This window comes from Anomalospiza imberbis, chromosome 12 (assembly GCF_031753505.1).
Source record: "Anomalospiza imberbis isolate Cuckoo-Finch-1a 21T00152 chromosome 12, ASM3175350v1, whole genome shotgun sequence".
Classification (NCBI taxonomy): domain Eukaryota; kingdom Metazoa; phylum Chordata; class Aves; order Passeriformes; family Viduidae; genus Anomalospiza; species Anomalospiza imberbis.
The window spans coordinates 11,551,786-11,612,733 of record NC_089692.1 but is presented as its reverse complement, the minus strand read 5'-3'; the positions used below and the strand labels follow the sequence as shown (position 1 = coordinate 11,612,733).

The following is a 60,948-nucleotide window of genomic DNA, read 5'->3' as shown; positions in this document are numbered from 1 at the left end:
GGGCTGTGGAGAGGTAGCCTGTCACAGAGTATGGACGACAGACAGGAGTGGAAACTGTTCAGGGAGAGTAGTGGGCTTTGCACAGACATGGGGCCATATAATCTCTTTAAATTGCTGCAGTTGCACCTTGGAACCAACAGAGAAAACAACCTAGGTTTCTAAATAAACCCCCTATGTACTTATATACTGGGGTAATATTTTTGCCTTTGACAGGTAATGCACTGAAACATGCTACTGGATTTATAATTTCAAGTGATTCAAGGAAGCCTGGCCATGAATAGTGTTGACAGTGTAATTTGATTTTATTGGTATTGTTGGCACTTCATGTGTGGGACATTCTTTTCTGGTTTATTTTTTAATGAGAAACATTCTATCAGATTGTGAAAAGAACAAAGCCTAATTGAACAACCCCCCCAATATTATAAAGAACAGAAAAATAAAACACGTTAAACAATACTTGACTTTTATGTATAACACATTGTCTTCAAAAATCTGAGTCGTTTTCATCCATATAAACAAGTTATATAGTAGTAACAAAGTGCATGAAGCAAATTGCTAAATTTAACTAAGGTAGTAAAATAAAAAGTACTTTAAAACAATACTTTAACACAGTTTTTTTGCCATGATTCTATCATGCATCAACACAAAGCAGATCCTGAGGCAACCTGTGCCTTTGACAGTCTTTCTGTATTATTATGTAAATAAATGGAAGTAATGATCAAACTCGTAAGAGGGTGAAAAACATCAAGACAAACCATCCATTTATAACAGAGTTGTATTTAAAAAAAATAAAAATCAAAGTGCACTGCTGGTACATCTCATTTGAACCTATCTGGTATGTGAATAACAGAGGGGCATGATCCAGTCTCCAAAGGTTCCAAGGCTTTGTTTAAGCACCAAGGCAATAAAGAATGATGGCTGTTCTGTTCATAGCACTACTATGACTAGCATGACAACGGAAAAATTGTACCAGAATATATACGTAAACATCTTTTGTATACTGAGGAGGCAAACACTCTTAAATTATCTGATGTGTACAGTACTGGTACTTAGTGTTTTGGTGCCAGTACCAGACTGGTCCAGTAATTAGCATTCAGATCTATTTCTAATTACAGATAAGGCATATAACAAAAAAGTAAATATTTGGTTATTGATATCTCATATGGTTCAGCAACCCAACCAGTCAGAGCTTATCTTGCCAATTTTAACAATCTTCAAACTCTTGTCTTCCATTTGTAGATAGTACTGATCTTTGAAAAAGTAGGTATATCCTGTTAAAATAAATAAATAAACATGCTCAGATTATGGAGCACATAATTCTTGGTCAAAGATATTTTTGTCTTTGTGATTTCATGAAGCTTAATGAACTGAATGACTTATTTCCCAAAATATTCACATGTATATGTATTTTTAAAAAGATATATTTTAAAACTACATTAAAATTCCCATCCTGTAGAAGAGAGGTGTTGTTAAATGGAGCTTAAATAAGGTCACTACTTTGTGAGCCAGAATTTTCTGGGAAGAAATATTTACTGGCAAAATAGATGTTGAAAATATGACTGAGTCAAGACTCATGTGACACCAGTTTTGCTGTCAGACTTTAGTGCATATCTGTGCAAAATTTAAGGCCCCTTAAAACCACAGGCCAGGATCTCAGCTGGAGTGCATAGGAAATTAAGAAAAATTGCAGCATGAGACTCATTCATGCCTGTGATCAGGGAGATTATCGTTCTTGAGTTCTGGTTGTGCTAGGGCAGGATGGTGCTGAAATGGTGCTGGGACTGAGTGCTGGTGTGGAGGAACCTGGGGAGTGTCAAGAAGCTGGGCAATGTCCAAGCCACAAGGACTGGCTCGGTCATGCACCCTGGTGTTAGGACATCCTGTGCATCAGGCATTGGCTCCTGCTCATGGGCCACAAGAAACTAAAGTCTCTAATAAGTTTTGCAGCAAACAAATAAGAGAGTTTGTTAGTGACTTAAATCAGAATTACAGCTTACCACTGTCCCCAAGGCCCAGGACAGCATCGAGGTTATCTGGAACACCATTCCAAGCGTCAGCAATGAATTTCGGGGATGCAAGCTCCATTTTCTTCTTTTCTTCATTGTACCTGAAGGAAATTATATCTTTACATTACAAATCTGCACTTAATGTTAAATTGTAATATAATTTTTCAGGGTGTCCTCAGCAAATGTGACTATATAAAACAAATAGAAATATAATAACTGAGATTGTAACATGCTTTCTATTTCATTATAATTATTGATGATTCCTTTAAAATCCTGTAAAATTTTACATCTTTCCTTCAAAAATGTAATAATGAATTGAAAATACGCTTTCTAAGGAAAGTTCTTTCCAAAAGTGTAATTTGGATGGGGTCAGTGCTGAGTAGGAGGTGTAGAGGTGTCCTGAGCACAGTGACGTGCAATATAGTTTGAACCAGGCTTCAAGTACAGCATGTGAGGCCTCAATGACCTTCAGGTGCTCAAGAACCTCTTCAGGAGCAGAAGACTTCAGAGAGGTCATCCTTGACAGTACTGGAAGGAGAAAACCATTTACGTTCCTAATTTCTATTTATCCATGTCCATAGGTATCTCAGGTTACTTTTTCCTCATTGGTCATGGAACTACTTGGAATATGTCCAATGGTACAGCAGTAACAATGATGAGCAGTAGGTTGGTCCAAATCAATTTAAATTTTTCATTTAAATTCCTTACTATTTTTTTTTTCTGGGCTATTTAAAGAAAATCTAATACCTTGCTGGGTAGCTTTAAAACTTCAGCTGTGGAATCTGAGCCAGCTCCTTTTCCCCTCCCTCACAAAACTTTGCTATGCTCAACAGTCTTGTTATAATAGCTCTAAAATAGCTTGTGGCTGGAATGAAGGAGACAGAAGGCTTCCAAAAAATCCATTTAAAGTAAGTGTGATAATGACACAGGAAGTACTATGGTATGTAACTATTTTGATTCCATTGACAGAGTCCTTGTATAAAATGTAACAGCCACATACTTAAGGGTTATAGTGTCTGTTCAACAGAGATGCATTTTTTTCTGAAATACTTTTTCAACTGCTTGCTTTCTACTTCATGCAGATAGAAATCACTTAATCCTATTTTGTTTCCTTAACAATAAATTATGCATTCTGCAGTGACTGCACTTGATAAGGTACTTTGATAGAAATACTGTCTGTGATTGGAGTGATGAATTACTCGGAGGCCCTGCGGTACAGTTAATCAAAACAATAGTTGGTACAGAGGAAACCAGCAGCTTTTAACTCATAGGCTGTAGGTTTTAGTAGGAGTCTGAAGTGTTGCAAATGGCTGTATTAGTGTTTAATTGGTCTCTACAATATGACATTAAAGAATGAATAACATACTTTAAGTATTTAGTTCTTTTTTTTTCTTTAGATAATGGAGAAGAATACTGTCCTTAAAGTAATTGAAAATTATGATCAAGTGGCAAGTGTATGGAAAGAGTATTTTATTTACTTACAGGAATCCACAGCCATTAGGATAAAATAAAATCATTCAGTTTAATTATAACATGAAGTTATTGTTCACATAAAATGGACTCAGTTATACTGAGACCTTCTTTGCTATCATATATAGAACATCTCTCAGAATGAGCCCTTAAAGGTTGGAGAATCTTTTAGATTTCTGGAGGTTATTTCTGATGTTTGACTTTCCTCTAAATTGTCAGCTAATGAATGGATCCACTTTCAGCCTGTTGTGCAATGTCTGCATTCCTGAAGTGAAGTCCTGTTCCTGGAACAGGCCTCTGACAGTGACTGCAGGAGTCAGGGCCTCTGTTTTGTTCTGATGCCATTTTGATAGCACAGAGGTAACTCACAAAACACCTCTGCTTTTTAATATGGTCTTTTGTACCAGATCTTCCTGGCAATTATGGTAATGAAATTCTATTAAATACAATTCTATAATTAGTAGACTCTTCAGGTGTAAGATATTTATTTCTACCACAGTAATAGCAATGAGATTTTTAAGGACATTCTTTCTTAATCTAAGATGATAAGAGCATGGTAGCAAGTCATCTGAGTTTCACTGGAAACAAAAAGGATTGAGAGACTGTCAAAATGAATTGAAGAAAAGATTTTTCTCAAAGTACTTACAGATACACTTGTGGTTTGTTCAGATTTCCTCAGTGCCAACTATATTAGCAGGGCAAAGGTGTAAGTGATAGTAGATCAGCTGCTGAAAGGATTTACAGTCATCCCCAGCATGTTTTGGTAGTCACACTGCTGTTTCCTTTAAATCCTGTGCCTCTAAACTTTATGGCTTAGTGAAAGCATTTCTTAGGCAACCTGGTCAGTCTTCGGATTCTAGTGATTGGAGCTCAGTGTATTTTTAAGGAATTCCTTGTAGAGTTTTCTCCCAGAATTTGTGAGGTGACAGTAAGGACAACTTGCCCCTCTTAAGAGCCAGGGACTGGTGTGGGGCAGTTGCTGGTACATGGGGGCACAGGGATAAGTTGTTAGTGGTGAGCAGCCTAACAGACACTCCCAGATACCCTCTTCCATTGCTGTTTTTGAGGCTGTTTTTTTCTCAGACATGTGCCAGCTTCCTGTTGCTGTACTAAAGCACTTTGCTGCTGTCAGCACTGTCCTGGCAGCCCTTGTTTTGCATTCCCAGAGGATGTGCTCTGTGTTTGGTCCCTGCCTCCCGAAGCTCAGGGTGCATTCAGCCCTAGAGACAGCTCGGCTAACAGCATCCCACCATCACTCAATGCATCTTACTTCCAGTATCTGTCTCCAGCAAAAATATATGTCCTCTTGTTCCTGCCCCAGTTAAAAGCTGCATCGACACGCTGCACATCAGGGGGCAGTCCCAGGCTGCTGAGTTTCTTTGGATAGCCCCTGTCCAAGTTGCTGGCTGAATAAACCCAGTACTCGTTTCCTAAGGGGAGGGAAAAAAGCAAACAAAACCTGTTTATTAATCAGTAACAAAATGTCAGTATTTGTTCTTTTTTGCTTTGCCATGTAACTTTTTATTGCGCTAGCTGTACCATGTCTTTCCAGTATTTTACCATCTGTGATTACATTCCAAATGGACTGTGATTCCCACTGCTTTTGCTACTGAAGGGATCCTTGCCTCAGGAAAAGACATCCCCTCGTTTCTCTTGCTTCCTCTTTTCTTAGCTGATGCACCTTTGAGACAGACACTGCCTTGGCACATTGGAGTTATGTGCTAAAACAAGTAGTATATGAAGAAAATTTTTTGTATGATGAAAATTTTCTGAAATCAGGCAAGGGCACCTGGTGTTCAAATGCAGCAGCTCATTTTCACCCTTTATTTTATTTGTTGACCAGTTTTATTGAGTGATGAATAGGAAGGTTTTGCTCAGAGTTCCCGTTGTCCTTTGTCACACAACATTATTGTCTCTCCAGATATGCACCAGTGGACTATGTAGTAGTGTTCCATGTTCTTTAGATAGAATTACAATTTGCTTAGCAAATAGCCTCACTGGATTCTCTGAAAGCCATGGAAAGATTTATTCATGAAAGGACATTTCTTTCACTCTGTGCTAGTGGGAAAGTAAGTAAGTAAAGTATTAGTGTGAAAAAAATGTAAAGTGTAGCATTTGAAATTCTTGGAAGTCATTGATTCACTATTCAGGAGCAAAGGGTAGGACTAACTGGTGAGTATTTTAAGACAGTTGTGTTATTTTCAAACCAATCTTTGTTTTTTGATAGTTCTTGCTTATTTTTTTAAAAAAGCAGATTAGCTACATTTTCCTGGAATTTATAAAGAAAAGGAGAGGTATAGACGTGATAGGATTATATATAATATATGCAATATTTGAAGTGTTTTGGTTTGCCTAACTAATTTTAGGGATTTTTTCCCCCATCTATGTAAACTAAAGCAAATGTCCTCTGAGCCATGTGGAATAGATTATTATTACTTTTTTCTCTCCTGTACAGAAAGTGTGCAGCAGCTTTTGCCATATGGTTTTTACACGACTGGAGATGTTTAGTCATGTTTTTAGTAGATACTGGAGCCTAGGTTTTGCTGGCTCAGTTCTTCATGTTGAAAACAGTCTCACAGCTCTGCTCATTTGGCCACTACAGCTGAACCATATGTGACAGACAGAGCAGAGCTTCCTGTCCTCCTCCTCTCCCATGGAGGCAGCTTGCACAGCCGCCTGTATCCTCTGCCTGATGAGCCACCAAGGAAGATGCTTGGAAGCCAAAGTGGAAGTCAGTCTTTGGCAAAAGGCAAGGAGACAGGGAGAGGCATGAGGAGAAAAAAGAAAATGTAGTCTTCTCAAGCAACACATGCTGAGATAATAGCTTAAAATGGAAGGAAGAAAAATGGAGCAGGGACTGAGGAAAGAGAGCTCCCACTGTTGTTGTCGCTTTGCATTTTAAATATGATTCTTGTTTGGTTTTGCTTATTGTTGAATGTCTCTTTTTAGGTGCTTATAGTTCTCCTTTTGTTGTACTGGAGGCTGAATTTTGTTTTGAATCCTTCAGATCCAGCTTTTGTCCTAAAATCCTCAACTTGTGAATAGGGAGATCTGTCACCCTGGCTGTCGGCTCTGCTGGCTCTTAGGCTGTTACCTGTTCCAGGTGCATTATGCAAATGGCTACTTACATTTTGAAACTTAAAACCCATAGCTGTAAAAAAAAATATAGCCTTTAAAACCAATACCTGAGAAAAACACAGCCTTCTCGTCCTGAGGGGCCTCATAGACAGCATCAATTTTCTCTGGCAGATCGGGCCAGAATGTAGCAACAAGAAGAGGACCTGTGGGTTTTCCTCGGGGGTTTATAGTCCTCCACATGAATCTGAGCAGAACAGAAAATTGTACACGATTTACAATGAACTAATTCAGCAGCACATCTGTTTCTCATCACTTCTGGCACAGCCACGTGAGCACACACACACACATGCGCACACCCGCGCTCGCAGCACACACTTGTAACTCTTCTCTCCACTGACTGAAAAGCAAACTCATTTATTTGGAGTTTATGCTGCTAGAGGAGCTGCACCAAAAGCTGCATGCTGGACTGCAGGTGAAATTGCTGTGCTCCCATTGCTTTTTTGCATCAGGGCAAAATTTATCTATGCTTTGAGTACACAAATAAAGTGCTTTGAGCATACAAATAAACTCATTTACACAGTGTTTAAACTGTTAGAGCCCTCCTTGTGCTGTGTATGGAGCAGATGGATAAGCATATAACAGAAGCAGAGTTTTGTATTCCATGAACTGCTTTTGCAATTACTATTGTAGTGACTAAAAGTTCAAATTTAATAGAAGTATATCATAATGCTTGGAAGTGAGTTTGGCCATAAAAGAAACTGCTAGCACTAAAAATGTTCATTAGAGAAATGCAAAGGGTAATTTATTGGTTATTTTACGTATAAGTAGGATGATCATTTGATTTAAGCTTTAAAAAGCTCTAATTATCTTTAAATGGCAAAGCTTTGTGCTGAGGGCTTTTGGTATTTAAAATGGCACTGCAATTTCATCCTCTATAGAATGAGGAACTTTCTTCCCCAACAGAACAAAAGTTTTGATTTGGTCATAAAATGAAAAATCAGCAGCCTGGTGGAATTGCTCTTGCACCAAGCTGTAGTCGTTTAATTTTGAGGTCAAACTGCTTTTACCATTAATATGTTTCTGAAGCTCAAGGTGCTGCTGGCATTTTAATTTTTTGCAGAGAAAAAAATTTTATTACCCATTCCTGCCTAGAATAATTATACCTTTGAGAAGCCCAGGATATTAAACTGCATTTTTTTGTCTAAAATTTGGAGGAGCAGTCCTAAATTAATTTAACAAATTGCTGTATTTTTTATCAATAATGAAGATAGTAATATGTTATCCTATCCATGTTTTGCATATATAGATGCATTTTTAACATGTACAAAAATATCTCTGAGCATGACTCATAATTTTCATTTACAAAAAAAGGCAAAGAATAAGCCATCTGACTAATTACTCTTCTTGAAAGTGTTAAAACACATGTGACACGCTGTAATAGGTAATACCGTTCATTTCATGCATGTCTTTTTAGACAGAAAAGAAGATCCAATATGATATGAAACAGAAAATAATATAGAAAATTTTTACAACACAGCGTTCATAAAAGTATTTCCTTTAAAAATCCAAGTTACAGGATTCTCAGTCAAGTTTGGACCTGATTTATGGCTGAATCAGTTCCAGTAATTGCTATCTGCATGAATTTCAAACTTTCCAGGGCCAACGGAGACTTAACACCAGGTTTTTAATAAACCACACATTTCAAGGGACTTGTTAAATTGGTGAGGTTTTCTTTTGGAAAGGGAAACTTTGTCAAAGATGAATTTTATTTTGTTTTTGAATTGGGTAGAAGGTATTTCTATTTCTACACATCTTACTGAGAAAATGGTGAAATTAATTATTTGGCTTTCTCATTTCAGTTTGAACACAATAAAATGTTTTATCTCATCCACATTAAATCTTAATATTACATTTATAGGCAGATTTAATAATTTACTTGCAGTAGGTATTTTACATCATATTTTAACATAATCTATATTTGTAATGATGATGATGATTTTTATATGCAGTCATTGAAAGTGGGTCTTTTTTAGTGTCCTGATAAATTTCAAAGTATGAACTTCTGTTCACTCTGAGAATAAAACCCTCTGTGGAAATGCTGTTCTTGGGCATTCTGTGCCCAATAGAAAAGCTCAACTGTTCTCTATGGCTAACAGCCATAATTCCTGTAATTCCCATTTCCTGGTAATTTCCTTTCCTTGATTTGAGGTGGGGAGGGAAAATACTTATTTTTTGGAAAGAATTAATCATATTTGTCCTCCTTTTTGCTATTTACTCCCTTTGCCATGTGACAGTTGGATTCTATGGTAATTTTCATGAATCATAAAAGTCACACGACACATGATAGACAGTTGTTTCTTGAATTCCAAAAGTGAGTCACAATGCTGTTTGCCTGATACTTGGAAAGCTGCAAGACTGACAGGCAAAACCATTCCAGAGCAAAACAGTTCAACAGTTGTCTGCTTTTGCTGCATGCTGGATAATGGCTGAGCCAGTCTGAACAGATTGTTTTGGTATTTGCATAGCTCTTAGACCAACTGTATCTAAATGCAAAATACTTCTATTTTGTTGGGATTATTTAGTATGTTGGATCACTCTGCTGGTTTAAGAATACATTTTACATTGTTCCTGTGCCTGACTGTGGGTTTGCAAGAGCAGAAGCAAGGTGGAGATCTGGCTGAAAACCCAGGGCCACGAGTGAACAGAAGAGGAGCAGGAGCTGGGAATGGTGTGGAACTTGGCAGGGGTTTTACTGCTGTGAGAATGTTTTTCCTTTGAAGGTGCTGAGCTCAAGTGAATACTTCAGCACTCTGATGACTAAATTAGCAAAAGTGGGCACTGTTTTTGGCAAACTTGGTATGGGTTCTTGGGGCCAGCCCTGTGAGGCTTTGTGTGAGTCTGATCTGTCACTATTATGGGGCCATTTGGTGGCCAAGAAAGAATGTTCCTTGCCAGTAGGGATCACTGGAGTCTTAGCCTGCTGCTGACAAGGCCAAGAGAAAGAATACAAAAGGTTTCAGGGTGATCCCCACAGACCAGAATGAAGCTTCTTACAAGCAGAAGGTTTAAATTCCAATTATGCATTGCTAAAACACAAAGCCAGTGATAAAGTCCAACTTCAAACCTAAAGCACCATTATGCAGGGTATCATATAGATTTGATCTAGAAGGAAATACATGGAATCATGATGTTTACCCTTAAAAATCAACTAACTAACTGTTTTTTTGTTACTAAAAGCTGGTGAGTAGAGTTAAACCATGCAGCATAGTAATAAATGCTTCATGTATCTAGCTGAAAATTTGAATCTGGAGCAGATGGCTGGACTCAGGTATATCACCAGGAGATACAATTAGTTTTTAAATTGCTATTTTGTGAGGGGAGCTTGTTTGTTAGTTCCTGTTTCCTTTTAAAATTCAACTGACAACTGGCAAGGAGGAATTAACAGGTGAGTTGCAACACTTCCCTTAGCTTGAGATGCTTGTATATGTTTTTATATGTTAGAAGACAGTGTTTGATTTTGGCACACATTAAATGTGTGTGGACCAGGTCTTCAGTGGTGTTGGGAGAATGTTCAGGGTAGCTGAGGATAAATGATTCCAAATTTGGTATTGATTTATGACAGGGAAGAAAGGAGCTTTAGTGTCTCTTACAATGGTGCTGCCAGGTCCCATACTCCTTAGGAGATGCTCTTCATTGCTGAGCAGTTGGGTAATACAGGCCCTGGCAAAGGCAGGGGGAGCTGCAGCTGAGCTGCCACCTCATTTTATGAGGGGTGTCTCTGCTTTTGCATCCAAAATGCCTTTGGAGCCTTCTCTCTTGGAGGCTTTGCACACATGTAGCCTATCCCAATCACCAGTGTCCTTGACATGTTGTTACAGCAGCCATGAGTGACGTAATGCTAATATTTAATGACTTTGGACTTAGCCTGAATTAAACCATTTACATTTCCCTTAGGAGTTGATTAGAACACTTTCCCATCTCTGAACACACAAAACAAAGGGTGGATGTTGTGCCTGATAATAAATTTCTAGGTTTTGGTGAATAGGTCTCACAGATTCCTTCACCTGAGGTTCTCTTGGTAAGCAATTTATCTCACTTACCTATCTTTGAAGAAAAATGTTTCTCCTCTAATTTGTGCGACTCCATCAAACACAATTTCATGCTTGCAGAGCTCTGGAGTGACAGGTCCAAGGGTTGGCTGTGGGCCTGGTCCTGGTCCTGGTCCTGGCCCCACATCAGGTGACACCTCTGTGATGGTGAACAGAGACATTCTGTTACACTGAAATGAAAAGCTGCACAGGTTACATGCAGAGCAAGAGCTGCCATGGCTTCTAAAAAGGTAATCATTTGGAGAGAGTTCTTAAAGGAGAAAAAACTGATCATAAAATCTCTTCAGAAGAAGGGTGGTTGAGCAGAGCTAAGGAAGCCTTGACTTCCACTCTGCTTTAATCCTCTGTGTGGCCTCATTTGAGACATGGTGCCTGTGTGTGTCTGTCTGGGCTGAGCTGCCTGTTTAACCTGAGAGATAATTAGAAGTGACTCCACTGGGTTCAGAAGTGAACATTACAATTTTTATTTTGCTGGCTTCTAAAAAGAAGATAAAGATTTCAAAGTCCTTGTACTCAGAATTATGTGCAGATCTGCTGAGAAAGACATCAAAGTGGATTTCTCTTTTTAAAGAAGTGTCAATATTTGGCAAGTTACAAAGCTGCATTTTGAGCCATTTGTATAATCTTTCTGCCCTCACCAAGAATCAAAATGTGCTTTTTAGAACATACATTTTACTATCTGGTTTATTTCATTTGGTATTATTATTTGGCTTGAGGCAGGCATTTACCTCTTTTTCTCAGACATTGGGTTAATTTACTGTATGAGAAAAAATGGAATGTAGCTGATTTGTGATAATAGCAAAGTGAGAAAAGAAGGGTTTTTTTTGAGTACTTGTTTTACATAGCAAGCAGTTTGTAAAGGGTTATATGAGTTAAAAGATGAGGAAAGATAGTTTCATCATGGATCTTGAAGCATGCTTTAAGACACCTGGGTTAAGTTCTGAACTCTTATCAAAGATACACAGTACGGGCTCAGAAAACTCACTTAATCTTGACCATGTCTCAATTCCCATTCTTAATTAAAGCAGCTAAGAACAAGGAATAATGAAGATTCAAATCAGATTTTTGTCTCATGTGATAATATTTTTGGCATATTCTTATTAAAATTTCTGAGGTGGGGAATACTGTAGAATATAGTCACAGTTAAAAATATCTCTCAGTAGAAAAGTGAAAGGCACAGAAAGAGAAATGGAATATGGGAATGACTGCTTAGTTGACTGTAGTATACTGGTGCCTCTGCAAGGTAGAAAATGTATACATGGAAGGAATCTTAATCATGATACTACTTATGCATTTTACTAAGACTATCTGTGGAGAAAACAACAAATGTTAAAGATGTAGCTACATAAAAATACTTAAATTCACTTTTTCTTTAGGAGACTGCATAAGTTTCAGCTCCCACACACTTTCTGCAAATGTTATCGTGATGGTACAGCTTGAATTGTGGGAAGGCAATGTGAACTGTTTCCAAGCTGTGACACAGGAAACAATGTCCTTCCCCTCTTGTAGAGGGTCACAATCTGGGAAGCTCAGAGTGTTGCAGAAAGTAACATCCAAACCCACCCACATCAGGTATTTCAAGCTAGAGACAAACATGGCATTTCATTGTCCCAGTAAAGGCACTAGAAATTTTCATTTAAGATTTTGTTTATGGGATGTTTTGATGCTCCTTTTCATCCAGTAAATTTAGTGACCCATCATCCTTAAGTTGTGATATTTAATTGAGGAAGGTGGCCTGGCAATATGAAGAAAGTAGGGGGAAAGGAGCAGAGGATGTTTCTGGCACTGGTGGGATTGTGCCGTTTGTAATTTACTGCAAATTCTGAGTCCCAGATTTCAGCCTGTGCTGCCAGATTTTCTGCTGAGTTCTGCTGATGCGGGAGGACTTTACCATATAGCTCCTGGATCCCTTTAATGTCATCCTGAGAAAGTCGGAAGTTCTTGGTGTAGGTGTAGATAGGGGCCATGAGAGCTCCCGGGTCCTCAGAGTGCTCTAATCCCATAGCATGGCCAAATTCATGGGCAGCCACCAAGAAAAGACTGTACCCTGAATAACACAGTAAGAGAGTGTTAGCTGCGTGCATTTCAATAGAATTGTACCACACGGGTTATTCACAAAAAATAATAATGATTAATATTTACAGCCTCCCTTGGTGAACATCACACCCGTTGCCAATAATGCCATTTCACTGGAGAGATTCTAAAACCTTCCTTTGTGGGTGACCGTTGCTGCTGTCTCCCATACAAGTGACTCTGAGCACAGCCTTAATACTTGTGTGAGAAAATGAAGTGTAGCAAATAACATTGGACATCCTTTTTAGGTACAGAAAAATTGTACTTGCAATCTAGATATAAAATCTTCCTTTTCACCATGAAATGGCTTGTAAGCGATAAATGAGTCTGTAAATATGTCTCTGAGAACAGACTCTGAATCGATACTGGTGTACCAAATATTGTTAGGTTAGAAATAACCTTTTATCATAGGATGACAATTTATTAATTATGCTCAAACAGTCTCTGAAATTTGGCAGGTTTCTTTCTTCCTAGAATATCCCCCCAAATCTAGCATTTTTTTGTAAACATAAAAAGCCTTTTGCCCTTGTTAAATTATGGCAAATATTAACCAAAGTAATTTTAAATAGTGACATTCACCACTTGAACTTTATACTGTCTCACTTTTTAAACATATTTGTCATCCCTCCTAATATCAGTCATGAATGTATTAATTTTTTACACTTAGTGTTTGTTCCTAATTTGTATCAGTGTATAATTTATTGCATGCTGCTAATGAAATACTATTTGTGGCTTTTAGCCTTTGAAGGAAAAACTGGTGGGGAGAAAACCATCTACTTATTCATTAATCTATTTCATGGTCTTGTATTTTGGAAGGATCCTCCACCACTATGGCTTCAGAAAATCTGAATATTTCAGAGGAGCCAGATCGGGGTGGGACTCTCTAGCTGTAGTCTCACTCTTCAGTACAGGAATTTTGCTGAGATTTCAGGCTGGGGAGAAGTGCTGGAGTGATGAGTGTGGCGTCATTGCAGTGCGCTGCCATGGGTGTGGGCACTGCTCAGTCACCCCTGTGCTGCCCCGACCAGAGGCGTCACCTTGATCTGGACAGAAGCCCCACTTGCGGTCGTCGTCGTAGCTGCTGGTGGAGGCGCACCAGAGCTTGCCGTCGCTGCGCCCCGCGCTCGTGCACGACTCGTATTTGTTCCCAAGGAAGATGAAGGGGAACACACAGGGAGCTCCCTCGGAATTCCCACCAACGGTTGACATGGCTGTGCAAAATGACAGGGAAACACAATGAGAAGAGGGTCCCTTTTGCATCTTCTTAACTACACTAAAAGCAGGAAGGAAGCAGAAATACTGCAATCCTTCTAGGAACATGAAGAGTAAGATTAAAAGTAATATTTGAAAGTTGTCAGAGAGAATTAAAAAGGAAAAAAAGTCTACACATTGCCATTGCAGTGGACTTGCCAATAGTTTTGGTGGGGGTGAAAAGGAGCCCTGGTCTCATGTTCACAGTTCTGGGAAAGCAGCAGTTTAACAGTGGTTTTTGGAAGGTGATTGTGAGTATATTTTAATGCTTATTCCTGGTGTTATTTTAAAGTGTTTTAAAGTGTTCAGGTGGAAGATAGGATTAGTATCAGAAAGGTTAAAGAACTGTTGAATATTCACCTGGCTGGTGGATGTCCCACTGAAGAATAAGCTTTTTTATCTTAATAAATATAATATTTTATTATAATATAACATAAATTTTAATATATTTTAATATAATTTATAATGTAAATATAATAATTAATATAATATAATAAGAAGCAGGATACCATTGAAAATCATGTGATTTTAAACATTTTCTAAAGAAAAGGATGTATTAAATGGGGATAACTTTTTTAACAATTATTTTTGCAAAAACTTGAGAAATTTTCCTGTGTTCTCATCTATGTAGTATATGGCAGTAATATATAAGAAATAATACTTGTATGTGCAGGTACAAGTATTTCTAGAGGGAAGATGATGTAACTGCATTTAAAATAACAGTTTAAAGTGGTATCATGAACAGAATATGAAAAGAATATAAAACTCATTTAAATTCATTTACACTGCTACCTGGAAATTACAGTTCATCTCCAATTATGGTCTGTCTTCTGGGAAGGTACATGCCAGCAATACAGAGGCAAAGCTGGTTGTGCCCCCTAATAATTATTTATTAGTATTTATTTTTCATTCATTATTATTTCTTAATAACCTTTTTTGCTGAAATAAAAAAGCTTAAACTAAGTGTATTTCTTACTTCCAGTGATAGCGACTGTGTTACCTAGGACTTTGAATACATTGATTCTAGATATACTGGTTCTTTTTTTCAGTTAAACGATCCTTTAGAATTTTCTCTTCCTAACCTTGTAGCAAGTTATAATGAATTTGATCCTTTCTTTTCTTTTTTTTTAATGTCTGTAATGTAAAATGGAAGGGTTACACCTGGTTATCAAAAGTAACAGAAAGCCGAATACCAGTACATCAAAGCTGTATTGCAAATGGTTAGGCCATTTTCAAGAGACCCAAAAAAATCAAAAAGCAGGATGCATGTAGGTTTGATTGTAGCTTCCCATTGGCTCTGTTAAAAGCCAGAGATTTTAGAACTGCCATGGTTCACTTCATCTCTATGCTTATGGCTCTAGTGTCACGAAATGAACACCTGCCAATCTATTCAACACTATATAATTATTGTTCCTTTATGTAGTAAAACTCACATTAGAAAGTATAAAAAAAGTGTGAAGAAAGCTGAAATTTCTTTTCATGGCTAAACCATTTCACTTAGCTTTTTGAATTGCTGAAAAGATCTATTAACACAAGCTTAATGTACTAAACAGGATTCCTTTTTACAAGTGTCCATGGCAAGTATTAAGTTAAAATATTATTCATACTTTCTTCTGTCTCATGAGACTTCCCTTCCAGGGCCATTAACAAATTGTAACCTGCTTGTAATTATCCTGCAGTGGTAGCCATGCATTTGTAGGTTCATTGCCATTTGTATTCCTGACAAACCTGTGCTGTGACACACCAACAGATTGCTCCTGTTCCAGTTACATCCTTGGCCACCTCTGTTGAAATTGTGTTTAACTCATCAACTTTTGTGTGCTCTGGTGAAAGTGTGCCAAAGGAGACTTGTTAGACTGTGTTATGCAAACAACATTCCTCGTACCAGTCTCTGGACAGAATCCATATTTCTTATCTCTGTCGTAGTCTTCAGTGGTCCCACACCATCGATATCCATCTGTCCTGCCTTCTGTTGTGCACTGGTCATAGGACTGGCCTTGGAATTTGAAGGGAAATTTGCATGGCTGCCCATCACCATTGCCACCCATTGTAAAAAGTGCTGTAGGGAGAACGAGAGAGGAAAATGTCAATACACAAAGCTCAGTAGCAACAAGGAGTCCCAGTGTGCCTGTGGGAATGTGCCCAGATCTGGACAGACAATGGACACCCTTCAGGTGTGATGCTCTTCACACTCAGAACCTCTGTTTTACACCAGCATTGAAATGCATTGGCAAGAGAGACCAGGGCTGTTCCAGTCTCACAAGTGTATAGGAGGGAATGGCTGATTGATCTCAGCACAAACTCATAACACAATCTTGATATTCCTTCTTAAAACAGCATTTAGAAAGAGGGTTCTGAGCAAGTCACTCATGATCCTTAGCCCTGTGCTGATTCATTTACCTTCTGTCAGAGATGTTAGCTAGAATGGCAGACTTTGGGCAGTTTCTCTAAAATGCTGGTGTACAGTAAAATTGAATAATAACCTGTAGGTTCTTCCTCTGTGTTTGCTTCCCATTTCTGAGAATATCTGCTCAGCCTCTCAATAGAGAAGCAGGAGAGGACAAGTATGACTGGCCCAAGAAAGCTGAACACTGGAGGCTTCTCCTGTCCTTTGCTTGGTCAGTGTTCCTGAAGGTTTTGTATTGGTCTTCTGGGGGAGGGGAGGGGATGGAGAGTGTTTATTGTCAGTCTATATGCACAAACAAGGCCCCATGACTCAACCCTGAGAACAAGAAATCTTTCTCATAAATGAGAGATTAAAATGGTTCAGATTAAAATTACTTGAGTTCTGGGATTGGTTTTAGGATTTTACTAAACTTTCTGGAATATCTAGAGCAAGATAAATACAATCTCACATGCTGATATTTTAAAAAATGTGAGTTCAAATTGAATTCTATGAAAATGCAGGTGGCTTGGAGTATCAGGCATCTTGTGAATCAGAAGACTGTGTCTTCTCCTGGCTGCTCTATCAGTGGGAATCCTCTGTGGTAGGACAATGTGCTGTGCCATGTGCTGGTGAGAGGAGACTGTGAAAGCAACAAACTGCTCTAGGCCTTGCCCTGAACAGAGATAAAAACTCCTTCATGCATTCACATGCTAATTCCCCAGGAATTTTAATAACAGCACTGCAGAATGACTTATCTGTTTGAATTCCCAGTGTAAAGCATGCATGATTTGGCCTTTTTAAGGTGTCCAAGGGCACCTTTTCCCCCCTCTCTCATCCAGTTTAAAGCTGCAGCTAAAACCCAAATGTGTGTGTGGGAAGCTTGGCAGGTTAGTTCTAACTTTGCTGTTTTTGATGACTCAACAGCCATTACAGGCTCAGTGTTTGTGTGGGGTCTGAGGGGGTTTGCCTTTGCTTAGTCTGATGCATCAGTGGGAAGAGGCATTGTTTATGTGTGTGCTTCTTTAGAGTGGCACTAAATAAACCCCCCCAGACCTCTTCTGCTTAAGGGTGATTGGGAAAGGGTTCTGACAATGGGGTATTGTGACACAGATGGTCCATTTTGCCTTTTACACTTACACCAGTAATTGGCCACAGCATCAGGGACATGAACCAGCAAGTTATAGAAGTTCCAGTGCCACTACTGAGAGGACTTGGAGCTTTGCAGACCTGGCTCACACACACATTTGCTGAACTTCTGCTCTGCCTACAACAATGATTCTATCCTCCTTCATCCTGGGCATGGATGGGGTCCTGTCTGCAACACACACTGTGCCTCCCCAAAAGGGCAAGCTGCAAATGTTGGATTTTGTCTCAGATGCTGTACTAAGATAGGAAAGATGCATTAAGTAGGACTATGGTGATTGGAGAAGGACTTTATTTTAATTTTTTAATTTTTTTTTTTATTTATTTAATTTTTAAAGTCATGATAGAATTGGAGAGTAAAGTTAAACGGAGTTGTTTAGATGACTCACTTACCATGAGCTGCTTCCAGCCCTAGGTCTGGCAAACTCTGCATTTTAATAGCCTTTTTTTATATTGGTTTACATGTGGCTAACTTGCAAAAACCATATGGAAAGCCAGTCTCTTAGTTTGCATGCAGCCTTTCTGAGTCACAGTCAGAATGCAGTTTTTCATTTTGCTTGAGGCTACATCATGTGATGGTAACAACAATGGTTTATTAAGTTTTCAATCCCCCCCTCCTTACTATAAAATTGCTTTAATGTAAATGAAAGTTGGAGACTAGGGCAGTTTCCCCAAAACAGAGGGGCAATTTACTTGCAAGGGGATCTTAAAGGGCCTTGTTCTGCATCATGGTAAGTTCAGCAATTTAAAAACTGGTGAAGATACACTGAAGAGAGAGCAGATTCAGACTGGACATTACTAATATGTGAACTTCACTTTTAGCTCTTCCTAGAAAAATCAGCCAGTTGTGATGTCAGGAAACCTCAGGCTGGAAGGCTGCTAAAACCCCTGTGGCACAGATCCAAGGTGGAGGTGGCTGCAGCTCCAGGAGGGCTCTCCCTGGGAGAGAGGTCGGGCAGCAGCCTGTAGGAGCTGTGGTGAGTGTGAGGGAGGTGCAGGCAGAGAGCACAACGTTAGATCTTGGAGGACCAAAGTTAGGAGCCTAAACTGCCTGTAGTGTCAGTGGAGTTTGGAAATGAGAGATAGTCAAGATCCCTTGATCCCATACGGCAAAGGAGAAGTTCAGCACACCTGTGTAAGGTTGGTGTAGTAGGTAGATAACGTTCTGCTTTGCCTTTTGCTTTGACAAACTGTAGTTCAATCAGTTTACAAACTTGGGGTACAGATCTGGGATTAACTTTAGAAAAGCCTGGTGCAGTACCATAGCAGTAAAGATGTTTCCATATATGCACTGTGCCTCTATAATTAGTAGAATTGAAATTAACTTCAGTGAGAAACAAAGGCCAACAAGAAGGAATGTTGCCCCCAGCACAGAGTCTCTGATGTAAATCCTCTCCTATCAGAATGTATTAGCTGGGGTTTAGCAAATGGTGCCTTGGAATAATGAGTGAACAATGCCACTCTGCATTTAATTAGAAACATCTGTGCATAACTGTTCATGGATCTTGCAAAACAATTACATCAGAAACAAAAGGCTGAAACCCTTCTGTTCCATTTCAGAAACCTTGACACTGGCATTTCCAGGAACTTCACTTTCAGAACCAGCTCTCCCTGACAGTGCTTCACTGCTTACATTTTCAGGCTTGCATGACTTTAGGATGTTACAGAAGTGTATCAGTCAGGGTATGTGGATCTCTATTTCTCCAGCTGCCTATAATCTGGGCTTCCTTCTGACTGTATCTGGGTGCTTTACAGTATTTTAAAGAAATGAGCCAAATTTTTATCTTTTCTGCCTGAAAGAATTAACTCGAGGAAGAGGAGATTTGGGGAAAGGTGGGAAATGAAGGAGATGGCAAAGTTTCACAAAAAAAAAAAAAAAAAAAAGATTGTGCAGTTATGTGCATGTGCACGTGCACACTTACAACACACTGAAGTAAATATTCTGAAAGCCATACAAATAACTTTAAAAAAATGAATTGTAGTCTGTGTAAAGTTCATACTCCTGCTTGTCCATCCTCTATAGCTGTATAAATAGCTGTCACCAGGGTAGATCCTAGCTCTAAATGCGATCTTTAACAGGCAATAAAGGATTTGGAAATTAAAAAACAACTTTTTACCACATTAGAGCTAGAAGACTGATATGTTCTACAACAGATTGTCTTTGGAAACCACCACCATCCTGATGCAGATAATATGTAACCTTGTATTTAAAACTGTATGGTCTTGCTTGAAAAAGCCCAACAATTTGTCTAGCAGGACTCCATTTAGTGTTTAGCTACAACAGGATTCCAGAGAATCCTGTTTTGAACTTTTTCTATGCGCACATATCTGCAATATTCTGAAAAATGCGTTTCTTTTCAGACATGTACATAATAATACATGTACACGTGTGGCAGTACTTGTGTGCTGGGACACGTTGGGCTCTACTTGTGCACTCTTGGGCTGGCAAACCCCTGAACATGTGCTGTTAGCTTAAGGCATCACTAACTTTCTTTCAGCAATCTGCATTCTCTTTCCTGGTACTGACTGCATGTAGCCATAATACTGTAAGTAAGTTTAGTACTATTGTTTTAAGCAGGATTAGCATGAATCTGAAAAATAGCACCATTGCTTTCTGGTTTGTTCTCTTTAAAACTCTCCTTATTTGTTATGACCCAGGAGTAATAGACAGGAATTTTAGTGACCCAGGGCTTGATATGAAAGGTAAAGAGTGATGAAACACTCCCCAAAGCTAATAGCTGGTTATGTACAAAGGGAAAAAATTAATGTGGGAAACTGCAGTACTGGGAATGGCTATTAATGTATGTGCCAGGAACCAGCAAACAGGAGGTGGAACGAGTGGCTGAAAGCACCTTACCTTCTCTACTCTTCTCACTGCTGATAAATTATCTCAGTAGGCTACAGCCAATTTTACTTATTGCTTCTCTAAAGGTTTCCTGCTGTATGATGTACAGGAGATGAAATTAACACTCATACCAATGAATTGTCTGAAATGTTATATCCTCAAGTTCTAAAGGCTCATTAAGGTTTTCAAGCACAGAAATATGTGTTCCTGTTGTTTTAATAGGAAACATATTGCCATAAATACATTTGAAAGATAATAATGACAATCTTGTGTTTAATTTTAAAAAGTTATGACTACATGAAGACATTATACACTTTCTCTAATCTGCAAACTAATGTTTCCAAATATGAAATAAAATTCTTGTGAAAGAGAGTTCTGTTTATATTCCAAGCAGGTAGAAATGAAGTACAGTCTTAGTTTTCATGGATTTCTAATAATTTTGTGCAGGTACTGGTATGTTATGATTTCTGAAAGACATTAATTCCTTTATCTGAAAGGGAAGGAAGTGAGAAAAGAACAAGAAGAAGTGGGTGAGCAAAGAAGAAGGGAACAGTCTGCCAGGAAAAAAACAGTAGAAACATTGGTCTACTCACACTCATGGGGACAAAATCCATATTTCCCATCTGCATCGAAGTCTTTGGTTGTGGAACACCAGAGGAATCCATCGCTGCGTCCTGCATCTGTGCAGCTGTTGTATTCCTTGCCATTGAACCAGAAGGGAAATTTGCAATATTCGCCATCTGCATTTCCATACTTCACTCTGACCACTATAGGGAGAACAAATGCAGTGGTGAAATTAGCCACCTACTGATACAAAAAATACAGTTTCTGGACATCTTCTTTTCCTGGAAGATTCTGATATAGAAATGCAGTCTGAATTTCCACTTTGAAATTCAATATGCTGCTGGTCTCTCTATTGGCAGGATGATCATAGCTGAAATATAAACTGGTAATTTAAAAATAATTACATGGATATTGCTCACAGTGGAGTGTTAGAATCAGCCCAGAAAAATATATATATGTTGTTACTATGGCAAAGCAAAGTTAAAAAACGTGCTGTTAATACATTTAGTAATTTAGTTTCTTAAGTAATATGGTCTAAAATGTTCAGTATAGTTTCAAAGGTTCCAGGCAGCAGCTGAACATGAGCTGAACACGCCTTGTGCCTCATGAACCACTTTGGTATTTCCAATGGGCCTTGCATGACATTTGCTGTAGCAGGGGGGACAGGGTGGAAACACAGACACACCCAGACCTTGGGGTTTATTTCTGTTTGTCACATGGAGTCTTAAGAATACAGTATTGGTGCTGGAATATATACTGATGCATAGATAAATCACTTTTGCATAGCACTTTTTTAATGGCAGAGATTTAAAATTGTATAAATGAATTTTCAACTCCTAATATTTACTGACAGTCAGTGAAAGCATTTAATGCAGCATTAAAATAGAGCAGCCAGCAGGCCATATGTTCTGAAACATGAAAAAGTCTGGTACCTTGTCCCTCCCCAAGAGTCCACAGTTCATCATCATCAAAATGGGAGTCTCCTCCAATTCCTGGTCCAGGTGCAAAGGCATGGGCCAGGAGACCATCTTTGCCATCAAAGGGATAGCCATCACCATGTTCTGCAGGAGTGAGCAGACAAAAATGAGCAGTTTCTAATGACCTCAGGCAGAGTCTATACATGAATGTTGATTATCACCTGTACTTTCCCATCCAAGACAGCAGTAGAATACTTTAGTGAGGGATTTTACTGGTTTGGGTTGTGCTAGCAAGACTGATCCAGGAAAGAAGCAGCCAGTTCTAACAAAGAACATGAAGTGTCAGTACTGCAGTTATCACAGCGTGGTATTTTATATCTCCTAAGTCTAGTGGAAAGAAATCAAAAATTGTGAAGAACAGTGAAGTATTGTACCTGAGATGTAGGACTGCATACACAGTGCTGTTTCTTGATGGAGGCTGACAGGGAGTTGTAACTTAAATATTGTAGATAAGGGATATTTTCAGGCAGTTCCTATCACTCTCCAACACAGATTGGAAAGTAAAGGCAGATTTCACTTTGCAGGCTTCTCTTTTCTGCTGCACCTGAGATTGCTGTGCTCTTTCTTCTGTGCAGGATACTCACTGCCCCAGCAGGAAGGCACAGCTGGCTGTCTCAGCAGTGAGCTCTGGAAAGCCAGCTTGCTCTTGCTGCTCTGAGCCCTGAAGGAGCCTATTCCTCCTTCACTTCAAGCACTCAGGACTCAGGCAGCTCACAGGGCAGCAGCAGGTTAAGCAGCTCTGCTGTTATTACACTGGAGGCTTTTCTTGGAAGTACACCACTTGTGGGTAAGGCAGGCTGGCACGGGCATAGCCCTGGTATTCATAGCTCTCCCACCACACTGACCTGTGCATCAAAGCTGGCTGCCAGCATCTCCAGTTGCATCATTTCTGGTCTTTTGGTCTGATGGCTTGGCATTTAACAGAGGCCCTACATACACAGGCCTGATTCTCTCCTCTGTTACACTGATTTCAGGCTGGTGTCACTCCTAATACTAGTTCAGCTAATTCCCTTCAGGAGACTAGTGTGTCAGTTGTGAAGGACAAGATTTTGACCTATGTTAGGTGCTGCAATCCCATTTTTTCAAAGTAGACCCTTAAGAGAAAGCTTAAAAATTAAGAAACCTTGTGGATGTCTCAGCCCCTGTGAATCTGACCTGCAGTAAAGTGATAGCAATGACTGAATTTAGAAGGAGCTCTCTGCCCATAGATTTTTAGCTGGCTATAGCCAAGTACTAAAGCCAGCAGAAACACTTCTGCTTTTGTAGACTTTTTTTTTTTTTTTTTTTTTTTTTTTTAACCGAGCCAGTCTGGATGAGGATCTGAAGTCCTGAGTGTACAGAATCTCTGCAGCTTTTGAGGTCAACTCATCAGTAGCTAAAGCAAAGAAAACCAGCTTGAAATGAAAGCTTTTACAAAGAGCTCAGTTATTCTTTGAACTGTTCACTTAACTTCCAAAGTCAACCTCCCAAGTAATTGGCTGCACAAGTATCTCCATTAGTATTAAAAATTCTGTGACTATCCAGAAGTAGTTAAATGCCCCATGTTTACACTGAAAAGCCATAAACATTCTTTCAGGGGAAACCAAAATTAATTGAGAAGACATGCACAATGAAAATGAATCAAGTCACCCATTATCAGCTGTACTCAAACCATAGTTCAGCTTATGATCCATATTTTTAAATTCTTCAAGATCAAAGAATGCATTGAAAGCTTGCCTTCTGCCATGCTAAAAGAATGAAAACAAGCTATGGAGTCAAAATTTGAAGTCACAAATCCATTTTTAACCTTGAATATGTTAGAGCCCTCACCATTATCACTGGAAGACAGCATACAGAGCTATAAGTAAAAGGTATGGTGGCATTCCATTCTCTTCTGTGGCAGGAAGCCAGCTCACACCATCTGAAGATCTTTACCAATATGTCTCAGTCCTATTTCTGATTTGTAAATTTAAAAATAAAATGTTGCCCCTAGCAATTCTCTTTTGGAAAGATAAATATAGAGTAAGGATATTGTATAAATACTTCTCTCTCTCTCATGTATAAGGAAACGTCTTAGTGAAATTAGATCTTAGCTTGTATGAGCCAAGTGTGAGCTAGGACAAGGTTTGCCAGAAAGGCTTATAGGTGCTACTTATTGAGGGTGGATCATTCTACACTGAGGATTAATGACAGGAACAAAACCAAAAGCATAAGTAAAAATAGAAAAATATACCCCATCGACCAAAATTAATCATAATGTCTGCTTCTCCGTCATTTATTCGGTTAAATCTCAGAGGTGTGACATCACTCCAGACTTGAAAGGCTCGAGCAAAGGCATCGTCTACTGTTTCAGGATCCAAATCCGGGGTATAGCCTATAATCCTTAGAGGTAAAAGCAACAGTTAAGTAACACACAAACATCCTCCCTGTATTAGTTGTTTACTGCTCAACACATTGAGCAGGCTCAGCAGTGAAACCAGCTAAGAGGTAACACTGCTGCACATGAGACCCAAACACCTCCCTTTGATTCAGAGATGAGTTTAGATGTGGCACTTACTGTTTATTTTCTTTTGGAATTGACTCAGCAGCAAGAAGAAAATTGTAAATCCAGAGGCTGTAAAGCCTGGATGGCAGTGGGCCTTGCACAAAACTTTCTGGGTTTTGCATCAGCACTGAGACCAGAAAAAGAGCTCAGTAATATTCTGAAAGTTTCAAGTGTGCATTGTTTTGCTCTTTAATAAGAAAGAAAAGCAGCCCTTCTCCCTCACCTGTGTTGCTATCTGTATATTGTTTAATCCCTGTGTAATGCTAATCCTTTAACTGTGTGTGGGATACATTGGAAAAAGATACATGAGGAGATAGGAGGAAAAAGCATGTAAGATAAAGCTGTAGGCCTGACCTGAGAAAGGGACAAACTGAAAAAAAAGTGTGCTGCTTTCTTCTTCTTCAAATGCTTTAATCAGACCTCTTAGTGCCTTATAATATAACCTGCTATATTCCTTGTAAAGACAAGTTTCCAATTTTTTGTAGCTGAGGCTGTGTATAGTGAGAGAAACTACTTTGTGCCTAAGGAGGATAAGGAAGATTCAGAGGAGACACACCAGCAAGTAGGGGCTGTGAGCTGCCACACGTTTTTTCAGTTGTTATTAGGTTAGTTGCAGCCCAAGGGATGCTTTGAGTCCAAACTTGTGAGGGAACAGAAGATTAGGTCAAGCAGCTACAACAAAACTGCTGGTTTTTCTCATTGGTGATAAATGTCTGTTCATGGACCACCTAAGGTAATGAGTTTTTTACCACAATGAGAGCTGTATTGGTCCCTAACTCTTCAGCAGAAGATGAAATTAGAATGTGCCCAACTTATTGCAAAAGGGTTGTTGTAACTCATGTTTCTATGTATCTAAAATACAATTGTTTGATTTTAAAATGTATATAATCATTTCCTTTTTAGGACTGTAAAATGAAGAGGAGTTTGGCCTCTGCAATCAATAAGTACTTTGGTCCTCCTGGAGCAGATGGGCAGGTGCCATCTCTGCTCCAGCTCCCTTGGGATGTTTGCTGCAGAGCAAAGAGAAAAACCCAAATCTCTTCAGTTTCAAACAGAACCAGAAAGTTGATGTTGATATGATTCCTTCTGATGTATTACAAATTGAAATGACAGAGGTATTTGTTAGAGCATTTGGTAGTTATCCAAACACCAGGGGTTCTAATTCAAGGAATCTTGTCTAGTCCTCTAAACAGCTGCTGCATTTCTAAGTGCATTCTTTAGTTCTTGGAAGTGCTATGGGTGTATGTGAACAGAACCCACGATCACCAGTCTGTACCTGTATGTTATATGATTCTTTTCCCATTTTGGCTTTCTTGCAAAGAAGTTGTAATTGGCTACGTCAGGGTTACCACAGCGGGGTTTCTTCATTGTCTCAATAGTATTTTGATCCAGATCTCCTGTTTCAGGCAGCCCAAAAAATTTCTGCATTTTCTTCAGAGTATCTTTCAGGACAAATAAATTGCAATTGTCTTTTGGGCAGCCATAGTATTTATTCAGGTATTGCTTGGGGAAAAAAAAAAGCACATAACAAAGACTTTAAAATTCATAAAATAAATAGTTAATCATTATAAATAAATAAATACTATAATTTCGTGTTAGCTTTCCTTCTGTAATTTGCAAGTTTTCTTTTAAAAATTACAATTACTAGTAAGTGAGGGACCAGCAGAATCTTCTTAATTGACACAAAGCATCCTTAATCACATGATGTTGCTAATTAAACTATCATTTCCATTATTAGCTATCACCTTTACTTAATAAATTGCTTTCAGTTATTAGAGCATAGAGCTTTAATGTAGAACTATAAAGTAAAAATGGGTTTACCTTTTTTTTTGTTTCTTTATTATGTATAAATCTGCTTACAGTTTTAGATTTTGTGCAATGTTTTGTTGGACGAATCTGCATTATTGAGAAACTTCTCAAGAAATCAAAGCAACCCCACAAATGAGACCACATTGATTGCAAAGAAAAACCCCAATCTTTACTCAAACCAACAGAGTTGTTTGAATGTTGGATGTGTTTGCTTTTGAGTCAAACATTGCAAAGACCTGAGGAAGAAAGTATTTGGTAACATCTCAGTTGCTTGGACACTGCAGCCAAGCAATATTTGCATAGTTAAAACTCCATTGAATGCTCCAGCACATTATGGCCAGACTGATGTTTCTGATGCAGCTGTGGTGGCAGTTCACAAAGTTCTTTCTCGTTAAAAAAGAGTGGTCATAAGGGACCCAAAAGATGGCACAAATCACATTATTTTCATCTCCTAAAATAATACCCACGAAAGTCTCCTCCCCTTCTCTTAAGGATGGGTTTGCAGTGTTTTATGCCCTTCTGTGAAAGAGAAGCCATGTGAGATGGCAGGTATTCCCAAACTGCACCCAAATGGGTGCTTGGCACTGCACAGAGCTGAGAGGTGCCCTTGCCAATGGTGCTGTGAGACAGGAAGGTTGCAAGTTACTGATCTTTCCAGTAAAAACAGTCTGCAGCTGAGGAAGAAACACCCTTCAGGTATGGTATCCCAGATATTAACTACAAGTCCAAGGGAGGAAAACACCTGAATAAGGTAAAGGTATATTTGCCAAAAATATATGAGGAATATCAGGGAGAACTATTTCAAACTGAGGATTACAAGAAGCCTGACAAAATGACTGAACATTTAAGTTCTTGCACCACCAAGTATTCCCAAGAGAAACCTTTTTTCATGTGTCTAATTAATTGCTTAAGTTCACCCAGGAGACTGGGGATAAAACCACAACACCAGCAAAATAAAGCAGAGGATATTTGATAACTGCCGTTGGTCAAGCCTAGCTTTCACCACCTTCCTTACAAAGTCCAGGCTAACCTCATCTGCCCAGCATAGGAAATGGTTCAGGGATTACTCAGAAAAGGATTTCATCAAGATGTTACACCATTCCTTCAGAAGGTCCTCCATCCATCATGACTGAGCACAGACTATGGCTAGTTTTCGTGATTTTTGTAACCTCTGATGTGGTATTTCTCCAGTGGGGACTGTGGCACTGGCAAATAAAGGATGCACAGCGGCTTCATCTTTGCTTCCACTGAGCTGCTCTCCACACATAGTTAATGGGGCCTGGTGGAAATTATGTGAAATGCATTGAGGACATAATCAAACAAACCAGTTTGGTTCTTATCCTAGTTTTCATTTCATGTAATTTGATAGGTTTTCTTATGCCTTTGCTTGCATCCCCCAATGATGTACCATGGTGTAATACAGACTGCATGTCAAGACTGACATTTACTGAAGAACCAGGCTGCTGCTCTTGCCATTTTAGGTTTGGGAGCAAGCTATACAATCAAAACTATAAACTGAGGCATGGTGAAGAATTTTACTTGCTAGGATTCTAAATAAAAAGCTAACCCCTTTCAGTTTTTCCTAAAATGGAGATTTTATTGAAGATGAAAAATGACCATGATCAGCTGTTCTATGAGGAGAGAATCTTGAACAAAATGTAATGTCTATGCAAACCACATCTTGGCCTAGGCTGTGAAATGCAGTTTCCCCAGAGTCAGCAGGGAGCTGTGGTGATCTGGAATTTTGATCCAGCCCATTAATGAAACAGGGTCCAGCTGCAACACAGCAATTTGTGTTCTGATGCTGAGTGTTGGGGCTGTTGTGATGGAGGGCGTGAGGAAAGGCAGCCGGTTAGCATTGCCCAAGAATACCCCAAGAAAGACAAAGAAGGACTGCAGTGTTAAACCAGCTTGTAATTTTCCTCTGAGTACACATAATAAATAGGTTGTTTGAAAGAAACAGAGATGAGGGGAGATGTGGATTGCAGTTATTGGATAAAAGCCTAGCTGTGTCTAAGAAAATAGATTCTCTTAGAGTGGATAAATTGCTGTTAGACACGTGGGACCCCACGCTCCTCTCCCAAATGCACTGCCCCTGCCCCCAGCTCTTGGCTACTGTGCTGCTAAGGCAAAACCTTGGGTGAATTTGTTTTGTTAACGGCCGAGGAATGCCCTATTTGGGTCAGTTTGTCTGTTTTTTCTAAACTTTCTGACACAGCTTCCAACTGGAAATTCTCTCTGTATCCTCCCCTAGACCTCCTTTAACCTGGCAAACTTTCCCAAGATGCACACAAACTCCTAAAGGAAAGTGACCAACTTTCAAGTCTCTGTGTCCTAAAATAAGAATAATTTATCTCAATCCTCCTTAAAATGGATTTACTGCTGAAGAAGAGAAATAATTAGTCTATAATTTACATGCTAAAATAAGGATAATCCATCTCAATCTCCCTTTAAATGGGCTTTCCCATAATGTCACTTTTATGAATGTCCACAGGGCTCAAAAAAGGATAGAATAAAATGCTGTAGAGTTACAGCTATAATTTGCTAATATACAGGAATACAAACTCCTGGTTTTTGTTCCAGACTGGATTTGGGAAAAAATTCTTTAAACCTCGGTGAGATTGTTTTCCAAAGTCAAAACTAGTCACAATGGCTTCTGAAATTCGAGCCAGCTTTCAGTTGTAGCGTCCCCTAAAGTAGTGTTTATGCAATGCACAGTAAACAATCTGGAAAACACACTTCTGAAAGCTGTGATACATGCATTAAGGGAGTCTCAACTGCCTTCACTTCTACTTGATTTAAGTAAAAAAATTAGATGTCTCTTATTTGCCCTTCTCCCCTCTTACCATTGCAATTTTTTGATTATGGTCATGATGATTTCATGAGAATATTTTGTATCTTAAGACTTAAGGAAAAAAAAACCCAAAAAACTGACTTTCTTTGCTGGCTTTAAAAAATTTAAGAGAGGAAACATTACTTGGCTCCAGTTCTAACTTTTGAAAGCTGATACCTTTGCTAGCTAGCTAGCACTTCCAGAGACTCCAGGGAAAGAATGCTACAGTCATTCCTTAGCCTCAGCTGAATCAAGAAAGAAACATCTGCTTATGAAACAACAATATAAACCCGAAGCAAAGATGAAACCAACACTTACCACTGCTAGCTCTTTGTCTGTTTTGGGAGTGCTGTCTCCAGGAAACTTAATGATTGGTGACGGTGCGGCTAAAGTTTTGTTAAAAAGATAAACTTGCATGAATAGTACTTTAAAAACGAAGCCACGGCCAATGTGAGTCTTCATTCTGCCTAAACTTGTGCTCTCCTCTTTGGAAAAAGCTTTTCCCCACTGCCTCTCCGTTACTTTAGCTGCAAAGTGCACCAGTTGCTTATCTGCACATCTTCACTCCCAGCACCGTTTTCCCTTTTGCTTGCTCTAGCAGTTCCTTTGTATGTTTAAAACATCCAGATGCGCAGTCTCAAGCTACCACAAGAGGAAGTCTGAAAACTAGTGGAAACATGAGAAAAGGGCAGTTACCAGATGTGATTGCTGTGATTTTAAGGTAGCAACAGGCAGATAGTTACTATTGCTGAAAGAGGCCACATTTTCTCCTCATTTGCATATATGAAAGCATTTATTTATGCCGTAGAAGAGGAAAAAACAAAACCTGACTTAATCTTGAAGACAAGGTATCTCACATATATTTTAAATTAAAAAAAAGAAAAAGAGAAAGAAATTACTAAACATTATTTTCCTGGCTAAGCATTTTTTACTATTTTTAGCCTATTTTTATGGCACAGATATAATGATATGCTTTATTCATGTATGTCATGTCATGCATTTAGTCATAATATGCTCCCACACAGTGCCTTGCAGCGAACATTTTGATTATGGATTTTGAGACAGACCCTGCACAGGGCAGTGCAGCTGAGCACTTCTTGTCCCCCTCCTGCTGAGGCTACACAGAGTGTGGGTCTGTACTCAGGGCTCACCGTGCTCCGTGTGAGCCTTGCTCCCTCCCTGCTCTCTGCACAATGTGCAGAACTCTCAGTAAGGTCATTGTGGCTTGCTGGGTTTAGAACCAGCTTTAGGCTTTGCCACCAACAGATACCACCTTTCCCCTACAGGGTAAAAGATAATTAGGCAGATTCAGCAACAGAAATGAATGTCAATAAAAGATGTCAGAGAAATTGTACAAAATTCAGTATTTGCTTGTAATGGGGGTTTGAGTGCCTGGTGCAACTGCCTTAATCTGAAATTTTCGTGTAAATATGGCCATTGTCAAGGACAGTTGTCCATTGTGTCATTCATAATATTGCCGGCTTTGAGGTGCTATTAATAGTGGAATATTATTTTAGCTGAATTTCCCTAATCTACGGATTTGGGTCATGATTTTTCAAGATGAGAGGCTGGCAATTCGGCATGATTGCAAACTGTGGCCAGCCAAGGTTCTACTGTTTCTACTGAACACAAGTCCAGCTATGAACGTACCTCTGACCTGTATGTAACCATAAAGATTGCCATGGCTTTCCAATCAGTGCTAAATGAAAGTTTTCCAGGTATGACCTGTTAACAAATACGGCTGCTAATATGCAGGTGTTTGGTGTTTACTGATATTTGATAATTGGTTGTAAATAGTTAATATTGGCAGTTGTTAGATTTATGCTAATATCAAGCTATTTTGCTAACTGCACCCCATCATCCATGATGTGAATAGTCTTTCATAAAGGCAAGGATTTCAAGGAGAGGGCTGAGGGGCTCAGGCAGAAAGCATTTGCAGGGGATTTTGCTGCCCATACCCTTCCACTGGGAGCCCAACACAGCAGCTGTATGCAGGGCTGCTGGGTGAATCAGCCATGGGAAACAACACTTGAGGCTCAGGAGAGAATGAGGAGTTACAGGAACTTGTGTGTGAATGGAGCTGTCTTTGTCAGCAAGTGGCTTTGTACTTATCCTCACTCATCCTTTCAGGAACAAATCCAACCTGACTTGAATTACAGTGAACAACTTTCCCCTAATGGTTCAGCTTTGAAATGACACATTCTTTTTTAGCTTTTCCCCATCAGCAAAAATCCATGGTCATTTAAAGTGTTGCCTTAATAAACAGCAGTTCTGAAAATATGATCCAGTTTTTCCAGAGCCTGGTACTTGGTTGTGGGGAATGACTCTTCTGCTTTGTTTGTGATGACAGCTCATATTTGTATCAGCTCATATTTGGCCATGTGACACTGTAAGAGAACAAAGGCCAAGGAAGCCTTCACTATATGTGCCAAGTTACTCTTAGGTCTCCTTAATTAAGCAAGTACAAATATTATGGATTGTGTTGCAAATTCTGCAGTTATCTCTGTGCTCCATGTTAGGTCAAAGACTGATGTAAATGTTAAGGCATGAGAACCACGCCATTTTCATAAGAATTTTAATGTAATTTATGACAGCTTAGCAGCTTTCATTTAGAAGGGTACTGTGGTGAAGCCATTTAAAGCCAAATGTGTCCTGGAACATTCCAGTTGCACTCATAAGCCTCATTGAAAACTAATGAATGCTCTGTTCTCTGTCTGTCCTAATGAATATCGATCAGAAATGGATGAGGAAACTTTGAATAGACTCTGAGGTCTGTGCAGTTTGAAAATCTCACTGTATTTTGTTTCTTATCCTTGCTGGCAGGGAGGGTAGATTGAGGTCACCTTATAAATACACTTTGTAAAAGAAATTGGCAAAGCAACAGAAGCCATGCAGACCTGCAGTGAAGCATTGTTTCTCACCTTTGTTTGTATTTTTGCTGGTAAATTGCTTTGCTGGTACTACTTCAGTGTGTGAGCAGTTAAGCAAGTTATGTTCAATTAGGAAACATAATACATAATAGGATATTTGATTTATGGGTATTGGGTGAACCAACAGACTGAGCTTCTGAGCAGTCAGTGAAAACATTCTTTCGTTAGCACATGACATCAGAGATACTGACTGAGCTGCCCTCTTTCAGAGTGGCAAAGCAAAATAAATCCTGGTCACACTTAGTTAGAGTAGAAGCCCTTGAGACTATATTTGGGGTAAAATGCTTCTTATCTCCTTGTATTTGTCTTTAAGCTCTATGCCATCATCCTGTTCTTAGTGTGCTACAGAGGTGCTGCTTTTACAGGCTGGGAGTGCAGTGGTGCTCAGTACTTGCAGTGGGGACATTCTGCTGCTGGCTGGCCTCTGCTTTGAGTTGAGATTTGGGGTTGGGCTAAATGACTCCTGAGGTCTCTTACAGACCAAATTACCCCTCACCCTACCACTCTTGCTGAATTTGAAGACATGGTATGATGTGTTTTCTTATCTCAGACTAGATAAGCCCAAAATCAGGGAGACAGACTCTGAAGGATCTGAAGGGATGTGTTCTGACACTGACAGATTGACAGGATAACTGCTGTTAGTGTTTGCTGCATAGACATTCCTCAGCCCTCCATACTCTGAAGAGATTACCTCTGACAGTAATTAATGACTTCTGCGTAGACTTCCTAGAAGTTAAACATTAAAGAAAGAGGCAATACAAAACACAAGGAAAGAAGAAAAAGCCCTGCTGAGAAGAGAACCTAAGGCCATCTACCAGCTCTTTGGAAGAGCTGAAGCAATAATCTAGATCTCCTTCCTTTTACCTGAATCCTCTGTAAGATATTTTGTATATGTAGAGAGATGCTACTTCTGGGTTAGCTACAGAAGATGAAGAGAGTTGTATCTCCTACTACTGCCTTTATGTATTTGTGGAAAAAAAATAATTTCTCTGTTGCATATAATTTCTATATTAGGTATTTGTCTGATACACACATTGAGGTATCTCTCCTGAGTCATCTACTTTGTGAGTAAGATGCCAAATGTACTTTTAATGTCTACTTTTGTACATTAATAGTTACTGTATGGCAGACACAGTCTGAGAAGGCAAATACCTCTTTTGAGGACATATTTCAATAATAACAGTAAAAAGGGAATCATGATGTCTTTTGAGCTGTAAACTACATATCTAGGTAGATCTGACAGCGATAAGAGACATATGAGCATGCATTAACATGCTGTTTTTATCAAAGGATTTTTCTATGGCAGAAAATTATCTTTGAAATGATTCAGAAGCACTCGGCAGTTTCAAGATTAGACTTCAGATGGTGTCCTAGATAATTTGCTTACAGAGTAGTCATCCCTTCAGAAACACACTGTAGCAATTCCTACTGTCACTAATGCCAAAATTTTATCAGAAGCTGATGATTTCCTCATGGTTTCAGAGGAGTATGTTAGGCAGAGTGTCGTGAGCACAGGCCATGGGAGGATGGTGGATTTATTCCTGGTGGGGTTTCATATTTTAAATTGAAACCTGTTGCTAGGCTGAAGAAATAAATAATCATCAGGACAATTAAGGTCTTAAGAAAACAGCTGATCCTCTGATTACCAACTCAGCTGGTTCTAACTGGGTGCAGTGGGATGTGTGTCTGCAAGTAAACTACTGCAGTTTGTGTATATAACCTCTTCTTGTGTGTTTTCTAGGTCATGTGCTGTGAGTTTATGGCTTCTAGTTTAGGAAGCAAAGCAAGTTATTAATGTAGATGGACTTGCATTGATTTTAGCAGGATTTGTGGAAAAGAAATAGCTCATTAAAGTTGTCAGAGCTACTGTAGTGTTCTCAGAGTTTTGCAATCAGAACTTCTAAGGAACTGGAAAACCCAAATCTCAGGTGATGGAAAAGTTTGCCTGAACTTCAGGAAAGATGCCAATGAAAATATCCCAAGGTCCAGTTTAGCCAGACCTTTGGCTACTTTTTGGTTTTCCAGAGTTGCCTTGTGACTCATTCTCTTTTCAGAAATCCCATTTTGCAATTTCTCCTGGATCAGCATTCCAGAGCCTTTCTTCTTGTCTGGGAAAGAAATGTTTATAAGTACCAAGAAAGGAAAGAGCTTACAGGAGAAAGCATGGGACTGGACTATGTTGAAAAAGGGATTTTGATGCCTTTCACCACGTCTGACTTGTAGGGCACTGTGGTAGAAGTAGCAAGGCCATGAGTGTGGTGCCAGACTGAGGCTCCCCAGAGCCTGAGGTGTGTAGGAATCATGTATCTACTCACTGCTGGCTCTTAGTGGTACCTGTCCTGAAGGTACACATCTACACAAAGAGCAGTAGTGACACACCAAGGCACTACATTCTTTCTGGGGCTTGACACTGGCAAGTCACTAGGCTGCAAGCAGCTGCTTTTCAATGCCTGTGACAGAAATCGTGGGTGCCTGCTGCAGCGGGCTGAAGGAGATGTGCGCCCCTGTAGGAACAGAGGAAGGTGTGATATTAGCAGTTTATCTGTTTTAGTATGGTTGTCTCTAGGAAGCAATGGTAAGTCACAGCAGTCCCCACTGAGTTTAAAAGGATTAATAACTTCGGCAAGAACTCGTTTGTATTGCAGGCAAGTGAGCTCACCTAAGCCCTGCATGTTGAAGGGTTGATCCTAACAGAACATAAGCTTTAAACATCCACATCTTCTATTATCTGGATGTGCTCTCTGTCTGCTCAGCAGCTGGCTCAGGCCTCAGTGATCTAATTCACCATATCTGACACATGAGGGAGTCTTTAACCTGTTGGAAATCAGTGTGTGTGTTCATGTGCATGGAGGGGTGAGAGTGGAACAATGTTCAAAGGGTCAACGTTGGTACCAGATGTGATTTTCAGCATTTAAGGTAGCAATTATATTTGCCTTTTGTTTCTCTCATCCTTTCTGTTTTAGTAAGTTAGGTCCTAAGGATGTGAAGCTCCTCTGACATGTGGATAGAATTGTTAGTTTGGTACTAAATTAGAAATGAATTTTAAAAATTTGATAATGAACTAGACTTTGTGGATACAATGTGCAGAATAATTTTGTCTTCAAACATACAGGTGGTTCCCTACTGGTGCTTCCACATACTAGTGGTTAAGATGAAGTCCTGATGATGCTGTATCTGGTTAAACTTGGCAAACTCAGCTTGATCCTCAGGAGCACTGTGAACAGATCCTGCTGTCAACACTGTTGTTGCCTTGTGCCATGTGCTGTGAATGGGCCTGTGGAGCTCCACGAGGCATCCTGCAGTGTAAAATGTGAGTAAAGATGATGGGACCAAGCCCTTTGCTAGCCAGGTAGCCACCCCTTCCCCCATAGTAAGAGCAAGAGCAAAATGGATGTGACTGCATGATCGGCTCCACAGCCCATAGTGCAGAGCTATGGCATTTCTGCTTTCCAGACTTCAGGGACAGACACTAAGGAATGCTGCACTGAGTGACACGTTTCTCAAATCCTGTGAAGAGGCATTTTATTCCCAAACAGTGCCACTCCAAAGCCTGGCTATTCCCTGCTACTGTTCTGTTTGTATTCATGGGAGATCTCTTTGCTGTAGCAATGGGCAAGTGCAATCCTGAACATGTCAGAATAGCGGTTCTGCTTGCTTTGCTGCTGCTGCTGGGCAGCTGTGTGTTGCTAGTCACCGTACACCTCACTTGTCATTATACTGTTGGTATTCAGACACCAAGGGACCTTAATTAATGACTTTGAAGATACAGTCTTTTATAATTTATGACAGAACTTTAATTAAAATCAAATATATGGTAGTTGAACTACCAGAGGATTTAAAGTGAACAATCTTTGATGGAGACAGTGATTTCCTCTGACCACTGATGATGGATACAGAATGCAAATTCTGTTTCATCACAGCAGATTCAGAACAGAATGGGCTTTTTTTTTTTTTTTTTTTGAAACAGAGAGGTCCCTGTTGTTATAGACTGTAAAAATGGTAAGGTCAAGGGGCCTGCAGTCATTTGATTCCCTCTCCTACCCCCATCTCCTCCTCTAGAATTCTCATGTATTTTAAATGTCTGTATTGGTAGGAAAAACAAAAGGACACAGATCTGTGTGATGCTTATATACTTCTTTATTTTTTTGCAGAGATGGTGTGAAAAATTGCTGCACTTGGTTCAGGTACTCACTCCAGGACTCTTGTCAAAGCAGTAGGAGAGTTCTTATTCCACATAAAGGGAAACTGAGGTAGTGCTTTCACTTGGACAATGCAGGAGAAGTTAATGGAATTTTGAAGAGTCCAGCCTGCTTCACAGAATGAGTACAGTCTTTCTGGCCTATGTTGGGATAACTGGACTTAAGCAAATATGTAGCAGAATTACTGCTGTGGATTAAAACTGTTGTGCCAGGGAGCATGGTTTTCTTATGACAGTTGAATTTATTTCATTTTATTTGGACTTACTGCCTAACTGGATTCACCTAAATTTCTTTAAAAATGCAGTTTTTATCTAGGAGACTTATCCTGCTATCCCACTACTGCTGTGACTTCCATGGACTTCTCTGAATGGATTTCATGGTCTTGCTGCTTACTCTGCCTACTGAGAGTAAATATTTAGAAGCTATTTGTGGCATTGATTTTAAAATTTTGAGTTGTATTTTAAATTTTATCATCTCATTTGGTCTACGAAGAGATGGGTCTTCTCTTCTGTGGGATTAGTTGATTGTCTGAGGTTGCCAAGTTTCCCCTCCTGTGTGTATGAAGGCCAATCTATGATCTTGCCATCAGAAACCAACAAACAAGCAAACAAAACCAACCAACACAAATAACAATCTGCCACATATACAAAAGCTATTAAATTAAACAAAACGTACAATTTAATAGAGCTAAAGGAAACTGGTCAAGAATCATGTCAAGCTATTTCAAAAAATTGCCATGAGAGGGAGATGAATAATGGAAAAAAATGCATTTGAATAAATTAGTCACTGGAAGCTGGTAAAAATCAGAAATATCTTATTTAGTAGCTATAGAAATGGTTTGACAGTAGTGAAATATGATTAAAAAATGTCTTTGCTAAATATTCATCCATCTATAATTACCATCTTTACCTTTACAGTAGCAATAATTTCTTATTTATAAACATAAAAATAGGAATATATCTTATAAATAGAAAATTACTTTCCTGGAATGGAGAAAAGGATTTCCTCAGTGGTTGCTCTTGGTAATGTTGCAAAAAGTTCATTTGTTTTATATTACTAACTTTTCATGTAGTACTTCAACCAACTGCTAAAACTACACTTTGTGAACTCTTAAAATGGAATTCCTGAGCACAATCATGGGACATATTTATTTGAAGTTTTTTTCTTTTTGTTTTTATTGTCAATTTGCTGTAGCAAATTATTATATTCATATTGGATTATTTAAGGCTGTTTGTCTGGCGGATGTATTTATATGTGAGTCTTAGTAGCACTGGGCTGTTTCTGCAGATCTAACCATCGTTAGGGCAGTGGAGGCTCAGCTTTCAGAGTGCTAAACCAAAGGGAATGCTGTAGAATTGTAGGCTTCTCTCTGGTTGAGCAGTATTTTGTGACATCACACTGGAAACACTGATTTTCCATCTGCAGTATGCAGGGATGCTCAGGGTCCATACCAAGCCTGATCAGCCTGTTCCTGGCAGTGCTCATGGGGCAGGAGCTGCTGGAGCAGGCTGTTCAGAGAATCAGGCTCGTGACCTCCCTGCTGGCTTAACTGGGTGTCGAGGCCAGCTTCTCTTCCTTTAACGAGTCACACCAGGTCATCAGTTCATCACGCAGGAACAGAATCACAACCTCAAAGATGCCAAAAAGGAGAAAAATCTAAGGGCTCCATGGGAATCCCACAGGAAAGACGTGAGGAAATCCTGTAGGTCCACAGAGCGTCTGAGGTGGTGTTGAGTTCAAAGGGAAACTTCCATTAGCTGGAAAGGCAAAGGAGAGGCACCACCTGCCTGTCCTCCAGCAGGCTGAGTTCCTTGTTAATGGAAATCACTGAATAAAGGGCAGCACTTTAATGGGCAGGGAGAATGTTTCTCTGAAGGGATTAAATTCCAACTTTCTGTCTTTCAATGTTTTTATGACTCTTCCTATGCTTTTTATGAGCTGTTAATTTCTTTCATACTTGACCATTATTAATACAGGGCAAATAAATGGCTAAACTACTTCCAGAGGCAGCTTGATGGACCATAGAGCAGGTCCACATTTTCCTGTCAGGAAGATGGACAGGAATCTAGGTCCATTTGCTGACTGACAGGAATCTAGGGCCCAATTTATACTGGGTTTTATTCCTGATTTCAAGATGATATTAAAAAAATATGAGTGCTGCTGCACACAAAATCTGGATCATGGATTTTTTTTCTCTTTCAAAGAATAAAGTTCTTAAGGTTTTACTCTGAATTTTAAATGAAGATTTATTTTGGTTTTATCACTGTGCTTCCTAGGCTCTCACCCCAATCTGCTGTGATGTAATAGACAAAGATTTGAATTGGGAATTATGATCATAAGCAGATCAATACATGTTTTTCTGATGATAGTAAGATAAGCAGGGGGAACTTCCATGTAAAATTATGGATTAACAGACATTACTGAAAACATGGCATCTTCTGTGGAGCTGCAGCACCTGTACAGTACTACTAAATTTACCTTATTGTATGTTTTTTAGCATTACCATCTGTGATGGAGTCATCTTCCTATTCCAGGAAGAGAGAGGCTTTAAAATGCATCAAGTTGTCTTGTTTCAGCTCTTCACATTGAGAGCTTTTGGAACTTTAGAGTCTCAGCAGCTGCAGATAACTGTTTTTTTCCTGCTTGATCTCCTTAACAGCTTTGGGAAGGTCAGTCCACATGTTACCTGAGATGATGTTTTACCAGAACAGTGGTTTCATTCTGGATACTGCTTTTACTGAGTTTTTTAACCTGTGTATATCGATATGACATCGATTTTGGTGGGATAACAATGAAACTATTGATAGTTTCTCCAAGATTTGGAAGAGAACTTCTTTCAAATCACAGAGTTTAACTGCCAGTTGCTGCTTACTCTTGGAAAAACTCTTATGGCCTCAATTTGACAGAACACTTGAGCACTTGTTTTTACTCAATATTCATGTGAAACAAAAGAGATTAGTCTTATGCTTAAATGTTGGGTTGGAATGTATTTGGTTGAAGAAAATGAAATGCATTTATTATTGCAAAGAATGTAAATTCTGTACTAATTCTAATGAGCTGAAGTTCATTCAAAAGAATAGTGCTACTCATAAACAATACAAAGAGGAAAGCAGGCATATTAGCAAGGAGAATATTTAATACTTCCAAAGCACCTTTTACCCAATGAGTTCACATTACTGTGTGCATAAAAATGATCAACACTTTAACACTTCTGTGAACTAAGCTGAATATCTCCTTTCTCAGATGGGAAAGTCAAAGCACAAAGACTTTGAATGATTTATCTGCATGAATTGGTAGCAGAGCTAAGAATCAAATCTTGGCTTGCCTCAATCTGCCATGGTATTATTGCTTATATGAGCTATTCAGTCATTTATACTACATAGAAGTGACAAGCTCTGTCATTCAACTGGATAAAAATAATTTAAAAATATGATTTCAGTACAGCTCTTGCTCACCATTCTCCAAGATCCTTTTATTAGAAGTTTGCCTTTTTGTCTCCCATGACACCCAGCCTTGGATTTAAAGTTTACTGCATTCATTCTGCTTTTCACTTCCACCAAACAAAAAGTTTGGGCTGGCCAAGTCACCTTGTCCAGTGTTAGAACAATGCTAAAATAAAAGTGAGAAGAGGCAGGGCTGTGTGGAAAAGTTGTTTCCCACCTTACAGGCATATCATAGATGTGAAGTCTGTTATTTGCTTCTCCTTGTGAGAGCTGTGCAGCAATGTATATTTAGAAGATGTGTAATGTACTCTCCTAAAGCATGGGAAGAACCCTTTTGCCACACAACTCAGAGTTTTTCTCTCTCTCCCAGCCCCTGGGGGTCTCCTCTGCCACTTGTGAATCATGAGAATGAATCATTTACACTCATTTTGCACAGAATGTAACACTAACAGTAATGTTCTTCTCATTATGTTGCAAACTGGAATTTCTAGATCCTAAGGAAAATTGTATAAGTATCTTAAAATTATGAGTTCTTTACAGCTTATGTGTTTTGACCAAGAACTTTTCAAGTGCAATAAAATCCAAATATCTGGTCTTTTACTCCTGCATGTTGTGAGGGTGGATTCTTCCTCTTGTAGACCTTGGAATGTTGGTCATTCACTTTGCTGGGGAACAAGACAGGGTTCTATATTTTAAAGACCTTTGATTGCTTTAAGGTTTATATTTCTACTGTATAGAAGCCAGATGCTTTTCTTAGTCAATCTGTCTCTCACACAATGCCCACATGCATGCCTTCTAGTTTACATGCTGCAAATAACTTCTTAAATGCCATTACAGTGAGGGAAATGACTGTAAAAAAATGGCACTTGCCCCCTAGACCTGCTCCCCATATGTCTGACATATCTGCTTACTTAACAGAACTGAGCTTCTATTATTGCTAGCAATTAAATATAGTTGTGAGAAAATGAGCTGGTTTTCTGCTCTGTCTGGGACATTTACAGCATCACTCTCAGGTAAATCTCAGTTACTGATTTTTATTATTGGTGATGATATTTGAGCCCTGAGCATCAGACTTCTGATTCCAGGTTGCATTTGCACAGCTGGCATCATGGAAACAGAAATGAAAAAAAGGGAGAAAAGAAAATCTCTTGCCTCATAAATTGAGTAGACTTAGCCTGGAAGATATTGGGAGACACTAATGGGTCATTAAAGCACATTTTCATTATTTTTAACTTCAAACAAAGTTGGTGGGGAGCTAAGAGAGTTGTTAATGGTGTTTGCAGAAAAAAAAATGCATCAAGACATGGAGATATCATGATGGCTTGTGGGTCTTTCTTTTTAAAAACTGTTACATGATCTTCCTCTGTTGCGTGTTTTATGATGTATGTGGCTCTTCTCCAAGACTTCAGCTCCACCCCATCGTGTGGCTGCACACACCCACTCTTCTTTGTGCCCCTCCAGCCACATCCCAGGCTTCTAAAGAACATGTCACTGTTTCATTCAGATGTGACATTTCCAAAGTTCTTTCCCGTTTCTCAAATACACATGCTCCTTGGAGGCTGCAACCTGTGGGAAGCAGACACTCCTGCAGGCTTGGCAAAATACCTAAGTCTAAAAATACATAAGCAAATGAACTTTGAGGGAGCTGAGCCATTCCTATGTTCTGACAATGGCAGGAAATATCTCTTTGGTGTTCAGTACAGCTTTAGTATACAGAGTTAGAGCTGCAAGATGTGGGCGTTTTGTGGAGTTTTGGTTTTGTTTGTTTGTTTGCTTGCTTTTTGGTGTTTGATAATGCAAAACAATTGTCCCATTTAGCCATAAAGTTCAGCTGTATGTTTGGCCGAGGATGCCTTTGGGAACATAATGGACCACAGAAGCATGGAATCATTTGTTTAGGAATAGACCAACATAAAGATTGTTGAGTTCAACAGTTATTAATCCTGTTATGTCAATAATCCTGGGAAAAGTTTGATACACAGCTTTGACGCCAGGTAAAGGAATGTTGGAGTGGATAGCATTAGGTTATATTCCAGTATAATAAAGAGCACAGCATAAAGTCTCTTCCTAAAGATGTGGAAAAAAAAAAAAAAAAGTTGTGATGTAGAACTTTCTCCACTAGGAAGTACTTATCCTACTGAGAGATCTAGAGAATGTAGGCTTGCTCTCATTAAACAGTGCATTCAGTTTCTTTGCAATGGACAGTGTTACAAACAATACATGAACTCTCATTGTCTTCTCACTAATGCTAATTTTATTAGGGAATTTATTCACATTATTCAAGGAAAAACACAGAATCACACAAGTCAACCTGGGGTCTGTAGCTTTGGGTATAAAGCAGCTGAAGAAAGGTCACTTGATGCAATAAGAGATGGTTTCCTGTAGACTTCCAACTCTTTCCTAAGTATCAAAATTCTTCCTTTGAAGAGACACGAGATTACTGACTGTATGACTTCATTTGTTATCAGAATTAGAATACTGCCATGCTTCATTTATGAGTATTTGCATAAATCAACACATCTCCTTCTTTAATAGGATGTACAATGCTAAGATCTTAACTTAGGCTAGAGTTGCTTCATTCCTCATTTATTATGGAGCACATGGACTTGATTTTTAAATTTTTAATTCTAACACATCTTATTAAGCGTGCAGGCACAGAGAAGCACCACCAGTCAAAGACATCATTATTATATGCATGGAGGGTTATCTTTTGCCTTTCTATCCTCATCATTCATTAATGATGCACAGAGGCTTGTCATTTGTCTTTTCAATTCTTTGACTTTATTTTATTGCTCATATTTTATGACACATAGAGAGCTCTGTAGCAAGCATTCATCATCAGCTTTACATGCCTATGGAAATATCATCTCTGTTAGGCCAGGAAAAAGTACCTTTTACTCTCTTTGTATTTTGCCTATGAGCTTGATCTAACATCACTCTTATTGTTGGTGCTTCTTGCAGTCTTCAAATTTCTAAGAAAATGACTAACACAGCTCTGCTGTATGCTGAAAAAGCAGCTAACCTGTACAGTGGAGCGTGTGTGTGTTTTACTCACCTTTATCTCATTTCATAGCTGCTCCTATGAACCCCACTGGCATCAGGGATAGTCATTGGGACCTCAGGTGTAACCCCAGTTTGTCATTCAGATAATGATCCTAGATAAGATTAAGATGCTGCTTAGTCTTTGTGAAACTGCCAGATAGAAATCTCTCCTGCCAACTATGTTGGGTGAGTGTCTTTGCAAGACAAGCTCTGGTCCACTGGGACCAGTGAGGAGACTATTAAAGCAGTTCTGACTTCTAAATGTCACTTTGGAAAGCCCCCCAAGATACTCTGATCAGAGTCTTTGGAGTGTTTTAAGTTTTTCAAATTCAGTTTAAAGAGCTTAATCAAACTTTCTGACACAACTGGCACACATTAACATTTTTCAGCTGTAAACACACAAACCCAGGAATTTCTAATTGCCAGTAATTAAAGTGTGTGGTTGGGTTTGAAATGCTTTCCTATTGACGGAGTCTGAAGTGGTACAGCTCCCTAGTGATGTTCCCAAGGAGAACAGAGGCCTGCCTGAGGCCACCTTGCTGCCTCTCAAAAGGTAATGGGGAAAAAATTGGGCTGTGTACTCATCTTGCATAAACATTTGAGTTGGGGCTACTGTTGTGTGTTCACAGAAAAAGTTGGATAACTCCTTTTTATTTAAAAAATATTAGTTCACTGTGCCAAATATCACTTACTGCCTGATATGACATTTAAATTACTCTGGTGTGTATTATTTTTTTCTGAAATGGTTCAAGAGCTCAAAAGCACAAACCCATACTGTCCCAGCAGGATGTGGGTGGCTTCTACTGCTTTATTGAAAACATTTACGAATGAAATGTTCTTTGGACTAGAGCTTACCCTGAATTACTCTGAAAACATCCAGAGACCTGCCAGTTAGGGGCCAAGTTACATGCATTTCCTCAGAGCTCTTTGGAGCACACAGAGAGGCAGTCCTTCTCTGATGCTTCAGTGCTTTATCCAAGCTCTGACTATGAGAAACAGGGCTGCAAGGTCTCCTGGGGAATATGATATACTAGACCTGTCTCAGTTTCCTCTGGAGCATCTGGGGCTAATGACTGCTAAGAGGAATTTGATAGGAGGCATAGCCTAATCTAATATGGTAATTCCTAGATTTTCATGATAGCTTGACAAAATCCACTGCTGCTTTTCCCTTCCTTGTGCTCACAGAAGGTTCTTGCATAATCTGTTTTAAAAAATCCAGCAGGGCTGCTGAGCCAGGGCATGGCAGTCCATCCTCTAGGGACATGCTTGCAAGTATTTTTGTTTCTCAGAGTGGTATTTCTGGTGGCCACATCACAATTCAGTTTTCAAGTGCTTGTCTTTTATTATCTCTCACAGGATTTCTTGATCTTCCTGTCTCTTCTAGTCAGTTCAAAAATACTGTAAGAGCAGCCTTTATTGTGGTATTCTGGCCCTTCTGTTTTCAGTTTCAACTACAGTGAGGAAGCCCAGAAGGAAAAAAATGCGCTTTTTTTTCTTTTTTTTCTTTTTTTTTTTTTTTTTGGTAAGAATTTAACCATTTGGAGGCTGAATTGGTTCAGCAAGTGCAGAATGGGGTGATGTTTGTTATTCTGAAGATTCAAACTAAAAAAAAATAGACATGATTTAAACTTTATGCATTCACACCAACATGAAATTAACTAAAAAGATTTAATGTATGGGTCATTAAAATGTGTTCCACTGCAGTGTTAGCAAACCAGTAATAGGAGCAGTAATACTTTCAAAGGTTGAGCAGTCAGTAAGTGCACCCTCCATTGGATTACTGTCATGCATGTGTGGAGAATGAGTGAGAACATGAGGAAATGTTAGGCAGGGGGCATTGTGGAGCCATGGGAATTGGATTCCTTATCTGCCATCTTTTATCTCTACTTCTGCTCCAAGCCAAAGAGCTGTGGTAGAGCAGAAGGACTACAGTAAATATGTGACTATGATTGCTTCCACTGCGTGTGCTTTGTTTCCTGTGGATACCCATACATGCCAATGAAATGAATAAAAGTGTTAAACACTGGTCTGACATCCTGAAAATGGAACAGAGAGTAGTTTTCCAAGATTAGGTTTATAACTCAGTACTTAGAGGGGGAAGTGTATTGGAGGATTAAAGCTGTTAAATTGCAGTCACTTAATTATCCTGAGTCATTCCTAAAGTATCTGTACTCCAGATGTCCATCCACTGCACAGTCACTTTATCAAGAGCAAAGACAAATTGAGTACATTTCCATGCAACATGGATTGGAAAAGGACAAGAATCAGAAGTTTAACAAAGCATTTATTGCCTAATAAGAAGAACTGATGCACAACTTTTATTTTTTTTTTAATTTTGTATTTTATTTTACATTCTTCAAACAAGGGAGCATGAGTTTGGAGTTTTTTATAATACAGGATCAGCTCTACTCTGGTAGTGGAGGACATGGAGTCTGCAGTACTTTGGGTATGGTGATAAAATGACTCAGGTGTTAGCAATTCTGCTACTCCCGCTAGAAGTCTTTCACAGCTGCATAAACATTACCAGAGGATCTCTTCCTGCTGTGCTTTCATTCAGAGCAGAAGTGAAAAGGATTGTGGTCACTCTCATTCAGTAGGGCATTAACATCCTGGGTTCACTGGGAAACATCGGGAAAGTGTATGGAGGGGAAAAGGAAAAAGTCACAATGGGTAAGAGAGAAAATGTGTGCTGAGGATTTGGGCTTTAAAACTGAACTGGATGGTAGGAGAATGAGAGTAAAATGTCTGTTCTTCTGAAGGCAGCTACAAATATCAGACAGATTGCAATTATTGGATAGTGATGTTTTCATTTATACTTCTGCTTCCAGATCCCACTTGTAGGCAGAATCCACTGAGTGGAAACATCAAATACTCAGCTTGTAGTCAAGCAAAATGCTTTTAAAGCAATGAAGTAGTGGAACAACAGAGCTTTAAATGTTCTGCTTAGAGCTTTAGCATAGGATTTTTCAAATTCCAACTCTGACACTTGGAAGTTCAGACCAGAGTTTCCCCACTATCCTCCTAGGAATTTATGAAGTCATTTTCCAGGGATTTACTCAGAAAGTGGCCATGCATCTGCCTCACGTCTGCATGGACAGGTTGTAGCTTCAGGGCTGGAAGCAAGACACTGAAACTCTAAGCAAATTACTAGAAATATGGAATTACACGGCCTTCATAAAAGTGTCTTGCAACCAGGATCCAAGGATGTGCTCCCTGCTTTCTCTTACATCCCAGGGTAATGAAAATTTTCCACTCAAAGTGTTTTAATGAGGATAATTACACATACTTTCTGTATTTTGTTTGTGATGCTCTGATGTCACATGTCATATTTGCAAAGCCACAAATCAGAATGTTATTTTTACATAGAGACACTGTCTTGGATTCATGCTGAGTATATTTATAAGAATAAGGAGCCCAAATAATTCAAGAATGTTAAATTCATCTAAATACTTTCAACACATGGGTGAAGTTGGCAAGTAAAAAAGGTTATCTTTGTTATCTTACAACAGAATTTGCTGAAGTTACTGTTAATATATATTTTCCAGGCTTGTATTTACTCAGAGATCATCCAAACTAACTGCAGCAATAGAGGCATTCTAAAGATTTGGCATTGTCATCTGTTTTGGTCTTCTGTATCAACAAGTGCCACGTAGGCACACAGTCTGTGGTGATTGGGATGGGGCTGGGCCCAGCCTCATCCCCAGTGGGCACAGCTGTGAGAAGCAGGTGAGCAGCACTGACAGCAATGAGCCATGGAGTGCCCAGGTGCTCTGAGCAACCACCAAAGGGAACAGAGGGCACACAGGTGCCATGCATGAACGTGAGGGGTTAAAAGGTTGGGCTAAAGAACAAGAAGGGCAGATGCTTGCAGAAGTGGTGTGGTGTTACTCTGCATCTCGTGGCTGTCTCAACTGTGACATGCTGCAACACTGCCAGGCAGTTTTCTCCCTGCACGTGCTAATGAAGGCATCACAAATGTCTGAAGGAACACTGGGGTCTATCAAAGTTTGCTACAGCCAGCTGTGAGTGACATTAGGGCAGAAGACATCACTTGGACATTGTGTAAGTGAACAGCATGAATGCTTCCACTCTGGAGGTACCTGTGTCAGGCTTTCTTCTGAAAAGTTCCCTTGCTGAAGTGTTGGGAGGAAGGAACCATGCTAAGTGTTGCCAGACTTGGTAGGTGTGCATGGGATTGTGACATGGGGAAATAGTGTGAAAGTATTTTGTTCTCCTTGTTCCAAACTTAAAATTAATCCAAGGCAAACATGACCTTTACTGCCCTTAAACTGACAGTAGAAGTACTTATGAGAATCCATCCAGATGCTGTACACAGTGAAGGAAACCCATCTGGAGGGCAGCTAGTGCTATCCCTCAGTTTTGCAAGCTCTCTTGTGACCCAAGTGCTACATTGGTACTCTGTGATTCCCCTGAGCATGTGTGGTGAGTGTGCTCAGTACCATGTCACTCTGAGATCCATGGCTCTTTAGGGCTGCCAAGTAGGCTCTGTTTTCTCAGGTGCTTGAGTTGCTGGTTAGGAGCATATGGTGATGAAAACTCTTCTGCTACAGATCTGTGAACTCTTGAGCAAGAATGTTATTTTAAGGTTGCCCATAATCTATGTCAAGGTGTAACTAACTGTTGTTCACTTGCAATTAGCAGTGAAATACAACATCTGCAGATGGTGTTTGCAGCCCACAGATTAGGTAGAAAATGTTAATGTCTATTATTATGCATACAGTCATGGTGAATAATGCCAGATCTGTTCCTAACTGTAGTACTAAGCCTGTTGAGTTCATACTAAACTAACTGTGTTCAGAGATCAATCCATAGCTGTCAAAGGCATCCTCCCTCTCTGGTGGCCCCCGAACCACTGACTCTGAGAAGCTTGTAAAATTTATACATGGAAAAGCCATGATATAGGCTTAATTGCCTCATGCTCTTCTCTAAACATGCATTCCTGACCTTCTGGGTCTGCCCCAACAGAGGCATTTCATTGAACTATTATGACTTTTCTTATGTTCTTAAGCTAAAGGCACCCTCTACACTTAACTTTTGGTCCAAAAAGAAATGAGAATACCAGGGATGAGAAACAGGAAATGCCTGTTGGCATAAATTTAGGAACTTTTTAATGTGTGTCCCTGAGAATGCAATTGGGAGTGACACCACTCTGGAGAGAAATTCAGCACTTCAGACTTAGCAGAAGCCCACCACACTAATTTTTTTTTTTTTAGCTTAAGATTGTTTGCCGTTGTACAAATCAGTAAATTGGAAGCAGACCTGAGAGTACAGGTATCCCACACTGTATTGGTGCAAGAGAAGCATTCTGCTCTTAGCAGGCCCCTTCAGGCTGGCTTGCAGGGTCAGCCTTTCAGAGGGCACTCCGAGGGTTCCAGTCTGTGTGGCTTCCTCAGGCATGCTGAGGAATGCGTTCATTGCACGTTGTACAATGTCTGTGTCCAACTCTGCTGCATTTGGGTCAGAGGGGCAATGCAAGAGATCAACTCCTAATTTTTAGACATACTAACAGTTGTTAAGAAGGATGTTTTTATTCTAGGGAAATGCAAAGGATAAGTCCCACATTGTCCTGAACAGCAACATCCAAAATTGAATGTTTGGATTTTGCGCTCCTCAAAGTGCAAAATGTTTTATGTCTGTATTTATCTTCAAAATGCCTTTAAGCACCCTGTTAAAAATGCAAACATTTATAACCTCTAGCCATTCCATTTGCGCTTGTTTAACCGTGAACAAAACATTCCTCCCCCATCCCTGGTTCTCATCCTTAGACTTTTTCAACTTCTCATTCAGATGTTAAGGAGTGATGGTCTTTTCAGGTCTTCTGTGGCAATAAGCTGTAAAAAGACAGCAAAATTAATGGATAACATGGGTAAGAAATGAGTGAAACAAAGGCTTGGCTTGCTTTTTATGAGATAAAAGCAGATGAACTCTAGGTATGCAGCGGAATGAGGATCCCACTAGGTATTGTGCTGTCGAGTACTATCTGGGATGCAGCATCAAAGAGAAAAGGAGCATTCACCAAAAGCAGATGATTATAAAGCTGTTTTATAACTGCCTAGCATAGCTTTTAGCAAATTACTCAGAGGTACTTTTTTTTAATGCTTGGTGACACGCACAAAACCCCCAGTACATCTGATTTCTAAGGCTTCAAATGAGGGCATGTGTTTCTCTGCCATCCAGAATATAAATAAATATGAAAATACCTCTTCATCTAGTACTGATTATGGTCTCAGTTCTAAGCAATATGTAGGAGATTAAAGCCTGATGCTTCTGTGTACAGCCTAAGGCACTCTCACCATGGGAGGAACAGCAGTCCCCTTGTTCCATGTACTGTTCCAAATTCCATGAATGTCTCTGTCACTGCTGTCACCTGCTACCATGTAAAGATCAGTCTAGTTCTCCATGTCAACTTTGTTAAGTGCTCGTTCTTATTAGCCTGAACAGTGACAATTTGTTATTGTGGGCTGCTCTGGGACATTTCCCTCTCCAGCAGTAAATTGTTTGCCAAATCTACATGTTATTGCATTTGTGCAGTGCAGGCTGCCTGGGAGGATAAAGCTAGGGTTTTACCTTGAACACTTTGTAGCTGTAGGCCAAATTCTGTCTTCAGTTACATCTGATCAGATCAAGGCTAGCATTTAGTCGTGTCATACAAATACCCCAACTCCTCCACTTACATTGCAGGATAATTGCAGGCAGAATGGATCACTCAGCCTCAGATGTCTTGTTTATTGAAATGTAACAAAGCACCTTCTGTGTTAGTTTGATTTGTATGGCTTCATATAAGCATTAAAACCATCTAGGTGTTTTGAGCTCCACTGAAGTCATTTAAGAAAACAAGAAAATTATTTTCAGAGTAAGGGATAGCAGGGCCTTCTGATGGTGCAAAGCAAACACTTTTGGAGTCACTTCTATCATAGAAAGCCTAGGGCAGCTGCATTCCTAGCAATGAATTTTGGCAAGGTGCAAGAAACCGGACCAGGCAACCTCCCAGAGGCAAGATAGAGGCTTTATATCTCCTAGAACATTCTGTTGTGGTGTCTGCAATGCATCCTTAGCCTTCAGCGTGGGGGGTGAGATGTACTTAAAATTTCTGTGCCTTCTTTTGATATGTAGTTCTCTGGAGAAACAGAACAATTATTTTACAATGCAACAAAGCATTGATTTTAAGTAAGCAAGACATGTGCAAAGCAAACGTGACCAGGAGCTGAACTGCACAAATGACTCCAGTTCCTGGCCTTCCCCATGGTGGCTGAGAGGATTCTGACTTAGAGCTGTGCAGTCCTCTCAGGCAGGCCCACTTTCCCTGAATGAATTGCTGCATGAGGTCCCCATAGGTAAATACATCCACAGGAATGTTTTCAGCTGATGTAATTCAAATGAACTCTTTAAAGTCAATGAGAATTGAAATCACTTGTGCCACCTAGATTTGCAGCAGCTAAAGATCTAAGTGATAATCTGTATTTCAAAGGGATCAAAAGTTTCTTTTCCCTCGCTCCCTGAAGGTTGCTTTCACTTAGGAGAAGTTAGTCTTTCTGAGTGCTTGAGTGTATCTGCATCTTTGTTTAAAGCATTATCAGCTACAAAGTTCTTCTCAATAATGGGTATCTTCCTGTGTGTTTCAAAGAGTATGTATGTAATGTAGAATTTTTCAGAGGTGCTTTGCTCTCTTTACTTTCTTCCACTAGAAAACAAAACACTCTTACAAATCTCTTAGTATAAAATTTAATTGTGAATAAAAATATTCTCATTTTCTGCTTTAAATCTGTAGTTAGGCCTGTTCAGTTGCTTATTGAATAAATGTTTGTTTATATTTGGGAATAATTATTGTCAATATCATTTAATGAACACCGTTATGAAAATGAAGCTCCCTAACATGCCTTCACTGAAATCAAAAGCCCTGTACTAGTTTATATTAGTTAAAAGTTTTAAGCATGTATAGGAAGCACAGGAATTAAGTAACTAGAGATCCTTCATTAAATGAGATGTGATAAGTTTTATGGGTCAAGAATACAGTTAATGCTTTCAGGCTATTGAATAACAATGTGTTTGCGACTCAAAGGAACTTGATAGCAAATTTCTGTCTCTCTCAAAAGCATCAAGTAATTTATGGGTCAGGTTTGTGTGTGTTTTGTACCATTTTCTTACCTTGTATGTCATAGATAAAGCTGAAGTATGTGAGAAGAGAGGATTAACTATGCAATTCTGGGCCTATGTACTTTTGGGCTTTCTTGCTGATAAACTGATCTGACCATTGGTCTGACCATTTGGTGACCTTAAACAAACTTCAGAAAATAAAGCCAAACTTCTGGCATGGCAACTTGAAAATGTGCAGAGCATTTTCATTAGGTTAATGGAGTCTTTTGAGGTGTGTATGTCTGGGTAAGGATAAATCATGATTGTGGCTTTTTTTTTTTTTTTTTTTAATGCATTTATAATTGAGCCTGAGCTGATTATTATTCTTAGGTATTGCAGTTCTGCCAGGAGACCCTGGAGGTACTGCAGACAGTGTATCTGGCCTTCTCAACGTTTGAAAAGAAAACAAATGTGTGGGATGGAATGTTTCCTAATAAAATATATTGTCTCAAGTATTTTGTTCCTGTTTAAGAATGGTATTTTGTAGTGGGGATTGATGTAATCTTAACATGAAGAAGTTCAGACTTCAGTCAAAGCAGCACATGTGTTTTGATTTTCATTTCCTCTAAGTGGCTTATTTGGGTTGCTTCTAATTATGAAGAGTATCTGTGCTAGGCTGCTTCAATATAAAAGATACTATGATAAAAGGCTTTTAAATTTTATTTTTCTAATTGCGTCAAGCCTTAATATAGACTCCTCTGCCTTCAGACTGTTGTGTCTTTAGGAGCCAGTTTGACTTTCCAGACTCGGATTTCTGTTGAGAGAAGGTAATAAATTATTTCAGGATTTTGGGAAACATAAATGTAATGTGTATTTGTCCATAACTGTAAAGGACTAACTTCCCAAAACTAACTGGACATTGCTGGGTAAGCAAAACAAAGAGAATTTCTGCCTCTATTTTCAGTTTTTCTGTGTACACATAAGGGAAGACATGCTCACTCGTAAAGCCAACTTTGCCTCAACCACTGTCAGTAGCTGGATATCTATAGCTGTTGAGCTGAAATGAATATTTTGTGCCAGCTCAGTTGGAAAACCAGAAGGTCTTGAGAGTACTTCTGGCATTGCCTTAAAAATAGTATTGAAAATAATTGTGTTACTATTGCATTTGCAATTTACAGTGAATGAGTATTTATCTCTGCTAAGCTTGCTTAGTTTAGCTGTCAGTGACTTCAGGGGTGTTCTCTGTGTGGTTTGGTAGTAGATGCAATTCACAGTAAGAGGATTAGAATATGATGTACTGTTTGTTCATTTAAAATTGTTGTGCCTAAATCCAGAAGTTATGAAACTCGGTGGAGAGGGAGAGAATTCAGGAGTGGGAGTTTTTCAGGGTGTGAAAGTTGACAAACAGTTGGAAACAATTTTCTGAGTCTAAATAAAATTCTTTTATCTCAAGGCAATAAAAGATCCAGTCTTGTAGCTGTGGAGTCAGTGAGTAGATTTGATGGTTTGGTGACTTTTTTCAGTTGTGTGTTATTGTTATCACATCATCCCCTCCCCACACTACAAGGTCATTCAGGGCTGGAAGTGTACCTGGAAGTAGAAACAGCTTATGTGATTCACCTCTGTTTTATACCCGAGCACACCTGGTGTACCCCAGCACAGAGGGGTTACAGATCTCTTCATCTGAAACTCAGTAACTGCTGGGGATTTTTTTTCTCCTGTGTTTAATTTACAGATTGCTTATGTGGACATTTATTTTCAGTTAACAAATAGTGCGGGTTCTCTGGCATATATTGGTCCTTTTGACTATCAAAAATAGAGTACAATTCTTCAAACAAAATTGTCATGCTTGGAAACATAAATGTACTCTATTTCTGCATTATTTTTCTGACAGGATAAATCAAAATTCCACTGAAATCATATGAGAAATAATGCTTCAAATCATTCTTCATGGAAAAAAAAAAAAAAACCAACCAAAAAAACCAAGAAAAATCCCCAACCAACTCTCCTATGATGCTTTTCTATATTTAGACTTCTAAAAATGTGTTTTAGAAGGTTAATTGTGGCCTTTTCCCAGTTTGGGAAAGTTAACCCACTTTTAGTACATCAGAGCACATGACAGGACCTCTGGGATTTTTTTGCATCTTCTTTATTGCTGTTGCTGAGCCACTAATGGTTGTTTATTCATATTTTACCTAGTGGTCTGTGTAATTTCTATTATCTGTGTGGTACCTTAATAGTTTTTGCTTTTACCATGTGAATCCCTTTAGATTTGCACATAAATCACTCTGTTGTTGTGCATTATACTGCAGTTTTATTACTGGTTGCTTGTCAGAGCAGTTAAAGTGGCCATGACATGCCCTGACATGTCTTTTAGATTTTTTTTTTTGTAATTTTTTTTAAGGCAAAAAGGAAAAATGGGGGGGGGGGAAGGTTAATTTCTCAAATGGCCAAATCTATTAAGGAAGTCTGAATACTTAGCAATTTCTAGATATAGCTGTCCACATGCACAATCAGAGGAAGGGAAAGCCATAATTAAATTTGACCCTAACAGTCCATGAGAAATTTAAACCCTTCTGAGCTGATAACATGGAGGTGTCCTCCAGGCTCTGGTTAATTCAGGCTATCCCTGTGCCACAGCCTGTGGAGCAGTTCCTGGCCTTGCACCAGCTGCAGCTTGAGGTGACAGCATCTCTGCCCTGCAGTCGAGCTCTGCAGTTTGTGGTGGGAGGCACAAGAGAGGATTTAATGCGGAAGGAATGTCCTGGTGGGAAGCAGCCTTTGGGAATGTGTGACAAATGTCTGCTGGAATAAACTGGCCATGTTGCCAAAGCTGCAGAGCAGTGTAGGGTACTCTGCAAAGTGAAGGAGTGTAAAAAGTTTCGACAGCAGAAAAAAAAAAAAAAAAAAAAAAAAAGGAGAGGGAAGTTAAATGACACATTTCCACGGCTGTTCTTGGGGATAGAGGAATTGAGATGTTTTATAATATCTTTGAATTTTCTGTAATTGGCTACTACAGCCACAATTCTCCTTTTTCCCCCTTTTTTTTGCTTTCTGAAGTTTAGGTATTATGGTATGGTGTCCTGTAATGGGCAACCTAAACTTTGGCTCAGCTTAATGTCCAGTCCAAATCTTGTGATTTAGACCTGTTCTTGGGCTTCTTGAGTTTATTTCAGCCCAGCAGACAAATTAAATCGGAGGCAATTTTTTTTTCTGGGGTAAAACTAGTGTGGGATAGAGGGATTGAGTTTATCTGCAGAATTATTTTATATGTATGATTTTAAAGACAGGCCATCTTTAAATATTTTACTACAACACAGAGGAAAATATTTGTCATAGTGGTTGTAATGGAAGTCAAAATTTAGAAGGCTCTGTGCTGGAATGTTATGTTATTACTTCCAGCAGTAGATGCAGCTTGTGTGCCCCTGTTTAAAAAAAAAAAACTATTAAAGCAGATATGAAGACATTTTAAATTTACAGTATTTCATGGCATAAACTGGGCAGCTCAGATGGGGATGCTCTTGAAGAAACACTGCAGAGTGCAATGCTTACCATGGGGATGAGTACTTTGAAAGCCCAGGCTGAAAGGCCTCATAGCTACAGCCTTGTTTGAGTAAATATGTATGGTCCACAGTTGTTTTCTGTGGGGAATTTTCCTGTGACCTTCAAACAACATTTCTGTGTATTTATTTTCTCTCTAAAAGCAAAAAGCTTTTCTGTGAACTTGTATTAAAATGAAAAAATAAAATCTAAGTAAAACGTGCTTGAAATGCTGCAAGGCAGCAGTTTCTGCTTTGCTCTTGTTGTGGTGGTTGATTTCTGTTCCAAAAACCTCTTGATACCAAATGCAGGCAGGCAGGTAAGTGCTGAATGAGAGGAAGAAATAGTGTTTGGGCTTTGCTATTTGCTGTGGAGTTTCCTGCTAGTGCAGCACAGAAAGTCTATGGCTTGGCAGGTCTGTACAGTGTTATTTAACACATCATAAATGCTCTGAAGTGCCCTTCCTAAGGTCAGCTATCTGCAGTCAACTCCAGAGTGATTCACAAACATGAAAGCATGAGTGTGAAAAGCCAAAGGCTCGTTTTTGAAGTGCCTTAGTAGCTCCAGTTAGTTGTAACTCCTGGTAACTGTGATGCAGTATTGCTTTGGGGGCTGGATTAACTCTGCTAGGAGCAGCTCTCCTAGTTTTCAGATTGCCATCTGGGTACAGACAGTGGAAGTGTTCATGGATCTTGAACTAAGTGCTGGTTTGGACATTGCATTTTAAGTGGTGGTTGATCATTTCTGTAATTAGTAAGTGGCTGTAAGACTTGGACTCACTGAGGCAGTGGCACTGGTGCATCTACAGCTGGGAGGGCAGCAGGATGGAACAGGCCCTGCTGGTGGGCACAATCCCAGCCCCAAACATGGCAGGGAAACCCTTCTTTGAGTAGTCTGCTCTATCTCCTACTCTTATCTTCAGGCTTCACCAATTACTGTGAACAGCCTGACGAGAAAAACAGCAGGGTTTTGGGAAGGCTTTTGATCTCAAGTACGAGGGTGGTCAGGTATCATGGTATGGTGTAAAAGAATACTTAGACTTGCATGTCCTAAAGAAGTTTGTGGGATTTCACTTCTTACCAGGATCAGGATTTGCAGTGTGAATGTCTCATTCTTCAAATGAGGAAAAAACCAGCCAAACAAAACCCCCCCATGTGCCATGTCAATGGCACTGTGAGGTTCTGTATGGACATGTGGCTCTGGAGGATCCATCTGTGAGGAGGGGGGAGAGAGGGACATTTAAAGCTCAGTGACAGTCAAGGAGCATTGCCACACTTGTGCATTTGGGCAGAAGTTCCATGAGATGCTCCTTCACATTGAGTTGGCTCCACATGGCCAAGCTCATAACCCTTAACAGGTCTGGTGGCGCTCTTGGTGTGGCAAACATCTCTGCTTGCTGCTCCCGTGCACACGGAGGATGTCAATGCTGAGGTCCCCTTCCTCTCTTTGTCAGGCTCTTACTTTCCTTAATTACCTGTGCTGAAGGCTTCATTAGAGCTTGACAAGTCAGCTTTATCCTGAGGGGAAGGGAAAAGGAAGGAGATGGCTTCCTGCCAGTTCTCAAAATTGTGGGTCCACATGGGAGAAACATTTTCAAGAGGGAATGAAACTCTGCTGTAAAATATTTCTTAAGTTGGTCTTCCTGTGGATCATTGCCTAATTGAATCCTACTATAAAAAAGTGACTGGTCAGGCCACCCTTGAATTAGTAAATGAGACTTTTTTTTGGTATTCTGAGATTTCTCAACTGAAATGACATCATGTTAAACGGAGATGTGCCAGGGCTAAAAGACAAGGAAAGGCTGCAACTTTGCCCCTTTTTTATGATGCAAAAAATCAAGGTCATCTAAATGAATTCAGGGAATTTATTATAACAAAGAGAGACATCAAAGCATAGCATAACTTTGTCTTCACAACATTTGTAAAATTCAATATTAGTCATTCAACTATGGGAATAAAATTTGATGTGTGCACATGTCAATGCTATAATCCCTCAACTGATATCATGAAGCTGAGCTTTTTCAGTGTTTGATTGAAGGTTAACTGTATAGGTTCATTTTTTCCCCCTATTAAATAATTTTCTTCTTTGCACATCCTCTAGGGCTTTCACTAATAATGTGTTTCCAAGTATTTAACAAACTCTCAAATAAATAAAGTATCAAACTGGCAGATCTGGTCAAGTTCTAGAAGGAGTTTGAAGAGGTTGAAGATCCTATTGCCCCTAGTTTTATTTTATTCACCTACACAAGAGAATAAAATATTTTGAAATCTTTAAGGGATATTTTTAAGAATGCTTCTTCTGCTTTTATTGGGGATAAATACATTTTCTTTTGAGAGTCCTTGTTGAAGTCCACTAGAGTTTGGCTCTCAAATGCAGCTGGAGAAAGTGGCAGCATGGAGCTATGTACAGAAAATGTTGAAATAGATAGTTTACAAAATGATTTGGGAACAAGGAAGAAGTTTGGCTTTAATCTTGCTTCTTCTGGCTAGTGAGGGATTTTCTCTCCAGAACTTCATCCTAACTGGAGGTTGCACTATGTTCATTTATAGTAGTTGTGTTCCACAGCAGGATTATGAAAGGATTTGTGGGCATGGGAGAACTAGTTTGGGTCCAGCTCGTTTGAGAGGTCACACATTGTGTTCCCATGTTATAGTTCCTATAGTTCAGTAGTAGGACAGCATTTTGTTCTAAACCCCTTCTCTTTTGGACGGGCTGCTTTATACACTGAAGGAATGCTGTGGACCTCCTGTGAAATACTAACTGCTGTTCCTGTAAATATGAAGAAAAGAAACCCTTAAGTCCTATGCTCTATTTCTTCTGGGCAGGTATTATAGAACTCCCAATTTCTCCTTTCCTGTTGCTTCTTTACTTGTATTTGATAGTGTTTCTTTTCCTTTCTGTTTTATTCTCTTTTTCCTATACTAACCCCTTCCCTCCCTGAAGAATATTCCAACATTTTTCTTTCTGATGTTAAGAAGGTGATGCAGGGCCTCTAATAGATAATAAAACCAATCTTGCAAGAGACTGAAGCTCCTCTATACCACTCTGTATAAGAGAGGAGTATTGTAAAAAATCTAGTAGCCATAGGGATTTTAAGTTAAATTTTAAAGGAATAAAGTCAACGGGGTTCATCAGTTAGTATACTTGAGTCACATCAGAGGAATCACTGCCTCCTTTGCATAGATGCAGGCTTGAAAGAACATGTGTGGGACAGATCCCTTTAAGTCTATCGACTCCTCTCCCAAAAGTTTGACTTTGCACAGCAGTGAGTGAAATATTTTACTCATGGAAACATTATGGAAGCAATCTCTTAGTTACCAAACCACTATCACTGCTCTGAAACTAGGAATCATTTAGCAGCATAGTTTATCAGAAGGTCAAACATCTCATGAAGCCTTTATTACTTCCAGTATTTATATGACTAAATCAATTTTTATTGTTCCTTGATTTCCTTCCGAAATTTAAGGACTTGGTAATTTGCAGGTTCAGCTTAAATAGCCATGATGAGATCACAAATGTATCTGCAAAGCCACTCATGGAGTGGGTTAGGGTTTTGGCTTTGCTTAAAGGAGTCATCTTTTGCAAGGTGTTCATCTACTGGGGTTTTTTCTCTAATGACAGTGAATATCTGATATAAAGGTATGGGAACAAACATTTGGGATTCCCCTTTGAAAGGATTTGATGAAGACATCAATATCTTTGATCTTCCAGAATAACTTGGGAATTTTCTGTAGTCTGTCCTGATATTGTTTCTCATAGAGTTAGCCACAAACAGGAACAGAAATTGAAGGCAGTAATTTGTTCAACAGTGTTGAACTGCAAATAAGGTCTGGTTCAAATTTGGATCATAATTTTAGGTTTTTCATCTCTGCTTTCTTTTTGTTGAGATAAAAATGGTTAGCTTCAAAGACCACTTGCTTTGAACTGAACAGAGATTAGAGTGTGATCTGAAGATTTTTCAGGAAAAGCACAGTGATCTGTGATCAATGTGTGTGGTAGAATCACAGTTAAGGTTCCTCGAGTATCTGCCTAGGTTTGTTTGAGGGTTTTTTTTAAAGTATTATTAGAAATGTAAAACCTGAAAGCATTGAATGTAATGTGTTGTTCAGGAAAAGCTGCATGAGTCTCCTCTTATGGTGGGACAAGAAAATTCCTCACTCTGTGGATAAGCAGAAACCTGGAAATATTAGAAATGGATAAGAATTTAATAGTAGGAAGTGCAAGGTGTTGTATTTACAGATTTATTACAGGAATTTTGACTATGCACTTAGTGACCACCAGGTTAGTGATACCTGGCCATTTTTGATGCACACTTTGAGTTCTTTATGTAGTGTTCAATGCAATATTTTCCTGAATTTATGAAAAATTGAGAAACCTGGTTGTTGTAAAACCAGTCCATGGCAGGATGAAGATAAGGATAAGCATGAGATGGTAATAATCTTAGTTTTTTTCAAGTTCATTTCAGAATTTCTCTCTAACTCTTCATCAAAACTATTGCTGTTATATGGGAACATATGTCCAGTGCTGCAGCTATCCTAGGAATGAGACTCACTTGAATGTCTGCTTAGACAGGCCTGTGCCTTTAGGTGCAGCCTAAAGTACAAATCAGTCCAGTGAGCTGCATGGGACCTCCCTTCTCACTCAGAATTGAATTTGCAGCTTGGGAGGTAGCTAATACATATTTTAAGTAAGTGTTACTAGCTCTTCAGAAGCACATGCTTTTCTTCTGTTTTATAGAAAACCAAAACCAGGTAATTTTGCAATCTCCCTACCTATGATTTGAAAATGTGCAGTAGTTAACTGTCACTGCACTGCTTGAAGTCATAGGATGGAATTGGAAATACCATGAGTATGTATTTGCAGAAATAAAGAAAATAAGGGGAAGAACAGGCACTCCCCAAAAACCTTCAATGCCTGTTCATGAAGACAAGTGAAGGTCCAAATCCTGTTATTTGCAGCTGACTTTGTAGAGTTGAATTGGGTATTTTCTTAAACTACAGTTTCCTCCATTCTTAACAACTGGCTCATGGCCTTTGGCCAAGCAGCCAATGTGTTCTGGAGTTTTAAATGTGTACAGTGATGTTTTTGTTGGCCTGAAGTATCTTTACTGTTGTAGGGATTTCTGCAAGGCTGGCCCAGTCTCTGAAGGACTGTGCAGGGCTGTTTCAGTGTCTTCTGTGCCAGTTGCGTGTGATGAAGCTGAAGCCACACTCTTTGTGCACATATTAGTCCTGGCAGCCACTGCAGCCCCTCAGCTCACTTCCAGTGCTGAACTTCATCACTGCTGTGAGAGCACTTGCCTCCAGCTGCAGCTCAAGTTGTCCCTTTTCAGCAGCCTTCAATTTGCAAACTGGCTATCTTTTGCACAAAATTGCATTTTATTTCTTTGATATTATCCTGAAAATATTTCACATCTTTCCCTGAGTAGAATATTTAAATTATTTTTTAAAATTTATTTTGGTGGGTTTTTTTTAAACTTTTGGTTAAAATGATTTAATTTGGAAGTGGAATTAGGTTTTCTACTGCAAAATGTAGCTATCTGAAGCTTTATCAGAGCAGCAGACTTTTGATTCCTTGCCTGGGATTTCTGCTTTTGATCAGGCAGCTCTTAAAGGGGCACAGTCAGACAGCATAGAATCAAACTGGTTTTGAATTTGATGATGGGTGTGTAGGCAGCAGTAGGTTTTGTAAAGGTAATTTGAATATAAATCTACTCCCGAGTGTAACCTAGTGGTATTAGGAAGCATAGGTTCTGTAAGTTTGATACTGAACAGTCATTTGGAATATCCTAAGAGAACTTAGGGTATATTTTTTGTAACTTGTTTCCAGGTCTTCATCTATTACAATGCATGTTTTAAAATTTTTGCAAATACTGAAGTTTTAATTGCCTTGAAAGCCACAACTAAACCAGAGACTTATGTAATTGCACAGCTGTAGGATATAGGTGGTTTTAGGAAACAAATATTCCCATAGTGCCAAATTTATTATTAACTGCTTGTTTATGTAGTGACAAGAGGTGAAATATTAGTTTGCCTTTGAAAATTATCTTTGCTTTCCTCGAGTCTTAGCTTTTGGCTGGGACACACCTTGGGTGGGGCGTTCATGCAGTTGTACTCCAAGCTTTTAAAGGGTTTGGCAAATGTGACATTGAAAACATGGGGCCAAACTGGTTGACCTAGAGTTGTCAAGAAGTAAGGCAGTTTTTGGTGAGTAGCTTGTGGTAAATCAGGGTATTGGTTACCTAATGTGAACAGACTAGTAGCACTTGACTAGTCCTAGGCTTTCCTTTCAGAAAGATTTACTTCAAACTGTTTTCATATCTGATTCAAAATTTTTAATCTCTGAAATTCAGAAGTTAAAAGTAAAAACGGCACTGCTTAATGTAGTAAGACAGAATCTGTTAAGCAGCAATGATTGTAAAGGTTTGGGGGCTTTATTTTGCAAATTATGTTAAACAAAACAAGCCATTTTATCTTCCCTACAGCTTTGGTTTAGACTTGTCAGAAAGTTGTGGTCTGGATTCTGTTTTGCTCTCCAAATGTAGGAAACTTTTTGTTTTAACTCATATTTGTCTAACATAAGAAAAGTCATATTAGATATGTTGTGCATGCTTGCATGGGGCCACAGCAAGT

At 39.2% G+C, this 60,948-nt stretch overlaps 1 protein-coding gene and 1 long non-coding RNA gene across 2 annotated transcripts; one reads left to right on the top strand and one right to left on the bottom strand.

The window, feature by feature from the left end:
- Nucleotides 1–446: 446 nt before the first annotated feature.
- Nucleotides 447–29,696, bottom strand: MMP2 (matrix metallopeptidase 2). The gene is made up of 13 exons (XM_068202741.1): nt 29,387–29,696; nt 25,703–25,929; nt 24,115–24,263; nt 21,858–21,986; nt 20,955–21,128; nt 15,873–16,046; nt 13,774–13,947; nt 12,555–12,710; nt 10,655–10,802; nt 6,662–6,798; nt 4,747–4,906; nt 1,998–2,107; nt 447–1,271 (listed from the first exon to the last, which is right to left on the bottom strand). Exons 1-13 carry the CDS (start codon nt 29,528–29,530, stop codon nt 1,168–1,170), a joined length of 1,986 nt encoding a protein of 661 aa, XP_068058842.1. The 5' UTR covers nt 29,531–29,696; the 3' UTR covers nt 447–1,167.
- Nucleotides 29,697–43,097: 13,401 nt separating this feature from the next.
- LOC137480972 (uncharacterized) lies at nt 43,098–60,403 on the top strand. The gene is made up of 3 exons (XR_011003222.1): nt 43,098–43,235; nt 44,039–44,082; nt 60,385–60,403. It is a non-coding gene; the product is annotated as an uncharacterized lncRNA (long non-coding RNA).
- The last annotated feature ends 545 nt before the right edge of the window (nt 60,404–60,948 follow it).

Coding starts and splice junctions, on each gene's coding strand:
- MMP2 (XM_068202741.1), bottom strand. CDS start 29,530: ATGAAGACTCACATTGGCCGTGGCTTCGTTTTTAAAGTACTATTCATG. Junction 10,803..12,554: donor AGGGATCCAGGAGCTATATG/GTAAAGTCCTCC, acceptor TCACCATCACAG/AGGTGTCACCTGATGTGGGG. Junction 1,272..1,997: donor CCTGGGCCTTGGGGACAGTG/GTAAGCTGTAAT, acceptor TTATTTTAACAG/GATATACCTACTTTTTCAAA.